Source organism: Malaya genurostris, chromosome 2 (assembly GCF_030247185.1).
Source record: "Malaya genurostris strain Urasoe2022 chromosome 2, Malgen_1.1, whole genome shotgun sequence".
Taxonomy (NCBI): domain Eukaryota; kingdom Metazoa; phylum Arthropoda; class Insecta; order Diptera; family Culicidae; genus Malaya; species Malaya genurostris.
This window is the reverse complement of record NC_080571.1, coordinates 3,089,347-3,160,826: the sequence shown is the minus strand read 5'-3', so window position 1 is coordinate 3,160,826 and position 71,480 is coordinate 3,089,347. Positions and strand designations below refer to the sequence as shown.

The following is a 71,480-nucleotide window of genomic DNA, read 5'->3' as shown; positions in this document are numbered from 1 at the left end:
ACTTCCAGAGCCGGTATTCAGGAACCATCATAACCCAAACCGATTCGTATGACTATATGACGAATAAATTGCAATAGTTTTGAGTCCAACTTTAAAGCTTTTCGGGATTGTCATCTTCTATACCGTTTTGAATTTTAAAAATTCATCATCCTGTAATTCCAGCATCGGAAGTCAGAATTGGATAAAATTAATTGATTACTTGATTGGATTGCGTGGCCGTCGTTCTGGTTAAAGATAGTTTCGGAGTTAAATGGTGGAAACCGTATAATTCGAGCTTGTTTCGGTCCGTGAGTGAAGTGTGTGAAAAGGTGGACCTCAGAAGCAGATTACCTCCTAGATCTGGATCCTGGCTGTAAATTATTTGTCACACACGTATTTGCAAATCTCGACGAACTGATTCGAATGGTAAACATCTGATCTCAAAACCATTCAATAGCGTTCTGGGTGACAGGGAGACCACCTTTCATTTACGACTAGTTTGATCAAAATCGGTCCAGCCATCTCTGAGATCTCGACCTCTTTGTTGAAAACACACTTACAGACCCACACACATACACATACGGCTATTTGCTCAGTTCGTCGAGCTGAATCGATTGACATTCGGCCCTCCGGGTCTCGGAAAAATTTTCTAAAGTTCGAATTCTATACCTACTTTTTTATATATATATATAAAAAAAAGTTAAAAAAATATACAAATTAATTTACAAAAAAATCGTCGTTTACCGGTCCGTAGTGAACGTTGCATCATGTCACTTTTAGGTGGATCAAATATTTTTTCATGTATTATCAAGCTGAAAATATATTCAGTTTACCGACGTATTTATGGTTTTTGCCATCTTTTGTATGGAGAGGCATCACTGTGCGTCGTTCCGATATAACAAATATATTCAAAAAATCAGAAAATAAAAAGAAAAAATGCTTCAGTATGAATGTACACGTTTTGACATCAACACGATTGACGCCAAAATAAATTGACTCAACGTCTACCCATCCATCTACCTGTCGTCTGTTTGTCTGTCACATGAAAACGCGTTTACAAAGTCAAGCCTGGTTTCAGTGATTCACTCGTTTTCAAATAATTTTTTTTGTTTCAGTATTAAAATGAAAACGTTTGACATGAATTTAAACTACTTGATACAGATGTACGTTAAAAAACCACAATTAAATTCATTACGATGACTGATTTTAGCACGCAAAATTACCACAAATCTAACATTAAAATAAAAAAGTTACAAACATTAAAAAAATTCGACCAGAAATCAAACGGTTAAATCATGCTATACATCGTTATAGTAGTAGACTTACTTGGTTTGGAAGAAGAACTGTCGGCACGGCCACTACACTCCGACCCCGGCGAATTTTCACTACGCCACGAAATCTGACTCTTGGTACGACGCACAGAGGGAAGTCTTATACCCTTGTCATAAAAATATTTGTTCACGGTTGGATTCATCTCAGGACAGACTTCGATCAGATCAGCAATCTGATGCAATACCATATTGTTTCTTTCTTCAAGTTCCTTCAGGTTCAAGTCTCTTTGGAATGTAACCAGAATATCCTCGTCATTTGTTTTTGCTTTGGCAGCTTTAATTGCCAATCGTAGCTCGCGCTCCGCCCTTTGAATTTTTGTCTTCTGGTCTAGAAGTTCCTTCTGAATCTTCAGAAGAACATCATTATTATCGAGTCGAATTTTCTGTGTTTCTTCTAATCCTTTATCACTTTCCTCGCGTTCCTCATTTAGGCTATGTAGATTCTCAGTATTAATTACCAAGTCAGTTCGGACACTTTTTAAAGCTGTCAGAGCTTTACAGTAATCATTTTGTATTAACTGCATCTGCTGAATGTCTGGGTTATCGTCGTCCACCTTTTGGAAGCATCGTTTGTAATTTTCATTTGAAAAATTCATTAACTTCAATGTATTTTCCAGTGCCTTTAGATCATCTTCTGTCTTGAGGATTTTAACGTTAAGCTCACTACCTTCACGCAGCTGCATGTATTTCTCTTGAGCATTTTGGATCTTGATCTGCGTCGCTGTGACGATTGTGCCATCGTCGTTCTTTCCTAACAGATCAAGAGACAGTTCGTAGCGGTTTTTAAGCTGTTCAATCTTCAAAGTTCTCTCGCTTATATCCGCTTTCAGCTGTGCCCGTTCATCCTGCAGATATTTCTTTTTCAGCAGAAGCATGTCCTTCTGAGATCGAATATCAATCAATCTCTCATTAATCGCAGTTTCGAGCTCCATTCGATGACGTTCCAAGGTGTACATTTTATCATTCTGTTTATTAACTCGTGATTCCATCTGGTTTATCCTCATCTTAAGTAAACTTTTTTCAACCAACCGTTCCTGGTTTTCTGTCATAAACTGTCGCAGTTTCTTTTCGCCTCCTTCCACAATCAATATCATTTCCTTCAATTTTCCAGTCATTCGCTGAATATCGTCGTTATCCTGTTGATAAATGGCATTCAGGTGACGAAAATCTATCTGAACCTTCGAGATTTGCGCCTGTAGTAATGAGTAGTTTTGCTTTCTGGACAAATAGATAGCCTCCGCATGCATTAATTTAGCATGAGCTCGATTTGCTCCCTCTTGCTTGTTCTCACCACGCATGCTAGCTATTCGCTCTGCTATCTTCTCGATCTTATAATCCACGTTGTACGAGATTTCCATTTGTCGGATAATTTCCTTCTCCTGAATCTTCATCGCTGCTTTTATTTTCACAATTCCAGATTCCAAAGATACGATATCGATTTTCAAGAGTTTATCCTCGTCTTCCATAACCAATAGCTGAGTTTGTGCTCGATAGAGTGCTGATGACAATCGTGCAGTTTCATCGCTAAGTATTTTCATTTGCTTCTCCTCCTGTTCTACAATTTCATTCAGTTGCCTCAACCGTTCTTGCGCACAAAGCGTTTTACTTTTAAAATTTTCATACTTGTCTCTCAGTTCTTCCAACTGGCTCAGGTTTGCATGTATTTGCTTCTCCTTTTCAGCTTCTTCTATCAAAGCCCGACGGTTTTTGTTGCGCATGCTCGTCAACTTATTGGACACGTTTTGAACAGACTTTCTCGTCACTTGATACTCATTCGTTTTGAGCTGTACGCTGTCTGTCAATCCGTTTAAACGATTCCGAAGTTTGGATACCTCAACATTCAATTCTGCTATTCCTATCTCGATTTCCTTGTTGTTTCGTTGTTGCTCCTCCAGGAAATCAACCTGTGCCTGTAAATCCTCATTCAACAGATCGCTCATCTCACGCGCTCGTTCGACCTCTTCCTCGACCGTTTTAATATCATCCTCGCGTTGGTTCATATGGTTAACAGCCTCCTTCCACGTCAACACTAGCTGTCTTCGTTCGTTGTGCGCCTGTCGAAACAACTGCGAGGTACGCTCGAGAACTTGCTCCAGCGAGCGGTATTCTTCGGTCAGCTCAACTAGAGTAGCACGCCGTTTGGACACCTTTCCCTCGAGAATCTTTCGTTTCGCCTCTAAACTCTCGGCCTGACCAGCATCCTGTCGACAGTACTTTGCAATCAATTGATTAGTCTCGTCCCCGCTTCCCATCAACTGCTGCCACTCGATCAATGCAGCTTTGGCCCATTTGATACGCTCGGTCAGGTGTTCCATGCTGGCAGCGAGTCGTTTTATCTCCTCTGATTGTTTTTTTTGTGGGACGAAATGAGAGACAGAGAGAGATAGTAAATAATGTGATTTTACATGATCAACTTGTTTCATTCACACAGTAGAATAATTTAGTTTGAATTATTAATTTATTGAACTGGGTATTAATAAATGACATAAATAAAACAAAAAAATATTGAACAAAAAAAAAACGAAATATGGAATATTAATTGTGATTTTCAACAAATTGCATATGATATTTTTGTTAGAGAATTGTAAAAAAACACACAAATTTGCAACAGTTACTTGAGCCTGTTAACATTTCCCGATTGATGGAACTATCCTGCCAATAAAACTACACAGAAAAAAAATTAAATTTATGCGACATGTAATTCAATGATACTTTGAAATAGACATCAATTGAATCAAAAATTTGACTGAAAACTATCGTCGATGTAAAAGTAAATAAGAATGCCTTAATTTTTCAATGAATTATACAACATATTTAAATTTACGCTTAGTTTTGCTTTTAAAGTATAGGGAAAAGTAAAGACCTGAGAAGTAACTTTATATTCAATTTACTGTTCCAAATATGTGCATGAAAATAGATGTAAATATTTTTATCTGCGTAGTCTTGAGATGCAATTAACCACATCTCAAAAGTAAACCTATAGTTGAACAAAGCTTAGTACCCAATTTGTTATTTTCGTATGAAATTAACAGGGAAACAAACAAAGGAGACCTCAAAAAGATCCCTCGTTGATGGAAGAAGTTATACGAAAACCATTTTTTATAATACTAAAATTACGTGCAGACACCTCACCGATAAAAACCGATGTTTTGAAAGATACGCAGCGTATATATCAAAATAACAAAAACTCACTCTGTGTTCGGTTATCATGCTTCTCCAACTCTTCCGTCCCGCATTGTGCCTCCTTGGTCATTTTTTTCAAGCGACCGCTTTCATTTTCCGACAGCTTCAGCATATTATGTTCCGTATCGATTTGGCTCTTGTCGACGCTCATCAGGTTCTGATTCTGTTCGAACTCAACTTGGGCGTTCTTGAGATGAACCTGTAAATTGGCTAACCGTCGATCGCTGTCTTCCATTCGCCCCGTACTGTTCGTCTTGCGATCACCCAACCGGTTGACATATTCCAGCAACTTTCGGTTCTCTTCGTTTGCAATAGGGATAAAACTGCGATCGGTACCCCAGCCCATCTCTTCCATTACCCGGATCACATACGGTTGAGACATTTTCGCAAATTCGCGTTACAACCTGACGGACACGAAGATACCGAAGAACAAGATTTCAGTTTTTTTTTTCTACCAGTAAAAGGAATTATTTTTCCACAACAATGTGTTTTTCAACGTGACAACGAAGTCGATACGGTTGCTACGTTGCTAGCGGAGGTGACTGCGGTAACATCGCGACGCAAGCGTGATAGCGTGAAAAGCGATTGGAACCACATGTTGCATATTTTTGCATTCCTCTAGAATATGCCAATTTTTGGTTGATCTTAACGTTTGGTAAACACGCGGTATTATAGGAAACTGGAGCAAAAGCTTTGATTATTTGCGAGATTTACTATAAAGGGAAAAGCGAGGACTCATAATAACGGATCTATTTTTACTTTCCGCGTCTCTCATGTTTTGGTGCCTGACATGACAGAGATCTGCGCGAACGGTTCACTTGGCCTACAAATTCTCACTGCTTTTGGCGCATCCTTGCTCGGTCAAGAGGAAAAATGAGAGGGAAAATTTACCAATCGCCATATGTAAGTCGAGAAAGAAAAGATGTGAAAATTTTCGGTCGATTAAAATGTGGAGGACAAATCAGTAGTGATTTTTTTCTTCATTCTGGGAAGCATTCCACTATAAAAGTGTTCTGAAAATCGAATCAAAATGTGCACCAAAAGCTTATCCTGTCCATTGTGTTGTCAGACCAACTTTCCTAACATCGATGCCTTACGTATCAGTCTACTGAAGGCTACATCGCGGCCATTGAAATGTCCGATCTGTGCTGATCAATTGCTAGGACTAGATAAATTGACAATTCATCTTTTTGGCCACTCGATTCTCGGTCAAGAGGATGACTGCACCACGAGTCTGGATAGGAATAAAACTACGATTACGAATTCACTAAAGAATGTTAGAAAACCAAAGAAGGAAGTAGCAGCAGGTGTCAGCATGAATCAATACTCTCCAGATACGCAATTAATATTGAATACCGCAAAGTGCGATATTTGCGGAGATCAATTCCAAGATCAGAATTTTCTAAGAATGCACACATCTGTATTTCACGAGTATCACAGTACGCCTGGCGGTAGTCCTATGATTTCTCAAGGATCTATGATCCAGGTGGATAAATCGAATGGTCTCTTTCCGTGCAGCATGTGTCCCAAAGCATTTCGGATGAAGGGGTCACTTAAGATTCATATGCGAGTAGTACATCTAGGACGCCATAAACTGAATTCAACGGAAAATAGATGTAATGAGAGCACTACTGCAATGGTCACAAGCACCACTACGGTGCCTGCATATCAATGTCATGATGCAATGCAATGCAATACGCAAAGTAATGTACAAACAGTCCCAACGCAACCTCAACATCAACATCAATCACATCAGCAGCAATCAACACTCACGATTGCTAACTCCAACGGACAATCACAGATTATCAAGATATTGGATCCACGGCAACTGACTGAATTTATCTACGTCGCGAATCAACACCAGCAAGTCGTGGAACGTGCTACTATAAATGATAGTCCTTCTAGCGTACCATCACCAGATGGCAGTTCCGATGTTCCCTCTCCTTCTCAAGCTTCACCACAATCTCTAATCACAGGAATGGACACCAACAAACAGTGGGAGTGTGATGTCTGTCTGAAAAGTTTTACGACGAAGTACTTCCTTAAAAAACACAAACGACTACATACAGGTAAGTAGAAAATACTTCCACAACTTTACCGTAAAATCTGCTCCATTTTTAAGGGGAAATGCCGTACTCTTGTCAAATTTGTGGAAAGTCTTTCACCTTCCAGCAGTCGTATCACAAACATTTGTTGTATCATAGCGACGAAAAACCACATGTTTGTTCCGTTTGTGGTCGGGCATTCAAGGAACTTTCCACACTGCATAATCACGAACGAATTCACAGCGGAGAGAAACCGTTCTCTTGCGAAACCTGTGGTAATCGTGCAGTATGAATTCCGAATAACCACACTCTAAAGAATGTTGCATTCTTTTCTAGGCAAGTGCTTTCGGCAGCGAGTTTCGTATCTGGTTCATAGACGTATTCATACCAACACGCAACCATACAAATGCACCGCATGCGATAAAAGCTTCCGCTACAAAGTCTCCCAGCGAACTCATAAGTGCCCGGCGCAACCGCCCGGAACTGTGGTCCGACAGACGGGTGATTTACTGCAAAAACTTTTGCAATCATCGGCCATTCTTCCGAATCTCCACGATACATCATACGCGATGAGCGATTCAGACCAACCTCCGCCGTCGAACGAGAGTAATGACCAGGCGGAAGTAGCCAAATCGGATGAGTACATCAACCGTACCTTAGACGAACTGTTGAACGAATCGTACGACAAGATGGGAATCGGGAATCAATCTACCAGCTATGAACAAACCGAAGCGCTTTTCGATTCTATAGAACATCCGGAGCCACATCAACAACAGGTACAAGCCCAGTCGTGTGGTACCGGCGAAAATAACATTGTCCCACGGATTGAAAGTTTGTGCTTACTGTCTCCCAATCCGCAGGATGTGATCGATTTCGATGGAGAAACCTTGGAAGCAATCGATTCAATCAAGCTGGACTTGCTATATAACTGATGAGTAAGAGTACATGATCGTTGGAATGGTCTTTTTCTTTCTTTCGTATAGAGCAGTCAGTCGAATCATTCAATAACACACAAATCATTTATAAACAACAGCATTTGTTAACAATGGCACCAGCCATTGAATCAACGAAGTGACATTTTTTTTAACATTTTATTACTCCAAAACCAATCTGCTACTGGAGGATGTAGTCTCAACTATGGCAAGGCAACTAAATAAACAACCTAATTTATTAAATGTTTTTGCGTCTGTTCGAATTATATTTGCCTTTCTCTATACAAAAGAAACAAAATTGCTGGACCTTTTTATTCTCTCACTATATATGCTCACCTTTTCTCGGAAATGGCTGAACTGTAGATGTGACAAAACCAACCAACTGCATCTAGTGGAGTAATGATCAACAGGATCTACAAATGTTTTTAGTTTTGAGATAAGTTTTAAAGGTTACGTACCACTTATATGATAACTTGAGTTAACTTTGCATGATTAGTAATCAGACCCTTTTAACATTATAAACTTATCACTTATTTAAATAAACTCTCGAAATGTTTGTTCCAACGTTTTTCACCTTGTACGCGTAATTCGAATAAAAATGAAACATCTTTTACTCGAATTTAATTTTTTGAAAATCGGTTGAGCCATTTTGTAGAAAGTTTAGAGCACAGTTTTTGTTTAAAACACTTTGTACTTCTGGATCCGAATCCGGATGCAGAAAAAGTTCTATCTCAGATATGGGTTCATGTGATTTTTAACAAGAATCTAATTCTGTTAGGAATCAGCGCAGCCATCAGAGAAAATTGAGTGCATACACACATAGTAAAATTTTTTGATCTCGTTGAACTGAATGGTACTATTGAAAAGTATGTTCTCATCGGTTGCTATTGGCAATCTAAATCTAAAGATGATATGTTTACCAATATCGCGATCCGGAGTTTGTTTGGTTATTCAGAACGCTGGAGGAATGAAAAGGCGGTAAAGAGCTATTTATTTTCAAAATACCGCATATTTGGTTAGGTTTACGCACCCCTATGGTCCTTCAAGTGATATTTCATAATGTAGGCGAAGGATAAAATCATTTGAAAATGATCGGCACAACATTTCCTCACATGTTGACATCTGAACAGGAAATTTTCATTGTTTGAAGAGGAATCTGGATACTGCAAAAATAACAGAGGAGGAGAATTGTTTGTTATTGTTTTTTCTCTTTAAAAATAGTATGTTACCTTTACATAGAAAGAAAATTTGTTGTTATTCTACGTGAAGTAGAAGTATTGTGCAGGTATGTAGTGCTAGTTTAAAAAAATAAGTGGAAAAAACTTCAGAAATTCTGCAGTAAAACTAGTCCAACGGGACTCCAACTTCTCATATTAAAAATGGATCAACAATGGATCTCTGTCTTCCGGGTTTGTTGAACGCATTCGGTACAACGGTCTGTTTCAAAATCGGCAAACGAAGGCGTAACGTAACATTACCGTGTTGGCCTCCCGTTGAACGGTTGATTGGACTTTCATTGGACCAATGATCCAACATATTGGACCAATGAAGGACCACCGTTGAACGTTTTTTTCTAAGAGGGTTTCATATGATTTTACAAGCGGAAACTTGTTTTACAAATGAAAATTGGCTTTCCGTTGCATTTTGACAGCTCAATTTGCAATCATCATCCTCGCACACGTTCGCGTCTAGTTGTGAAACACACCGTTAGGTCACCTGTTCTATTTTTCTATATTTGAAACACAGATAAAACGCTGCTTGGACTGCCAGTTTATTTTGTTATAATTTATAGATTTAAATTTTAAAACTGACATAAATTATGCATCTAGAACTAGAACACTACTGGATATGCCCTAATGCCATCATTTTTAAAAACTTTGTAACTTTCGTTAGTTGATAAAAAGAAAACTCATTTTGGTGATGTCGGTCCCGGAAGTACCAGAAATGTGGGTCGAAAAATTACTTTTTCGAAGCGGTCAATGGAATGAACAAGATCTTTGAAAGAAAATAAATTCAATTAAATTCCACTGCATTAGAAAATGTTTTATTATTTCTGCTCAAAAGACATCTGTCGGACGGTTGCGTTTTGACCATTTCGTTTCTCACTGGGAATGCGGTTAGATCTTGTTGGGCGTTGGGCGTAGGGCGTTGGGCGTTTGTTGAACGAAATATCAAACGAAATACTCGTAAAGTTTGTTAGAACAGTTTGTTGTTGTTTTTCCTACAAAAATAGTGTGAAAGTTGGGTGTTTTGTTCATATGAAAAGAAAATGTGTTGCAATTCTACGCGAAGTAGAAGTATTCTACAGGTATGTAGTGTTTATTTGAAATGATAGACACTTTCAAAATTCTCCTGTAAAACTAGTCCAACGAGGCTCCAACTTCTCACATTAAAAATGGCTCAACAATCAAGTTCGTTGAACGAAAAAAAAATGGCACTTGGTTCAATGGTCTGTTTCAAAATCGGCAAACGAAAGTCCCAGGAGACCTTTCGACAATTTATTGAACATTCAACGGGCCAACGGTTCAACGTATTGGACCAACCAAGGACTTCCGTTGGACGTTTATTTCTTAAAGGGTTCCTTGGCAGTCACAGTCACATGTACACACCAGAAGACTGTCAGGACGTGCAAACGTTTAAGTGAAGATTGTCAAATCTGAAATGACATAAAATATTTGCCCTTTTCTAATGACCAGCGCATTTATACTGACTTTTTGCGCTGCGCATGTTGGTGATACCAGCACATCGCACCATTTGGAGGAAACAAGTGAGTTTGGTTTTACGTTAAATATTGAAATATTGAAATTTTTATATTCAGCTGAAGGTAAATACCAAATTAATACGTGTGTTGAAGTGAAAACCAACTTTTTTTTCACATTCAAAATAGATCTAATCAAAAACAAAATATGAAAGATAAGTAGAAGAACGCACATTGCATCGACTTAATAGGGTTTCGACGGTACAATCGGCAGACGGGTCCATCGATTAATTGACCATTCGTTGCACAGACGCTTATGGGAGTTTAACATTAGCGTTGTCAGCCGGTTTAGTAAAAAGACTTAATCTTGTACAAATTGGTCAAGTTGGTACGACTTAGAGGTGTATTAGTCGGGAGTTTAATATTGGGAGTTTTGTATTAAAACTGCCGATTAATATGCCTACATAACACATTCGAGAATGTGTTAGTCACCTTATTCGCAAAACTAATCGGTCGATTTTCAAGACCCCGATTTCGTCGGACAACTGGTCCTTTTAGGAACTGTCAAGTTTTCTACGGAGCGCTATGGGGGACACAAAGACACCATATTATCAACATATTCATCTCTTGAAAAAACATAAGCGACATACATTTATACAAGCGTAGCACCATGAGTCCAGTTCCCATATTAAAACTCGTACGAACAAAAATGTGAGAAAAAGGGAGAATTTATGCGCGCGAAAATAGCAGCACTAAATACTCATACATTCGACATGTTATGCTGAATGTGTGATTTCGCTCTGACTGGATCTGATTGGGGTGAGGTTCTAATGCTGACGCAGTTGCGATGAAAATGGTGAACAATTGACTGAAAAAGGCCCGATCAAAGCGCTAGGCTCGGGCCAATGTTGGACTCAATGATCGGACCGATGCGGCTCAACAAAATCTACTGGAGTTGCACTGAGAACGATGTTTTTTTTTTATTCAGTTGATTATTCGAACGTGAACGCACTCCTTACAGATTCTCCGTAAAATCCGTCACTGATGAACGTCAATGGATTAACATACAAATTACATTATTTCGCATTCATTCCTGATTTTTTGTTAAGTCCATGTTATATTTTATCTATTTATGTTTTTGAAGAGTAATTCATAACCATACCCTACCTCGGGTACAGCTGTGAAGTAGAACACAAACGGCTTCGTTCGGTGAAGTGTATTGCTGCCGTCGTCACACGGTGAACATACTTCAGTGGTGATAGGTGTGCATATACGAGCTGTTTTTTCAAGTGGCTCAGCCCGTTGAGGAAAACCCTACTACTCTCTCTCGGTGTGTGGTGAACAGACATTTTGAAAAGCTTCATGCGTAGAAAATTTTTGCTGACAACGGATGCAACTAATTTCGATCTATTTGATGTAAAAAACATTGTGAAGTGATGAAAAACTGTGCTGTTTCTATAAAACGATTGTTTTGAGTTTTGTTGGGAGCCGATAAGTGAAAAACGTTAAGTTCACTTGTTCCAAGCCCAGTATTGATTTTCCGTTTTATTTCGATGGTATAATTATGTACAAGAGTAGAAAACTCGCATATGGTGTTAAAAGATTAAACAATCTTTCGATGATTCTGATTCAAATAGCTAATTTTAAACAGTTAGGATAAGAATCAAATGCGAAACACAAAATGAAACAAGTATGACAGCTAACCAAAATTTTTAGCGATAAGAAAATATGTTTCTTCATTATCTCGACTCGGCAGGAGTCTGTGTGGTCTTCGTGCATCGTAAATGAGCTTTCATAGAGTTCCGACTTTGCTCAATCTACCCCCATAAAACGCTCTGTTGCTTTGCGATAGCGAAAAACGGAGATAAACATTGAGGGTGAATCGCATGTGTTAGTGAGTGATGTTCGGCTCTCCAAAAAGAGAACAGAAGTTGATTCCAAAACAGCTGTGTGTATACAAAATATAAACAGTGCAGGTTTTGTATCGTAGTGTGTGAAATATGTGATAACAGAAAATAAATTCGACAGGTAAGCAATTTGACTAAAGACGGAGCGTCTTAATCACTTCTTGACGGAAGCAGACTAGAATTATTTCTTGTCTGACATTTCGGTTAAATCAATTAGTTAAACCATACATGAATTCGTTTGTGTCTGAATATGTCTGTTTTTGGTAGTGTATATCGTAATCTTAATTTATTCATGCTGACTCCGTTTCTCTTTTAAATGACAAAAAGGACTTGATAATATTTTGTCAGTAGCACTAACTACTGCTGATACTGAAACTTTTGGCTGAACCGAAAGCAATGTTTATTGACGACTACCTTTACCAAATCTCTCTACCACATCTGATAACAATTCTAAATTTTTGTAACACCAAATTTTGTCCGTTGAACGACCTTCAACGTTAAAACCGAGCTGAATAAACCAATGTCAAATCTAATTTTGGAAATTCTTTACAAATATGTAATATATGTCATTCTCCTATTGCCTCAACAGTATTATAAATTTATTCAATTACTCGACAAGCTGACTGTTAGTCGTAGTATTATAACATGATGTATTGAATCTGAAATGAATAAACAAAAGTTTGTATGAAGAATAATTTCCATAGAGCACGAATAATATCTCCAGGAATTTTATTTTCTTGGGGTAAATTTCAGCATTACTATATTTGTGTGAACAACGATTAATTAAAAAAACTTTGATTAATCGGAATTGCATTTTTGTTTTTTGTTTTGTTTCTGACCTATGTTCTGTTTTGCGTTCTGATCCTATGTGCGTGGTTGGGGATCGAACCCAGATGGGCTGCGTGAAAGCATAAATCAAATAAACATAGATTTCCCATTGTACGATGACACTAACAGCACCTCTACGGGTGTACTTTTTTCCATTAGCTACTGTGGTTGTGTTAAATGCGCAGGCAACTTTATGCATGCATTTCAGGAGCATTTACGCACCCATTCTCCACCAGACGGCGCTTTTGGTGTCACGGGTTGCTCACCTACATTACTATTACACTGGGAAATCTATGTTTATTTGATTTATGGTGAAAGGCATCGACTAACCCATAACCCACTAACCCGTCCTCGCTGTTTTGTAAATCATGTATTACATCAAACACATTGAACTCCCATTTTGGAATTTTTCTAAATAGTTTTCAATATTTATCAGCTATTTTTATGTGAATGGTGCATTGGATATAACATATGTACTAACGCTTGTTTGTATTACTGCGTTTTCTGTGTATTTTCGTAAAATGTTTTTTGAACTCAGTTTTGAATGTTCCGGATAAGTATGATCAGTATGGAAATCACTATATAAATCACGACGTGAAAAGATGAAAAATAAAAAAATTTGAAATTCAATTTCAAATTAATATACCAGTTTAACAACCTAATAACAGTCACGTACCCAGAGGGGGGGCCCGAGGGGCCCGGGCCCCTCCCGAAATCAAAAACAGGTATATAATTATCTAGAAGGTCTAAGACATGTGTTGCAGAAATAACAAAACAGTGAACGTAAAGAAATGTAACACAATAACAGTTTCAGTGGAAAAGTTTAAAGTGTCTGTTAAAAACACCCGTAAAAGGCACACCGAGAATTAGGTACATAAGCAATCTTCAGTAACATTATTTTTTATCTTTGGGCCCCTCCCGAAACGAAATCCTGGGTACGGGCCTGCCTAATAATAAAACGAAAAAGTTAATTTTAAGTGATTAATAACTTCATGACCATCTTATTGGTTGAACGCACCTCCAGTCAAAGTGATTTTTGAGTAAACTAAACTATGTAACAATATGAATGTTGACATAAACTCGAACTAGACATTCAATAAAAATCCTCCCGATTTTCTCTGACTAAATCGGGTTTGGTCGAGTAAATCTGTCGACTTTAAAACAGAGGAATTTGTAAATTGCTGCACCTACTCTTGTGTGAATTTAACACAGAAAACTTCCGACGCGACAACCGACGACTTTTTCTGCATTCAATTTTCTGCATTCATCGAACTATGATAATCGAAAAAAAATTTATGAAATTAAATTTTTATAACAATTAATTTTATTAAAATGCGTCAACCCTTTTGTTCATTTCCAATAGAATACGGAGTAAACATCAACGGTTTCGAAATACTTGATTGCACACGTTGAAACATATTTTCGGTCAAATTATGCTTTTGTCATTTGGCGAAGACATACTGCAAACGATTTTAAATTAAGCTGCAAATCATTTTTATTTCATGTGTGGAATTAGTTTAACACTTGCTATTAGCTCGACAATTATTGCCAGAAATAAATTATGAGTACCCGAGTTATCAGTAATTCAACAGCATATTTTTCTAGTTCTAGTTTCTAGTAATGCATGAAAAATTGATACTTAAATTTTTAATTTCACTTTCCAATAGGTTTCCTTACAAATAATTGTATATTTTCCAGTCCCTCGACAGACAACAAAATCTACAAATAAGAGTATGTTCAGAATATATGTTTTTACCGTCATATCTTTGAATAACAGATCGAAATTTAAAACATTCATCAAACTACCAATTTACAAAATTTATTACCAAGATCAAGAGTAAATTTAATAGGATAGTATGAGACTATAAAAAGCCTTTTGTGGAATTTTACCTTTGTGTTTCAACCAACTTCGCAGCCGATTCATAGCGTAAAGAATCATTGCATGGCTAGTACTACGATCCTACGGACACTAAGAATCCTTCTAGGCCGGAATTTGAACATACAGCAACTGGCTTGTAAGACCAGCGCCCTATACATTGAACCGCCGACCGGGCACGTATGAGGCTAGAGGACGTTCAATTTGAATCTAGTTTTGTGAAAATCAATCCTGTAATTTTTTTTTTAAATCTTACAAACTTATTCTGGAACCGGACCGGAGTCGAAATGAGTTTGCATGACTATCAACTTACTACACCTACAAATATTAGAGTAGTTTTGAATCCAGTTACAAAGATTTAAAATGTTTTTTGTGTCATCATCTCACAACACTTAACTCCCAAAATTTTCGAAACCGGAAGTCATACATGGATTAAATTCACTAGGAATCCATGTGTAAGCGTGGGCTGTTCCATAAATTTCCATAAGTATACCTAATGATAATACGGTATTAATTATTATTAATATATGTATTAAAGTACTCAATATTGAAGCCTGAAGTTTTTGTTGAATATCAGCATCTCATATCGATAATCAGTGAACGTACCCTCCTATGACTTCTCTTTATGTTACATAGCGCCATCTCAGTATTACCAACGGACATTGAGCGAAGTAGGAGAGAAAACAAGAGCTCACCTATACTATAGCGCAAGCCAGCCGCATGAAAACATAACACATTCATGCACGCGCACGCCTAGGTGGTTGTGCAGGCAATCAAGTCTCCCGAAGAGTTCAAGTGATGCCAGATAGAATAAATAAATAAATGTACAATGGATTTCCGCCGAAACGGCTTCAAAACGCTCCAGATACAGATGACACATGAAATAGGTTTTAGGACAGATCAAATGGTACCTGTTACCATGTGCTCGCGAAAGCTAGTTTTTCGTATGGTAAAATATTAGATTAGATATTCCGTTTTTTTCTTAGGTGGTCGTCCACAGGAGCCTGTATGAGAAATTAGGTTCATTCAACTGCCTAATTTCATCGAAAACCTAAAATTTGACACAGATTTCCAACAGTAACCATATCGTTTGGCACTGCTATCAGTTCATTTATTTTGTTATTTTCTCTCAAAAAACTATAAACAGAGTGTAAAATGAGGACAGAAGTTCATGTTGAATATTCAAAATAATCTACCCTAAAATTTAATGATATAGACCTTTAAAAAAACCTAATATTATTATATAGACCTTGAAGAAAACTTATTATTATATTATTACTTATTATTCTGTATATAATTACTTCAAAGTAATTTTGTCAGCTTTGGAAATATAAATGAAGATGGCTCGTATCCAAACGCAACGAAATAAACCAGCAGCCCTGCTGAGCAACTGGATCCGAATGAAACCGAACTACAGTTTCGTAAACGTCAGTCTACCAATTCAGTCAAAAAGTATTAGCGTACAGGCAGGAGCGAACGAGCAGGTTATTCTTCCCGTTGTCGTCGTTCGCCACAGTGCTCTGTGTTGCGACATTTTTTACTCTTTTCTTTGTTCCGCGAGTGAGAAAAGTGGTGAATCAAAATCGATAATTTCCCAGATTTTTGTGCTCAAACGGTCCTGTTCTTTAATTGGAACTAAACCGTAAGTAGAAATTTATTTTTTTGTAGTTAGTTCAGGCTGTAATCATGTGAAAATTACATAATTTTCAACGATAGCAAACGATTCTCTACAGCAGTACAATAATGGCCGAAGTCTGGGCAGAGGTGAAAAAAAATCAACTTCCAACGTAGCAGTAAAATGCGACGGAATTATTAATTTCTTGTCGATTTTGAGTAACTGACATTTGAAATTTGTAGCAAACATCTCAATTCGATGAAAAACTATGAAAGCAAGGTAAAATTTCAATGATCACGAGAAAAATGAACCGTGAAAATTTACTCGAGCTCAGAAAAGTATGGCCATTTTGTGCTGCTGAACTGACTATCGTCATCACACATAGCAGCGAATGGGGGAGCGCTAGTGCTACGTATATACGTTTTTCTCCTTTGATCCGAGTTACTTCTACTGCTGCTGATGCTGATACCTACGTAGGTATATAGCAAGAGAATTTGACGATTGGTCATAATCTCGATTCTTGAATTGGTAGAAGTTCGAAGAACAAATTCGGATCCATGGTGAAATAATCAGCTCACTTTTTATTAGTCATATTTGCGTTAGTGTAATATTAGATATGAGTTTGCATAAGTGCAAAGTGGATTTAGAATTTATCCTTAGTGAAACTACAATATCTGCTACTTTAGATACTCATGTGTTATTACCATATTTTTCAGGAAAATTCCAAAATGATATATGTATTATAAATGGAAGTCAGTACTTAAATTTTGATAAGATGTTTTCCCTTACCTATCCGGTGTCACGATTACCAGGATCATTGATCACGGTATCTTTGGAAAATATATTCCACGCTGTTCAATCAATATTTCCTCTTGTGTGCCTGTTGGGGTTAGTCATTACGCTATTTCGTATCCATGCAAGCCCTGCTGATTGTGTTCTCGACAGTTGGCTGCCGAATGCATGATCTGTTTACAATTCATTGAGTATTTTTTATACGTTAACCGACATTCTTACTGAGCAACCGATTCACAGTATACTAGACGATAATAGAACATACAATTGAAAATGCAATGTAAAGTATACAAATTAAAGAGCAGTTAGGGTTGGAACTTTGTTTTAGTTTTGGCGATAACGGCATAAGTCTTTAACCAACTACTAAAGTCAATATTCGTTTCGGTTCTATGATACAATATCACGGAACATTAAAAATATTCTGTTAGAGTGATGCGAAAATTCGAATTCTAATATATGTATCAAATTTCATCCTTTCCTTTGAGTCAACTCAATTTTGCTTGAATTGAATTGGGTTGAGTTGAAAATGGGTATAATTGAGTAAAATCATGTGTATGTGCACTAGGTCGTCTATCCTTGGATATGAGAGGTAGGTCCGGGAACCGAGTTAATAACGCGTCGTAAATACTAATAATTTTTTTTATTGGAATGAGGTTTACAGGGGAATATAGAATATTCAAAGGAAAATTAAATGTCCGTTTTTCCAGTATAGATCTAAATTTTAAAATCCAGCATTCTGATAATTTTCAATATTACAAAGTACAAAGCTTTTTTCGTACGATTCGATAAGAAACTTCAAATCTTCTACCTTCTTGGATGCAACGTATTACTTTTTCTGTATCTCTCCTCTACTGCCATACTCGCATATTGATTTTCATAGTGGATAATATTCATTTCATTTCCAGAAGTTACAATATTAATTGTTGGTTTATTCAGCGAAAAATTGAAAAGTTAGGTTTGCCACATGTAAAGTGTCCGCATATCAGTCGCATGAAACAAATATATATCAAATATTGATCACTCCAAATCAAAAAGACATCACATTTACTGCATCTCGTAACGGAAAAGGTTAAAAATTCAATATTGTTTAATAGTTTGCACTATAGTTTGAAAAGTTTCCACCTCTACTTTTCTATATTTTAAATCTGTATAAAATGTTCAAAACGACGTATGTAACAATGAGAGATTCTCTTTGTTTACTTTCTCTTTTGATTATTACGGCACTCTTAACAATCCTTCTCTCCAATTATTTACCGATAATAATAACTAAAGCCATCATCTTTTAATCTGCTCTGGAGAAATTACCGAAAAACGCAGGAATATTTCGCAATCTCTCATTGTTACATACGTCGTTTTGAACATTTTATACAGAAATGATGTTTTTTTCTGATGAAATAGAATATCGACTACAAACTAATCAAAATAGTCAACCGTTAGAAGTTCTGTGCAGAATTAGAATTAAATTTGGATGAGACATTATGATGAATTCGTTTCGTTTTGAGTTTACATTTAGAGTTTATATATAACAACGTATTCTGTCATGAAAATTTTTGTATTTTAAGCCATATTCACGGCTTAGTGTTTTATATGTTTGGGTTGTTTGATTCAGTGTACAGATTGGAAAAGCTGTCATATGTGTGTAAAAAAAAATTTGGTGTATCGGGTAATATTTTTTATCACCACAGTGTTACTGTTATGTCACTCATAAATCGCAAGAGTTATCCATATTGATATGATAATGATAATCAAGCCCTCAAGATAGGCCTTATCAATTCATCTATTCTAAAAAAATAGAAATGAAGTTTTAACGCTATAGTAGTAGTATTATCCGTGGTGTTTTATATATTTCATGCTAGGAAAGGTACTCGACATATTAGACAGCAACAACATATTTCAAGAATTCTGCGTTTTCTTCAGTTTCTCGTTGAAAAGCTTCCACTCGTATCCACTATCTATAGAAACTTGCGTTCGAGCAATGTTTTTTTTTATCCAAATTTTGAATTTCTCCTTAAATATTGCTCATTAGGTGTTAATTTCGTAAAAGGCGCTGGTCTAACAAACCAGTTGTCGTATGTATGGGCCCTGGCCTAGAAGGATTCTTAGTGTCAGTACACTGAGGAAAAAAATTCTTCGAGAATCATATTTGCTTATGAAATTTAACCAAAGGAATTTAATATGGATATCATACGACTGTGCTATGAGAACATAAACGTCGAATAAAATATGAATAGTGTAACGTACTATTATGAATTTCATCAAGACAACGTATGAATAATGTATTGGAGTTATCATTCGAGTACTCGAATGAATAAGAAAATGATTTGAAATGACTTTTAAATGGTTCTGCTATGAACTCCAATATATATAGTTTTGATTTTTGTAACATACTATCATATATTTCATAAAGGTGACGTATGAAAGATATACGGATTATATCATGAACCTCATATCGTGATTGTATGAATAAGAAAGTTTTATAGGATGATTTCTAATCGGTTTTGTTGTAAATTTTTACATGTATGATTATGGTGTTATATATAAGGTATGATTTCCTCCTCCTCCTCCTCGTTCAGGGCAATGTCCTCTTGATCAACAATGATTACGTTTGAAAGATTCTGTAAAATGTTTCTCTCAATAATGACTGTGCAAGAAAACTAACTTAACTCACATTTTTTCCGCCATTGAATCTCGTACGCTCAGTTTGCTCAGTGTAGGATCGTAGTATTAGCCATGCAATGATTCGTAATGCTAAGAATCGGTTGCAAAGTCTGTTGAAACAGAAAGGTCAAACTCCACGTCAAGACCTTGCTTTATTTTCCGTTAGCAAACGAAATAAACGAACAAAGTTCATTTAATGTAGAATAACAACAATCTGCGTCAAGGAATTCTACGATTCTAGGAAATTCATACTAGGATCTAAGAGTATCATACTTTTTCGGATGCAAAGTATTATCAACTCCCTACTGAACGTCAGAGTTTATAATCGATTTTGGAACTATAACAACTATTTGGTTGATCCAAAGCGTATTTCTTTCAAGTTTAAAAAGTTAATGCAGATATTACACTGATGATAGGGTGATATATTGAATTGTGAAATCCATTATCTAATTTGGTTCATAATAATCATCTCTAGGTATAGACTTTGTCGTTTGTGTTCCTAGTTGCTTCATAGCATTATGTCCCACGTCATTGAATTTTTGTTTAATATTGACCGTTGCCTCCACTCATCTTAATAAAATAAAACTGCTAGCAAATTATCGCAAATTTTCTGACATTTTGTGTGTGTATTTTTCAATACCCATTTTCGATGATAGACCCTGGCTTAAGAGGAGAACAAGCGAGAGTGAAATCGGTTGTAGTCTCGCACTCAATGTTGGTACGTTCTATTTCTCCCCTTGTACACTCAACATCGCCCATCATCAACAGCGTCGTCATCGTCGTCGTCGTCGCCGCCGTTTGTGTTAGCATTGAACAACACCAGCATAAAAAGCTAATATAGCACTTCACGGAGCGATCGTTTCGATGTCGAGTCGGCACCCGAAGTCGAATGTTCGCTATTGTCTGCTTCTACCTTCGATATGTGTTGGGGCCTCGGTATGGCTTACTGCTAAGTGGGTTGGGAAGTAGCATAATTATCAAAGGCCATGTATAATGTGTTTATTACATATATACATACAGACGGCCGTACAAACTAACGTTTTTCTGTCTGATGACGAAACATTCAAGGAGTGAAACATTCATATATCCTTTCAAGAGATTCCTACAAACCTATATGGAATGGCTGATTGCCTCGATACTGATCCGTTTAGTGTTCACATTCGTGCCATTAACGCTCGGATAATGCTTCAAATACGGAACAATGCATGAAAGGAGAATTACCTGTTACGCATAAACAACATGTAGTTGAATATCCATTCGTCATCCGCTAATATTTTGGGTCCGCTATTGACTAAGTTTGGCAAACATGGAACGAACCACTATAGGCTCATTTGTTATGCTTTGATTCACAACGACTATGCTGGTGGTGTACATTCAGTGCGACTGACAGTCCCGATAGGGGACTATCATCAAGACACAGACTTCGTCATATGCTGCGTTTTTTTTTCTCAGTGCCTCACAGTCCAACGTCATACACATTTAGGGTGAGTGAACCTCCATGGGGTTGCTTGTTCAGGTTCATATATGCGTAAATATTTCGTCCTTTGTGTATGAGTTCAAGACTGCTGATTTTTCATCGATCTCCTCGGACAATCGATATTTGTAGCAGCAGTAAGTCGTAGATCGTGTGTTGGTGGTGCAGAATACTGTTCGATAACACTATAATAATAGTCTACTTTTCTAATCCAGTAATATAGATTCCTTAATTCAACTACAGATGTGGTTGTTTTACGGTTGTTATTTGCGAGGGTGCTACTAGGGTAGTCAAATATTGAAAGCATTTAGTAGTTAGTATTATACAATACCTTTTCATTCAATGTTCTCTAAATTGATTGATGTGAGGTAAAAGTTATGTCACATGACAATAACTTTCTCTTGTAATACAAATGTAATGTATTTTCTATCAAAATTCAATAATTTGGTGATTGTTTCGAATAATTCACAAAAGGTTGGTAAAACAATTGACAAGAAACGTCTTTCAGTGACATTTGCGAAATACAAAGTATCATCAATAATAGAATTGAACTTAATCGTTAACCCAGCATTCCATCGAGCCCAAGTATATCAAAATCGGTTTAGTCACCTTTGGTAAAATTGAGCGTATAGAGAAGAGTGCAGTTTGTCGATTGCGTCCATTATTCGGTTACACCGGAAGTGTTAACCATGATACAATTATTTTTTTGGAACGAACCCTTTTAAATGTGACCATATCATAACCACGAAACAAGTCGAGTTATCTCTAGGAAAATAGTGCGGTTTGTCGATTATATCCCTCATCAGTATATTTCTCTAAAACCGGAAGTGTTCTTCATGATCCATATTGTAGCTTCAAAATCGGCTAAAGTCCAATCATCTTAATAAAATGTGTTCAACCATGTAAGAGAAAGTTGTGTGCATAAAAAACAGTGTGGTTTGTCGGTTGCGTCATTTCTACGAATATTAATAGTGAAAATTCGTCTACATTAAACAGCGACATCGATATTTTGTTGGTGTATGCGACTATGATATTGTTTTATGGTCATCACTGCAAACAAACTGATATGGACGGTCATCGATTTTTTTCGGTGAAAATAATAACTAATCGGTGCATTTAACCGGACGTTTCGACCTACTAAGGTGTTCGGTCATCCTCAGCGGCTATCTAAAAACATATATTTGTCAAGTAAGCTAATTCTAAACATTGAATTTTAACACTTAACTTACATGCTAATGACGTCTGCACTACAACACTTCACATTTTCAACTGTCTTGTTTTTTTTGCGCTCTCTCTGTCTCTTATCTGTTTTGACTGTATAGAGGTTTTTAATTTTGTCAACTAGTCCGTTGTATACTGATCTAAACTTTATCGAATCTCGTTGAAGGTTAAACGCGTTCGAATCTCCTCTAATTTTTATATAGAACATCTCAGCTGTTAAACGTGTGTCAGTTCTTTGTACTTCATCTAAAACTTTAACGTTCTCAAAATCAAAAACATGACCCACATTTATGCAGTGTTGAACTAAGCCAGTATTGCCTATGCTTTTTGACTTGACATCCCTTTTATGCTGCTCTATACGTTTTTTTTTTAATTGGCTAGTTTGGCCAATATATGACTTTCTTTACATATCGGCCAATATATGACTTTCCTTTACATGATCGTCCATATCAGCGAATATGATATCGTGATAGAAGTTTCGAATGCTTTACGGATCATTTTTTTGGATCAATCTATTTTGGAAGTAAAATTTGGCTTGGATTCAAAATTGTGAACCTCGCCAATTGAAAATTCAACGCGTTCGAATCCACTTAAGGATAATTTTCAATCAAATTTTGTCGTGAATACGACTTACTTTACTATGGGGTGCCTTTTCAAAATTTACCCTCTGAGAAAGTGATAAGTTTTTGATCGTGAATATCTCTTGTTGTATCTAACGAATCAACATAATTTTTTCTACATGCCATCAGAAATATGATCACAATTTTATGATAAAATTTTCAGTTGTGTGACATAATCTCAAATAGTTCAAAATTAAACTTTTCTGAAATGTTTGGTATAAACGAGTATCAAAGAGGATAATTCATAAGGCGCGTTTGCCTTTCTCATATTTTGAAAGCTCATAGCTCAGTGATCTGTGGAAGGATTTATATAATCTAACTACCAATAGAATCGAAATTTTTCAACTTAAACGTGTATAGCAAAAGCATTGAAGTATTTCAATAGTACACTATTGAAAAACCTGTCTCATTTGACCCATGTCAACACCAGCCAATCAGAACGCGTTCTGAGGAAGAGAACAAAATATCTGCTGTTGTACAACAAATCGTTCGAGAAAAATGTTCCGAAAAGTGATGAATATCGTAGTGAGTTCCTCAATTTGGTCCTTCTGAATGCTAGAAACGAATCCCTACAGCATATTGATAGTTTCTTTCAATAAATTATGCAAATCCGAAATGAAATAATCGACATTAAAATTCTGTATGCGGCTATTTTTATAGCCGTTAGGACCGTCCATTAGTGAAAAAACTACAAACGAAATCACGTAAAAGAAAGCTCCTAACAAAAATTGAATCAGTTTGGATTCTATCGCCAATGCGAGCAGATGTATTTTGTGCCGTTCGCAAAGCTAGTTTCGCTTCCGACAAAAGCGATTACGTCACAGCTGCCAGTCATTTGCATGGATGAAAAAGCAACGGTGGAGAGCATCACAAAAAAATCAGCCGTTCTAATGGCTCTAAAAGTTTTCTGAAGAACTATTAGGATGTGTTGTTCGCAAATCGAAAGGAAATATCCTCAGTTTAGTGCAAATCTAGAACAGTTTGGTTAGATTTTTGCACTTCTCGCTGTGTGAAATTCACAGTAATCTAGATCAAGTGAAGCATTCTTTGTTTTTGCGAAAAATGTGGAAAAGGGGAATGCTTGCATAATTCATATACAATTGATCAACTAATTGATATTCGGAAGTGTTGAGGAACATGTCAGTTGTTTTCGTATTCACGACATCCAGTTATGTCTCTGACATTACCCACCCGCCTTTTTTTTTATTCAAGTAATATGCTTACTTCACATTACTTTTAATTTACATGTCGTGTAAATTAAAAAAAAATGTTACACAATCGACAATGCTGTTGTATGCAAATGTTTTGATTACTTGAAAGATTCAGTACAGTTCCCTTCAGTGTTGCATTTTTCATAAGACGTTTTAATTAGGAACGGATTGTTTTTAATTTCCGTTTTTTGATGGGTTCAAATGATATTCAGTTAAAAATACATTTTGCCACAAAACCTTGTTTTAAAAAAATCCACTTATTGTTTAAATTTTCTTTTAAATTATGCTTGTTGCAGATAAAAGTAAATGTATTAAAATTATTTTTTTTTTCAATTTAAGCAAAAAGCAAAACAGTTTCATATTCTGTATCGAATTGGCTATGCTTGAAACAAGAATGAAAAATTTTCACCGATATAATCAAAATGGTGGCCATTTTTTTTCGAACTTTTTTATGCACTTTTAATTGTTAATAACTGTTTTAAATAACGATGAATACTTTTGGTTGTAGTTCCGACCATAAAGAGACCGTTGGTTCGTGTTGATACGTGCATTAGTGTTGGAATACGAGCAACACCCAGTTGAAAAAACATAGTTTGGAGAAATACCGATCAAAGATTTTATTCGTGCCTGGGTGCGCACGAATTATTCTACCAACTTCTCGGTTGCGCGTATCTTTGGGACTAATTTTATATAATTTTTTAGCTATTTTGTAGCAATTTACAGAATTCTTTTCTACGATTTTTCGAAAATTTTTTGAAGGAATCTGATCTTAAAATGCTATCCGGGTTTTTTTCTTGTAGTACATTCCGAAGGGGTTTCTGGAAGAATAGATTCCATGTTTTTCAAATAAACGATAAATGTTGACGACCCTTCACAGTTTTGTTTGTGACACGCACTTTGAATTAAGTTTCAGTTGGTATATTCGATGCTTCTCGCCTTCATCCTGACAATGCAATGGCCTAATTGAGAAGAAGAACGTAAAGCGGTTGTGTGGGTGTTTGAATTGATAAACGTACTAAAAATTGCTGATGCAATATAAAAATTCATGTTTTCAGAGTCTAATATCTGTGAAATTTCGGATTTAATAAAGATATTTCTTAGAAAAACCTTTCTCGAAGTCGGGTGAAGAAAATTACGCCAAACATTAGGGTTTTCATTATTACGGTAAGGGGATCGAATATGTATTCATTTTATGCTGCTCCTCACGGTATTAAATCGGTCTTTGGAACGCGCTGCGCTGTGTATATGTTATTGAACTGGACAATAACCTTTTTCACATTTGTGTATATTTTTATTCCTGGTTCGAACCTCGAGAATGGAGCTGACCGCTCGTACGGAATGGATATAGCCGAGAGTAGCTTGTAGAGGACAAACAAAAAACTTGAATGGCGAAGAGCAGAGCGCATCAAAACCTACCGCGTGAATGTGGACTCAATTTTTCATATGTATATGTGTGTAATAATTATAAAACTGGTATCAGTAGGAAGTATATAGCAAGAAAATCCTGCAGATCGAGTTGGAGGTGTGGCGCAGACAGAATCGGCCGAAGGGAACTTTCGAGGGTTACGAATAAGCGTGAGTGTATGACCTGCAAGGTTTTCTCTTTGCACCCGTTCGTCTGGGTAATTCAGTTTATTTTCGTTGTTTTCCTCTATTCCTTTACCAGTTGTATCTGTCGGCTTTGATTCAATCAAATACACACTGAAAGTGTTTCGGCGATTTAGGTTAGACAGGTAAAAATTTATAACTCTAGACAAAAGATGTTTTCCATCACAAGTCTTACTGCAATCATCGAATTTGTAGTGAAATTACCTGGGCTAGAATGTGAAAATAATTGAAGTGTGTAATTCTTCTAAAATGTAAATGATATGGAACTGTTCCTATCTTTATACGATCAGAAATCAACGTTTAACAAGAATCGATAGATGCCGTAGAATCCGAAGTGGGTTCTACTAGAGTAAACGTACCTTCATTAACCCCAGTGTCTAGAGGTATCCGAGCAATGTCAAATGTTAAATTAAGTCATTTCGAAGTGAACATTTCAAAAAAGTCTAATAGCAATTGACTGATTTTTTTTGTTTACTTTCTCTGTCCACTATACCTGCGTTATTATACAAATGTTCGATACATATCTGGTAATGTTAGAAAAATGGAAATATTATCTTTCATTGGTTTATGTGACCTTATGAAATGCTCACGTCGATTTGATGTAATCTCTATCGCTGAATTTGCACTTTTTTTTTGGTAATGATTGATTAAAAATTCGGTTTTGGAACCAGAAATCCATTTAAATTTGGACGACTTGTAAAGTTAAACTACCACATCACTCAATAAAAACTAACTAACTAAGAAAAACAATTCTTTTTGCCAAAAATGCGATTTCACTAATCAAAATATTCTCCTTCAATACTAATAGAATCATTTCAATGCTTCTCTAATTTCTCGATGCCGTGCACGCTAAACTAGATGCACCTAAAAGTAAATACTTCTGCAATACTCAGTTTGTAAGAAAATTATTTACAATTTGGTGAAGTTTATTTGGAAAGTAAGAATAAATAACTTTCTTTTAATCTCTTGTACCCATATCTTTTTATTACAAGTATATAGGCTCAAATAAAAGTGCACATACTTATAACAAAGGTAATTTATTGAGATACTTTTTAACCAGTTACGGGTAAATACGATTAGAAAAAAGGTGATTTGCTCTTATTTTCCAGTAAATTTATTCAAATTCTATATTATTTCTGTACTAGTTTTCGCAGTACCACATTAGTATTTATTTCTATGTGCATCCAGTTTTCCGTGTTCATGTTGAAGGATTTGTCTATTGCCTCAAAATTGACTTCACATTCAGCAATTGCTTCTTCATTTGGGCTTGTGCCGGGTTGGTAGTTCAATGCATAGGACACTAGTTTCACAAGCCAGTTTTTGCATGCTCGAGCACCGACCTGAAAGGATTCTTAGTGTCAGCAGGATCGTAGCATACATTAGTTCTGTACGCTATGTATCAGGCTGCGAAGTCTGCTGAAACAGAAGATCAAATTCCGCATATCAGTCCCATATCGATATTCGTAAACTTTTGAGTTAGCTTGAGGAATGAAATCTATCCTCAATATACTCTCAGAAATTGCAATAAAAGATGAGGGTTTGTTCAATTAAATGTGAAAGAATATGAACTCATGGGACTGATATGCAAGTATGGGCATTATAGTCGATGAAGATTATATGAAGATGGCCTTCCCTGCTGACTATTGTGGCTTTGGACGATTCGGACGTGGTTCACCGGCTGCAGAGCACTCAGATGATGATTGTTTTGATTCCGGAGCAAAGTGGTTGATCCATGTTTCATCCATTGTGACATATCGAATGAAAAACCTGATTTATTACTTGGGGACTGACTTGTTTTCTAAAGTAATCTCTTCAAGTGGACGTCTTTACGACCATGTTTAAATAAGAAAAAAAACAAACGCTGAGCGCCGTAAAATAATAAACTCGGCTAAATAGCTTCCGTTGAAATAACTTTCGGAAAAATGACCCATTAGGTGGAATGGCTTTCGATTAAATGACCTATTGCCATTGAGGAATGCCAAATAAAAAATGTTTGTCTAGTCATCCAATTGTCAAAGTTACTTCTGGTGTTTTGTTTAGTAGTCTTAGACAATTCATCATTGATGGATTTACTGCAAAACAACGCTTCCAAGTTGTAAAAATTTATCTCGAGAGCAATAGTTTGATTCGTGAAACGCACAAAAAATTGCGTGAATTTTTTTTTGCGATCATGGACGACCCACTGAACGTACTATTTTCGGTTCAATGGTGTCTGTGAACAAACAAAATTGCCTTGAAACACCATAACATCCATAAAAGTTAACTGTTTGGTGCTGAATTCACGCTGGTGGCATCATCAGTTCTTAAAAAATGAGGATAAAGTCAAGGTGAATGGGTCCCGTTACCCTACCATGCTCAACGATCTTTTCTTCTCAAACGTCAAAGACATCATTCCCTGAAGTGTTTTTGTTTGATAAATACGGCGTATCATTCCATATCTCGGGGGAATCGATTGATTTATTGAAGACTGTGTTCGGTGATCATGTCAACTCACGTTTCGGCCCCGTCAATTGGTCACCTAGATCGTGTGATTTGAATCTTGACTCAAACAAGCCCAACATTTTGGACGCTTTGGAGGACAATATTGAGTGTGTTATCAGTGAAATACAGTTCGATTTGTGCGAGAAAGTGGTGGAAAATTGGACCGACCCTATGTCGTTCGTATAGAAGAACAGATGTGGTCATATGCCTCAAAATCATATACACTCTAAAAAATGATTGCGTTAAAAGAGAACATGACTCCGTGTTACTGGAATCAGTGTTGGTGATTGCCGAAAATTTGACAGAAGCTGCTCGATATTTATCAATATTGTATACAACATTTTCAATCCGGTAGAAGATGCTGCAAGAACTCGAGTCTCTCAAAGCATGAACCGCGAGAGAATTTTTCTACATTTCTTCGCTCCACTTCATACTCTGAGTATTTCACGGCCCTTAATAGAGAGAATCGCAAGTTGACAATTACCGCCGAAAATCAAATCGATGATTCGACTTGATGATTCTCATACTAGGTTGCAATATTTCAAAACCCTTGTGTGGAGAATTCACATACATTTTCATAGACACAACTTATACAAAGGTTATATGCACATAGTCTAACTATGTGCATATAACCTTTGTATAAGTATAAGCGGCAATAGTAAAATGATTCTATCGCAATTATCAACTGCCCATACAGAATCGGATCGCGAAACGAGAATAAGCGACCGTTTGTTGTTTCAGAGAGAATCCCCACAGCAGCGAGCTAACCTTTGATTCTCAGGCAGGTCATCGAGAGTAATTCGCTCTCGCACTGGTGTCTATTCTATGTTAAATGAACCATGCCGGTTTTTTGTTGCTGCGATGATATCCGTCTCTCTTTGATGGCACTGATTGAATCGTGTGAAGAGTTGCTAGTGAGCGTTCTTGGATACGATAAAAGCCATCCTTGACTGGAATTATTTTATTCTTTATAAACATTTTGACGTGAGGCGGCTTTTTAAAATTTACCCTGTGGGAAAATGATAAGTTTTTGATCGTGAATATCTCTTGTTGTACATATATCATATCAACATAATTTTTGCTACATGTTATCGGAAATATGATTAGCAATTTATAATAAAGTTTTCATTTTTATGACGTAACCACAAATAACTCTAAAATAAAGTGTTCTGAATGAATGCTTTTAACGAGTTTCAAAGTATGAAAAATCATGACGGATTTTTAACTTTCTCATACCCGCGATGACGGTTTTGAGCAAAAAAAAACTTCTGTATTCTCTTTCTTTTGTATTACAAAATTGGCATTTTGTATATTGGCTTTGTACGCCTTTCGAACTTCGCTTCAAACAAGGGCAAGTACATCAGCATTCAGCTGCCGGTCGATTGCAATGCATCGAAAAGAGAATATTCTACAAATTAGCCCATCATAAATGTTTGTTGTGTGTGTGTGTGTATGTGTGTATGTAACGTTTTTTTTTGGCACTACCTTTTCTCGGAGATGGCTGAACCGATTTTCACAAACTTAGATTCAAATGAAAGGTCTTGTGGTCCCATTCAAAATTCCTGTATATTATTTCGACCTGACTTCCGGTTCCGGAGGCATAGGGTAAAATGTGCAAAAAAATGGAAATATCTATTCTAACTTTTCTCATAGATGGCGCATCGATTTTCACAAACTTAGATTCAAATGAGAATCTAAGTTGGTAAAAATCGGACCGTAATTCCTGAATTTCATCCGAATCCGACTTCAGGATCCGGAAATATAGGGTAAAGTGTGTTAAAAATTTTATACCATCACTGAAAAGGGCGGAAAACCGTAAAAAAATTCTAAATCGCCCTAAAATCTTCTCCAATTGATAGTTTTTATCAGTAGACGGTCAAACAAACTGATTTCGGTTATTCTTTTAAGAATCGAAGAAAATTATTTTGAAGAATACCACAGTATTATGATAGTATGATTTTGATTTGATCAAGATTTACAGTTCATCATGTTTCTGAATATCTACTAATCGATTCGTCTCAAAACATGATCACTATTTCGCACAATTAAACTAAATAAAATATGAACTGAATAAAAAACCTTTGAGATGAAATTAGGAGCACCGCAGTGAACATATCAGAAGTGTTTTAGCTGATTTTTGAATATTATTTTTATTTCCAAGGAATGTGAATCAATTCCCAATGGGGAGCAAAGCGAATTAAGCAGAAACATGAATAAAATAGTGATTTTAATTGCTGCTAAATCAGGTTTTTAAGGTAACGTCCTTACCAATGAGATGAAATGGGGAGCCCTTACCCTATCAGAGATTTAAATAACCAATTTGGTGAACCGTTCACAGTACGAACTTTGCACCAAACGAGTGCACATAAAACAATCATTCAGCTGCTTTGCGTTCGAGAAAAATGCATTGTGTTTATAGGCTTGAATGCGTTTCGGTGGCTTCAGAATATAAAATTGGTGTCAGATATTGTATTATTCATTAAATCTGCATTAACTTGGTTGAAATTATTCGTATTCAAACCCAGTTTTTATGAGAATATTATCGAACCATTTTCAGATAAGTTTGGTAAATTAAAAACGTTTTAACATATAAACTCTACTACGATTATACACTGCAAATAACGGAACTGGTCCATACTTCCATACCAAGGATCCTTGTCTCTGAAGGTCATGATTATGTCCTATGTATTGAATGAATTCTATGTAAACCCCCCCTTATTTTACGGACCTTACGATAGTATTTCGGTGATTATGTTGCTGTTATTCGATGGGGGAAAATAATACGCTCCAAGCCCTTGTCTCGCATTTGGGATCACAAAATTCGATGTGGCAGACACCGACCCGGCTATCATGTGAAACCTGTTTTATCTCTACTTTGTTCGCTTCTACGATGTCTCTCATAATCTTGTCGTTGCTTCTTTCTGCTGGTTATTCCCATTCTCTTCGCTCAACCGTTGCCTGTGCCAGTATGGTAAATGGCCAATAGTCGAAACCAAACAGATCGTTCCATATACTGGTTGCATCTTACCTCACCACACTACCTACAAAACTCCATTCGCAGGCGACCTCGAAGACGTGCCTACTCATAGGTTTACCGTCGTAACATCTGCTTTGGCCCCTTCCGCAGCTCACCAACTTCCTTCTTTAAAATTATGCTTTCCGATTATAATGAAACTCATTCACTCATTGAATGTAATGGCACTGGCAAAAACAACAACAGTCTGCTTACCTCGTCAGTCGTCAATCGACGGGGTTCGGTTGCGCTGTGTTGGTTTTAGATTCTTTTGCTGTGTGCGATTTCGATGACGACTTGAAATTGAACCTCTTCGCGATCAGCTGTTTCCTAGCTGTTTGTATTGGCTGTGGGAGTGAGTGTATGTGTATGTGTGTGCGCTCGCTTGATAACTCGTTCATTCGTTCCAGTATAGCTGGCTGACTCTCGCATATGTATAATACACGCGCAAATCAAAATGTCTGTTTTGATATAGTCTATATACGGTATCTGCAACTTTTTGGCCTTTCGGGTATGAGGGCAAAAGATTCTAATCCATTCTGTGAGTATTGGTACGGACAGAAATTAATGCAGAGCTCGTTCGGGAACTGTTGCCGTTTCCTGTTTGATTGAAACCCTTGAAATGTGTTTGACGGTGGGAAAATAGAATTATGGGAAATCAAGTATGCCGTTCGTGGTGTTGGGTTTTTCTTTGCACAGGGCGGTGAATAGGTGCGCTCTGGGGTTTTGTATCGACACAACACTGTGTAAGCATTGTGATCATAAATTGGGTCAGGTCAATCTTGTTGGCAGTACATTACATCCATGGCTTTCAGTGATGTACGATTGATGAATGTCGACTACAAATATATGGGTTCACATGTTGCCTGTTCGAATGACGATTTGCTGGTACGGTAGAAGTTAGTACTAAGCAAATCACAGCTTGATGATCTACTGTAAAAGATTGTATACTGAACGGGACTCCACACTATTTCATTGATTCCTCAGCCTACAATCGATGCACTGCGCATCAAACAGTATAAATATCGTTGCTGCGTTCCTAAGACGCAGTATCACAATAAAACGAGCGTGAAAAAACCATACTTGTGTTTGCTGAACGAAGCGAAAATTCGAATCATGCGCCCCAATTTTCACCCTACGATTTGAGCCAATCTCTTGAACAGATATAGGAAATCTCGCTATAACCGGTACATGTGATTTATCAGGGTGAAAAGAGGTTGGAGTGTTGAAAACCTCATTGTAGTTTTGTCCATTGACAATTTTTTATCGCGCTGAAAATCGATTTGTGTTCACGAAGATCACGCTCCTCAAATATTCAAATAAAATCCGAAGAGGGATCAATCTCTGAACATGTTCGTCTCCATTGGGGAGATATATCTGATGGTTATAGTTTTATTGAAGATGTTCAGAATTGAGATTAGTAGACGTTTTTCGCAAAGTAAAAATTTATTAAGTGCACCACCGTATAAGCGGTCTTCGCCGAACATTGACTTCATATATTTCATATATGAATTTCTGTGTTACTTTGTCACACCGCAAAGCGTAGTGTGATCAGTGCGGTAAAATTTCATTTTCAATCGAATAATATAAGATGAAAATGAAATTTATGACCACTGACCGTCAGCTTATTCCTACTAATCCATTTGACTTTTGCTGCCATTTTCAAGTTAAGCTCCAAGAATTCATCGTCAGTTGAATAATCGTACCTAGTCATTTGAAGTTTTGCTTGCTCAGTTTCAAGTTCCAAGTAGTCTAGCTGCTTTATTGTCTTCGCTCTTGGTAGTGAGCAAGTTCAAATGAATAGAATTATAAATGGAGTAAAGTATTAAATATGAAAACTTAAGAAGGAAACTATTAATTTATGTATATTCTGTGGATGATATTTCAGCTATCTAATTTGTCTTTCATCTATTATCTTGAATCAATTCGAATGTTTACATGAACCTCATTTGAAGGCCGCTCTCACACTATTGAAAGAGATATTTTGTTACTTCAAGAGATCAACTGACGGTGGTAAAACTGAGCTTCGATTGGAAGACAAACGAGTGAAGAACTGAATGCTGCCCGTTGGTACGTCAGCGAACGTTGTGTCAGCAGCAGTGCGGTAAAATTTCATTTTCAATCGAATAATATAAGATGAAAATGAAATTTATGGCCACTGACTGTCAGCATATCCCTACTAATTCATTTGACTTATGCTGCCAATTCCAAGTGAAGCTCCCAGCATTCATCGTCAGTTGAATAATCGTACCTAGTCATTCGAAGTTTTGCTTACTCAGTTTCAAGTGCCAAGTAGTCTAGCTGCTTCATGGTCTTCGCTCTTGGTAGTAAGCAATTTCGATCGAATAGAATTATAAATGGAGTAAAGTGTTAAAAATGAAAACTTAAGGAGGAAACAATTAATTTATGTGTATTCTGTGATTGATATTTCAGCTTTCTGATTAGTCTTTCATCTATTATCTTGAACCAATTCGAATGTTTACATGAACCTCATTTGAAGGCCGCTCTCACACTATTGAAAGAGATATTTTGTTACTTCAAGAGATCAACTGACGGTGGTTAAACTAAGCCTCGATTGAAGAGAAACGAGTGATGACTGAATGCTGCCCGTTCGGGCCGTCAGCAAACATTGTGTGTGTGTCAGAGAGTGAAGTTTACTGCATTAGAGAGATCGTCAATGTGTTCCACATTCAGTTTCAATTGAATTGAATGAAGTTTTACAGCACTGGTCAGCAGTGATGTCAACCCTACGGATTTATCCGTTGATCTACGGATAAATCATATGGAAGCTACGGATTTAGCATTATTTTTCCAGAAAACTCGTTATCTAGCATAATATCTCTTGATATAAAAGGAAAATAATTAAATATTGTTGCATCGTCTGCATATTTTGTTTGCTTGTCCAATTGAAATCGTAATCATGCATCTATTAGCCATCGATCTGTCATTATGGGAAGCCTGCCTTGGTGGATTAGAGCTTAAAGCTGTTAAGTTTATGTAAATGTACTAGTATAAGTACACTTGAAACCAAATCTACGGATTTGACTTCAAAGAAAAGTGACATCACTGGTTTTGTGTGTCAGAGTATGAAGTTTACTGCAGTAGGGTGATCGACAAGGTGTTCCACATTCAGTTTCAATTGAATCGAATGAAGTTTTACTGCACTGAGTGTGATATCCGAAATATTTTTTCTTCTCTTTCTGGAACACTGACGATTACGGTTCGTTTGTTGGTTCTGCAAAGCAAATCGCTTTTAAGGAGCAAGACTCTTTGCAAGCGTTTTTACGCATGTATGCCAACAATGCGTGCGTAAAAACAAATTCCGGCACTTCTTTTCCTGATTTTACTCAATAAATCTTCCATATGGTTGAAAAATAAACCAGTCGGTTCATACTGTTTAAAATTGCAATTCAGGAAAAGCGAAAATCTTAGTCTAAAACTCTTCCGTTTTCCTTAAAACTGCTCGAGAAAAATTATTTCAGTTTCAGCTTACTTCCACTGACACTTTTGATTAGCAACAAACACATTCCTATATGGATTTCCTCTTGCAGAAATTAATGCGATATAAAGATTTACGTACCTTCTATAAGTAAACCCGCAAAATAGGAACCTTTAATTTAACACGCGGAAGCAATGGATATGGTATGTTGTCGTAAAACTATTTATTTTTCCGGCAAACTGCTTTTGTAACAGAAAATATTTAGTTTTGTTTATTTTGTGTAGCGCAATCTAATACAAATGCATTGAAGCAGTGTTGCTAACTTTTTTATTAGGGAATTAATTCATAAAATATGAGCAATTTTCCATCAAACGTTTTTGAAAAATTGATCAAAACTGACAAGTTAACTTGGTTTACTCTTGATCCTTAATAAAACTTGTTGAGATGGCTGTGTAATTCATTCAAGTATCCGAGATTCTTCCATTTCATCCTACGAGACTGGGCCTCGTAAGATGTATGATGCAGTTGGGAGTTCACCGGTCGTTGAAAATTCGGATGCAAGAAATTTTCAGAAAAGTAAAAAGTATCCGGTCATTCTAGTATTATTAGAAATGAATGGGCTGATGAATTAATTAGAGCTGGTGCCACGAATTTAAGAACCAGCTTTATCTCTGTCAACTAGTTGAATGAAACACAAGATTTGTTCTAGGACTGCATCTAAACATGTCAGCCATTAGCGACGTTTGCAAACCTGTGCTCAGACAAAAGCATTATTACCAGATTTGAATGTGAAAATGTCAAAATGCCTACATTCCCATTACAGTACTCTAGTCGGAGCTCTGAATGGACATCGCAAACTCAACTATCACCATTCAGCGTGCTGAGTGTTACCATAAATAAAATAAACCTAGATTTTCCAGTGTAATAGTACTGTAGTTGAGCAACCCGTGACACCAAAAGCTCCGTCTGGTGTAAAATGGGTGCGTAAATGCTCCTAAAATGCATGTACAAAGTTGTCTGCACATTTAACACAACCATAGTAGCAGACCCTGTCAGCTTGGAGCGATCTCAATCTTCATTTCAGCAACGCCATCGCACGGCATCACATTCAACATATCATGTCAATTGTATGAGATTCAATGCGGACTCGCCTGAAAGCACCATGTTCGCAAAAAAGGATGTTGCCAATGATTTGTTCGGGAAATGTGAGAGCTGGATATCTTGTTAATATGATGTCTTTAATAGTAGCTAATGGAAAAAGTACAACCGTTTCTCACTAGAAGCGCTGTTAGTGTCTCCGTACAATGGGAAATCTATGTTTATTTGTTTTATGGTATTACCTTATATCATCTGGTATACTCTGCCACGCATCAGACCCTGTCAGCTTGGAGCGATCTCAATCTTCAGTTCAGCAACGCCATCGCACGGCGTCTCATTCAACATGTCATGTCAATTGTATGGGTGCACAGCCCTGCTATTTTGGCGCGCACGAATTTGACATTTCTCTCCTCTACTTCTATGTATGAGGTTCGATGCGGGCTCACCTGAGGGCGACATGCTCGCAAAAAAGGATGTTGCCAATGATTTGTTCGGGAAATGTGAGAGCTGGATATCTTGTTAATATGATGTCTTTGCACGCATTGACACAACTACGTGTCCGGGTGTTTGGTTCTTCATACATGGTTGGATCTGGTATATGGAGAGCTAAAATTGAAGGATATTATGTCGTTTCTCCTCCAAAGTGGCTTCAGTCAGAGGGATTCATCGTTCTTTCTGGAGTGAATGAATCTTTGCTGTATTGACCTGGTTTTAACAGATCGTTTGGCATTTTTGATGGAGTGCCGAATTTACTTACGCTAATCGCTTTTATAAAATCACTAAATCCTTTTTGGGGCTTCATTTCGTATCGGTGATGCAAATATATTTGTTCTATTTTTTGTGCTGTTTTCCCACTTCCCAGTTCGTTTTTATCCTTCCCTTCTCATCAGGATAATAATAAGAAGACACGGCAAGACAGAAATCTCCAAGTAACAAGAGAAATGTGCAGTTTGAGTCAATTTGTTCTGATTCCTGACTTTGATGATTGATGACAACATTTTTTTGTCATGCATCCCAGATACTAGAGTTCTTATTTGAATTGTACCAAACATTGCGAATTGATTAAAAAAATTATTTTTATCAAATGTTAAATTTTGCCTAGTATATTAACAATTCAATCGGATGAACCTGAGTTCGAGAGCTTCAGTCAAAAAACCGGACGTTTGGCCGAATGAACTCCTCAATCACTTGAGTTGATCGGTCAGTCATGACGTCACACACGAGAAACTGTCCATTTGCAAATCAAAGACTAACTTTCTCTTTCGATTATTACTGAGCCATTATCAACGTATATTACATTTTTCAAAATTCCAATGATAATCGAAAGTTTGTGGGCTTAGCTTGAGAGTTATGCAAAGGAGTAATCGTCAAATATAAAATCAATCAATTAATTCTTCTGGATATCGAAAGTATAATTCCACAGAGCTTAGAACAATGGGCTAATTAATTGTCAGATTTCAAATAATTCATTTATGAACCAAATGGATTAAAAAAAAATCGATCGCTGACTTCCGTTCCGACTTTCTGATACGAGTAAATGTTTGCTCGAGGTTCAAACGTAGTTCCAAATTTGTACAACAATCTCTAATCTGTGAAATCTTTACGACACGGCACAATATTTGTAACATCACTAATCGCTTGTAGAGAAACTTGAATATTTTCCAGAAAAAAAGGGAAAATTAAATTTTTCATTGTCCCCCTATTGGTTTGTCCGGCGATCATCTAAATCAAATATCTATCCCATAAAATTGCTCTAATTAAGTGGGTTTTCTTTTCGTTAAAATTTCAAATATTACCAAAGCAATCGCACCCTGCCGAAAAATCAACTTTTCAAAATGGGTTTTGATTTATTTCGGTAATTGATAATTATAACTGCTTTGTATTGCATTGTTTAGATGAAAAATTAATTTCCTTCCAATGTTTTCTCATTTCATTTTCAGATCAGTGTAAGTCACAGAAGCAAGTTCTAATAATAGTGAGTGAAGGAAATCCCAATCGCGTACACGGACAGTACGCATCTGCTTTATAGCACATCGTTCCGGTGCAGTGTGTGCTCATACACGCACACACTCGACCTAGCCTGCCAACCAACCAAACAACCCAGCACAAATCTAGATAGATTTAATTCTGCCTACAACCGACCGCGCCAGCGAAACGCCAAAATTCGACGGGTATGCTATTTAATGGACACAAGGGGACGCCAAAGTGTCGTCTATGGCCGAATCCGTTGGTAAGCAAGTGCTCTCTGCAGTGACGGAGGGGCATCATCATCACCAACAACCGCAGCAGCATCAGCAGCCACATCGTCGCAGTCATCAGCAGTCAGTAGGAACAACAAGCACCAGCAGTAGTAGCAATAGTGGTAGCCGAAGGTCTACTGTTAGGTCCTCGCAGAAGCAAGCGAACAAGGAGAGGAAAAATCAACAAACCCGCGGTAGTTTCAGCAACCGTTCCGACACGGATACCCGACAGACTAGCGGTAGTAGAAAACGAAAGTACGTAGAAGAGCATTCCAAACAGCACCTGAGCCACGTGTTTGTGAGGGAACATAATTCGACGCCATCTCCGGTTGCTTTCAGAACACGTTCAAGGACTGTTTCGAGAGAGATTTCATTTACTGGCAGCAGTAGTAGTAGTAAAACTCAACAGTCACCGGTTGACTTCCGGAATAGGCTACATAAGGTAACCCGCCTGATTCCCGATATATCCGTTCATGATAGTACAAAGCATTCAGCACGGTTAACTGTATCACCGAGTGCATCGACGTTGTCCTATACGTCATCACTATTATCAACGCTTTCGGTCAGTTCGTCTCTATCTTCGTTGACAGGAGTAATTGGCTCTTGTTCAACTCCATCAAAGCAATCCAAGCAACACGATCAATTGGACTGTGATCGAAGCAGTATCAGTAGCAGCCGTGGAGCTAGCATCAGTTCAATCGCGTCTTCATCACGTTCGATTGAAAAAACCAAACATAAGAAGGGTAGCGGCTCGAAACTGTCGAAAAAAGTAGTAGATCATCTTTTCAAACAAGAGCCAGCATTAGACGAGTACAGGACAGGTAAAAGTTACTCACGAAAAAGTAAGTCTACCAGTCAGCAGCAATCAGTAAATACGGTGGAAGAGGGACGAAATTTACGCTCCCATCACCACCAATATCCGGAAGCAGGACCAAGTGTAGCAGCGGCTGTAGTACCGAAAAAGCGACAGAAAGTGGGGGACCAACATCTGGATAGTTCGGGCAGTAGCCATAAAGCCCCGAACCTGGGGGCACGTCTAGCTCGTAGCAGCGGAGGTAGGGAGCCCCACAATCACCATCAGCTACAGCAGCAGCAGCATCATCATTCCGTTAGTCACCTTGGTAGCGCCAGTAGTGGTAGTAGCGGTAGTCACAACAGCACTCAGGGGCACCTACCTAGCGGTCTGCTAAGGCGCAGTTCTCGTGGCAAAGGTTCTCATCAATCCGCAACAACGGGTTCTTGTGTCAGTTCGAACACCACCAATCCCAACCAGAGCCAACATCAGCCACAATCGTCGCAATCTTCGCGCTCGGGCAGCCATCGTGGTGGTGGTTCCGGTAACGCTTCGGCCAACAATCACGGGGCTGGAACTTCCGGTGCTACTGCCAAAGGCTCTTCTTCGAAAAGCGGCTCTTTCTCTTCAGTGGCTGCCAACAATAACAATTCCAGTCTATTTGGATCCGTAGCCGGAGTTGGTGCATCCGGGTACGATCCAACCACAGTAGTTCCAGGTAAGAATCACGCTTCTTTCTCTTTCGATTATTGCTATGCTTTATCGGTAATAGTTCATTTACACTCAATCAATTTGTCATCTCGTCTAATTCTAGGACCATCGAATACAGCAATGGCCAATGATGGCTCTCGTAGTAGCAACAGCAGTAACAACAACAACAGCAATGACCATCAGCACCACCTGCAGCAGAGTTCGTCCGGTTCGTCGCATCCATTTATCAAGCTGCACAAAACCACCAGTCTGGGCACATCGGCAGCCAGTTCCTCTGCTCCGATTGATGTGAATATGATAAATGTAACCAATTCTGGCGCCTCGAATGTCGGTAATGCATCAAATTCCACTAGCCTGACGACGACCACTGTCGTGCCACACCCGGATTCGGAAAGCGATGACAGCGAGGTCGGTCGGCTGCAGGCACTACTAGAAGCTCGAGGGCTTCCACCACACCTGTTTGGTGCTCTCGGTCCGAGAATGCATCATCTGTTACATCGTACGATGGGTGCCAACAGTAGTTCTAAAGCCCAACAGCTACTCCAGGGGCTTCAGTGTCAGGACGAAAGTCAACAGTTGCAAGCCGCTATAGAAATGTGCCAAATGTTGGTGATGGGCAATGAAGACACACTGGCCGGGTTTCCAATTAAGCAGGTTGTTCCGGCATTGATAACACTGCTTCGCATGGAACATAACTTCGATATAATGAACAATGCGTGTCGAGCTCTTGCATACATGCTGGAAGCTTTACCGCGATCATCCGGAACAGTGGTTGATGCTATACCAGCCTTTCTGGAGAAACTTCAAGTTATTCAGTGTATGGATGTAGCAGAACAGAGTCTGACTGCTTTGGAAATCCTGTCCCGTCGACATAACAAAAGTATACTACAGGCCAACGGTGTCTCGGCTTGTCTGACCTATTTGGATTTCTTCTCGATCAATGCTCAACGGGCAGCACTTGCCATCACTGCAAATTGTTGTCTCAATCTGCACTCAGAAGAATTTCACTTTGTGAAGGAATCACTGCCACTTTTGGCTAGGCTTTTGTCGCAGCACGACAAAAAAAGCGTTGAAAGTATATGTACAGCATTTTATCGTCTAGTAGACAGTTTCCAACACGATCCGACGATCCTGCAGGAAATTGCTAGTATGGAACTGTTGAAAAATTGTCAACAACTGTTGGTGGTTACACCATCGGTCCTTAATTCCGGTACATTCACTAACGTAGTTCGAATGTTAAGTGTGATGTGTGCGAACTGTCCGGATTTGGCAATAACGCTACTGAAAAATGACATCGCATCAACACTGCTCTATTTGTTAACCGGTTCCGCTGAACCCGTTACCGCCGATGTCGAATTGGTACCACGTAGTCCGTCGGAGCTATATGAAATCACCTGCCTGATTGGGGAACTGATGCCGAGACTGCCAACAGATGGAATCTTTGCAGTTGATTCGCTACTGGAGCGCACTCAGGCGAACGTACAGGATGCGGTACAATGGCAGTGGAAAGACGATCGCGGTGTGTGGCGTCCATATTCTTCGATCGACTCGAGAATGATTGAAGCGGCTCATTTGAATTCCGATGATGAAATTAGTTTGAGCACACTGGGTCGCACCTACACAATCGATTTTCATTCTATGCAGCAAATCAATGAGGATACCGGAACGACCAGGGCTGTTCAACGAAAGATAAATCATACATTATTGGCTCAACAACAAGGAACGATGATTATAACTGCTGGTCCTATGGTTCCTGTGGCATCAGCAATTGCTTCGAATGAAAGTGGTGAAAGTGGGTCATCTGCTGTAGCTTTGGTAAATGCCAGCGGGACTGGTTGTGTAAACCTGGCAACACGTCCCCCTAATGCCACTCGGGATGCTCGGATAGCTTGTCTGAAGGAAGAACGTGGACTAGCAGCAGAATTCATCAAAAATCTATTTTCCGTTCTATATGAAGTGTACAGTTCTTCCGCTGGACCTTCAGTCAGGTACAAATGTTTGCGCGCTCTGCTACGGATGGTTTACTTCGCAAACGGCGATCTGCTTCGAGAAGTATTGAAAAATCAGCTCGTGTCTTCGCATATTGCGGGCATGATGGCTTCTAACGATCTCAGAATAGTAGTTGGAGCACTTCAGATGGCGGAAATTTTAATGCAGAAACTTCCCGAAGTGTTCGGGATGCATTTTCGTCGGGAAGGTGTCATGCATCAGATAAATCAGTTAACAGATCCATCGATTCCGATTTGTGCCGCTCCGTCTCCGAAAGCAGGAGCCCAGAGCGCACCGTCTTCAGCAACGATTCACCCTCACGCCACGTTCGATTTTGATAGTGCCATTGCCTCAAGTTCAAAGACCAATTCCCAAGCGATAGCAATTGTCGGTGGGGCCGGTTCCCACGTGAAGAACCTCAATTCCGCAATGATGATGGCCAGTAAGATGAGCATGTCAATGCCATCGACAAGTTCTACACTGCTACACTCACCGACCGCCTCGAACCTTCCCGGCACATCCGGTAGTTTCACGGCAATTAATCTGAATGCCTCTTCCAAAGCACTTCACCACAACCACCATCATCATCCACAACAGCAGCAAATGAATGCCGGTGCACTTCATCTAGAATCGTTGGCAACCAACATGCAACCAAATATCCCGGGAGCGATTGCGGCGGCTCCCAACAATGGAAATATTCTACTGAACGCTATTTACAGTTCCGCTATTCCAATCAATCCACCACCAACGCATCACCACCAACCAGAGCCTGGATCTAGCAAACAGACGCATCTATATCAAACTCACCATTTCCCTGATACTTTCGCGTATAATGCTGAGCAAGGCATTCTCACATCTCCACTTTCGGTGGCATCTGGTACCGGAGCTACGCTGGTAGCCTCGACAGTAGCAGCTTCCCACCACGACACTCGATCTCATAGTCCCGGTCAGCTGAAGGTTTCCGACATGCTGAAACGGAAGGTTCCTCCGAAACGAAAATCCCAGAGCAGTTCCAAAACCAAGTCTCGTCATGATGATGCTGGCAATTCAACGGCTAGTTCTACTCATGCACTAACAAGTGGATCCAACTTGGCGGGAACATCGACATCATCGACAACTTCATCTGTGATGCAAGAACTGATCAACAAAGCTACTACACTGGGGTCTTCCTCCGGCAGGAATACACCATCGTCTAGTTCCCGTTCAAGGTTTTCTGGTGCTTCGTCCAAGACAACATCCTTCCTGGCATCGCTCAATCCAGCCCGTTGGGGTCGACAGTCATCATCCTCGTCGTCACACCATGCCGGAACTACATTCGGTAAAGATGGATCCAATGCGTTGGCAAAAAGTCAATCGAATTCCAATCTGATAGCCGCTGGGAATCGCGAAAAGGCTCGACAATGGATACGAGAGCAATCGATTAATTTTGTCAACAGGTACTCCACGGATGGGGTTAGTGCTGCGAGTGGTTCCCAGCATCCGGCGTGCTCGATTCTTTCGCGTTTGACCGGTAATTATCTACATGGTAGCACGATGTCAGACTGCAAAATGATTAATGTTCTTGTGTTTACTCTTCGTTCAAAACAGGTGCCATCCAAAAATTAGAAGGTAATCAAACCGACTGTCTGGCAGCACTCAAGGAACTGCGTGACATTCTGATTCAAAGCGACATATCGCCGTTCGAAGTGAATCACTCTGGATTGATTCGTGCGATGCTGAACTACATGGCCAACGACGCGAATCAACTGGTCGTACGGGCGGATCGACTGCGTATGTTTTTGCACGTATTCGCAAACCTTCCGTTGGATGCTGATTACTACAGCAGTGTTGTTCCATCGATCAATAGTTTACCGTTCAGTGCGTTTGTAGCCAAACTGAATGGGTGTGTCACACAATTGGAGCAATTCCCGGTGAAAGTGCACGATTTTCCCGCCGGTGTGGGTGGCAGATCGAACACAAGTGCTCTTAAATTTTTCAATACACATCAGCTGAAGGTATAGTATAGTACAGGAGGATCGTTTTTCGAGAAATTAAATCTGACCGCTGAAATTCTTTTCCTGCAGTGCAATCTCCAGCGTCACCCAGAGTGCACGAACCTACGTCAGTGGAAAGGTGGAACCGTCAAAATAGATCCCCTTGCGTTGGTTCAGGCGATCGAACGCTACCTGGTTGTTCGTGGTTACGGTGGCATACGCGTGGATAGTGAGGAAGACTCCGAGGAAGATATCGACAATATCGATGCCGCAGCGATGATATCGATGGGTGGGTTGAAGCACAAGCTACAGTTCTTAATAGGAGAACATGTTCTACCGTACAATATGACCGTATACCAAGCCATTCGTCAGTATTCACCATTGGTGAACGATCAGTCGGAAACGGACACTGATACCGAAACACCGATTGGTTAGTTATCCTTCTTTTTCTCCAACCTGCTTTACTAAAAGTCTTCAACTTTCATAGGAAGTGCCAGTATTTGGGTACAGCAACACACAATCTTCTATCGCCCAGTGGAAGAAGATGCAACTGGTACGTCCAAAAGCGGTGCCTCCAGTTCATCCAGGAAAAATAGCAAAAATTCGCAATCGAAAATAATGCGTCGAAAGCCCGAATTTTGGAATGATGGTGCCGCCCCGTTGATTGTTTCATCATTGACACCGTTCTTGACGTCTAAACTACCTGAAGTGGTGACCGTACAGGATGCTTCCCTCGATGCACTGTGCATGTTACGCATTATCAATGCCCTCAATCGTCACTGGGCAACGTTATACTTCTCAGTACCCCAGATTCAAATCATACCCCAGACCGAGTTTATCCATTCGAAGGTGAGCTTTGATTGAAGGATTCAAGCACGGTTATCTTCTAATGAAATTTTCGTTCAACAGATTGCTGCCAAAGCTAGTCGCCAGTTGCAAGATCCTCTGGTGATCATGACTGGTAATTTACCCCAGTGGTTGCAGCAAATTGCAGCTGCCTGTCCATTCCTGTTTCCATTCGAAACACGGCATCTGTTGTTCTATGCTGTATCGTTCGATCGTGACCGCGCGTTGCAACGTCTATTGGATACCACGCCGGATCTAAATTCGGCCGACACTAGCGAACGGGTTACGCCACGATTGGATCGGCGCAAGCGTGCCATATCGCGCGAGGACATTCTCAAACAAGCTGAATCGATCTTCCAGGTCTGTTTATTTTCTTTTTTTGTTTTTTGATTGGTTAGTATTTTTGGATAGTGCTAATGGATTATTTTTTCTTCCAGGACTTTGGTCATTCAAAGGCCCTACTGGAGATTCAGTACGAGAACGAAGTCGGTACCGGACTTGGCCCGACTCTGGAGTTTTACGCTCTGGTCTCAACGGAGCTACAACGCTGTGATCTAGGATTATGGAATGACAGTGACAGCTATAAGAACAATAACCAGCAGTCAAGCTCGATCGCCGATAATATTGTCAAATCGTCACTGAACCAGATCGACGATGATACGACCACGACTAATACTACGACCGGAACGTTCAATAGTAGCGCTACTACGGCCACAAATAGAGCGTCATTATCGCCGATGGGAACGCACAACCATCCGGACAGTGATCACAATGTCAGTGATAGCAGTTTTGTAATCAGCAACGATAACTCGCTTAACATGTTGATCGAACAATCGGACAATCTATTGATCAACAATCCTCAGCAGGCAGAGTTGGAGAACAATCAGACGCCACCTCCACCGAATCATCAAAATCAACAGCAGCAATTATCGTTGCTATCACCAACATCCGCCGGAAGCAGTACAAGTCTGTCCTATGTCAATGCACCGCACGGGTTGTTTCCAATTCCGCTTAGCAAAACGGCGAAAACTTCGCAGATCTCACGCTTAAAGTACAAGTTCAAATTTTTAGGCAAATTTATGGCTAAGGCTGTGATGGATAGCAGAATGGTAAGCCGATGATTGATTTAATTCAGTCAATTCATTATTAATTTGTATTATTAAACTTTTCTCTATTGGTCAGCTCGATTTACCCTACTCGATACCATTTTACCGGTGGTTGCTAGCCGAGGAGAACTCTCTCGGACTACCCGATCTCGGTCAAGTTGCACCAGAAGTACAGGGCACTCTGTTACGATTGAATGAAATCGTTAAAATGCGCGACCTGGTGCAAACGGATCTTACGCTGGATGCCATGGAAAAGACTGAAAAGGTAAGCACTATTTTGCTGGGCAACGGCGATCACAATGAAATAATTATTCTCTTCTTTGTTTGCTGCGAACATCTAGATTGAAGCTCTCGATCTGGACGGCTGCCCGATTGCCGATCTCGGTCTGGATTTTGTTTTGCCCGGTCATCCTAACATTGAGCTACGCCGCGGTGGACGAGACATGCCGGTCACCATTCACAATCTCCATCAATACATCTCACTGGTGACGCACTGGTTCCTTCTGGAAGGAGTTTCACGACAATTCGAAGCGTTGAGAGAAGGTATGGCATAATGTTTCTGTTTCTTCTAGACAGAAATCTTGCATTTTTTTTCCTAATCGACAGGATTTGATTCGGTCTTCCCGGTTAATCGGCTACGGATGTTCTATCCGGAAGAGCTTGAGAGCGTATTTTGTGGCTCAGGACTGAATGCTGCTACTCACAACCGTTGGGACGTGCGTATGTTGGCTGAATGCTGCCGAACGGATCATGGCTTTACGCAGGATTCCCAAGCTATTCAGTACTTCTACGACATTCTAAGTACATACAATCGAGAAGAACAACGGTTGTTCTTGCAGTTCGTCACCGGTAGTCCACGGTTACCGACCGGTGGTTTCAAGGCTCTTACTCCTGCACTGACGATCGTGCGCAAAAAGATGGACGGCAATCAGAATCCGGATGACTATCTGCCATCTGTTATGACCTGTGTGAATTATCTCAAACTTCCGGAGTACTCTAGTCGGGAAGCAATGCGACAAAAATTGAAGGTGGCAGCCAGCGAGGGTAGCATGAGTTTCCATCTATCCTAAATGCTTGTTTTTTTCTGGTGTACGGAGTGGACAATCACGGGAACAAAGAAAGAGCAAACGATGAGAGGAGAAATTTGATTTAAAGCTAGTCGCAGTGCGTGTTTTTCGCTTTCATCAGCTTTGTTTTTCAAATGAATTCAATACGATTTGTTGGGAGGTCCGTGAAATTTAGCACATACACAAACAGAAAATGCGCAATACCGTTCGTTTTAACCAAATAAAACTAGTGAAGTGAATCCATACTGAACGAGAATGTGTAAATATAGGAAAGGAGAAGTTATGTTATTTTCGAAGCCTGACTGTTCTTTATTTTTGAAATGGATTTTTTCTAATGGGGAACCTTCCGATTGTTTTCGGCTCGTGCATTACTATTGAAACTGTGAAATTTAGAGCAAACGAATCTAGCGGGTGATGTTAACGGAGAGAAAAGCGGTAATAAAATGCCATGTCCCACCGGTAGAGCAGAAATTCTTTATTAGAACATTTTTCCTTCAATCGAATCAGGCTGTTTTTTTTCGTTGTTTTTAAATGTAATGAATACTGTTTTAGTTCTAATTTCATTTTTTTTTATTAAGGGATAGTGTGGCACAGTATAAGCCCGAAGAAGAAGTGGAAGCTAGCAAAAACGCCACAGTGCAATGTATAAAACTAATAAAGAAATACTTATGATACGCTCCATCTATCCCCTCCTCAGTAGCTACAACAAACCAACTATTCTAACTGGAACGAGCGTGGGCAAATCTAAAACGCAAACGACAAGTTCACCAATACAACTCTTGATCTGTGTATATTTACCTTCTAGCTACAATAGCAATCTCCGGAAAAAATACAACTATAACAAATTAGCGTACATGACGTGGATTTTCTGTTTGGCATAACTGTTTGATATTCACATAAACCCCGAGAAAACTTGAAAACTGCGATTTGAATTGGAAAACTCTTCAAAATTATAAAACATCAAACTTGTTTCCGGGCTCGTTGGGAAAAGTGAGTCTACGGTGGTACATTATTTGTTTCTGGCGTACCGCAAACCAATACAAAGAAGCAAAGCATAAAAACACAACAAATAAAAACAATATTTAATAGACAAATGGGAAATGACGAACGTTCATAACCATTTATTTATTGTAACAACACAACAGTGGGTGGTTTGTTTGGTTGGCGAAATGCCCAGCGTGCATGAGAAATGTTGTCCGCGAAATAAGATGGAATATACGGTAAGATGAGATGAGGCACATAAATCTTATAGTTTCAAATTTGCGTGAGTAACGGGATTGCGTGATAAGTATGTAGGTAGTGATTGCGGTGACCGTAATGAGAACAATATTAATAACGATAATGATAACAACAATAATAATCAGTATGAATTAATTGAATCTCTGAGATGTGTTGCTTATCATGATGAAAGAAATGTCCGTAACATCATCAGATACGATCGATTAGTGTTATAATTCAACAAAAATGCATGTTAGCATGTTTGTGTATGGATTTGAAACATAGGATGGTGATTACATTACACTCCAACATCCGTGGTTGTAGAGTCTAGTAAGGCTTAACTGAGAACATTTTAAAGCTACCCCCTATTTTGAATATAGACATTGATTTTTTATCTAATCCTAGTTAGCTACCTTTGATTTTCCCAGCGTTATTAGGAATACACATTAAATACGATCAGTATGTCGTCATTCAGAATAAGAGTGTCTGCCGTTTTATCCCAAAACCAACGATCGACCAATAGCAGAAACTTGTATGCACGAGATTCGATCCGGCTCGCCTGAAAGAGCGCCATGCTTGCGAAAAAGTATGTCGCTTACAATTTGTTCGTAGAATGTGAGAGCTGGATGATATCTTGATAATCACCTCGATTCTGTATTTCGTTCGAACCGGATTGTTTCGATCGGATTCGAAATTTGGCATTCTGTAACTCAATCTAGTTCTAGTTTTCCATACAAAAGCATCACTCGATCATTTTACAGAATGCAAATTTTTACATTCGTTCGACAAAATCCGATTCGATCGAAATACAGAATAGGGATGAATTAGCTATATTTGCTGATAGATAAGGTAAGTAAGGCTAATCATAAACCATAAAAGCTTTATAATCAGAACGAATTGGCTTAATTAGCACGTTCCCCTAGTTATTTGGAGATTTGTGACTTTGCAATAGAAGTTCGATTGATTGATATACTCACCCCGATTCTGTATTTCGTTCGAACCGGATTGTTTCGATCGGATTCGAAATTTGGCATTCTGTAGCTCAATCGATTCGAGTTTTCCATATAAAAGCATCACTCAATCGAATTAAAGAATGCAAATTTTTACATTCGTTCGACAAAATCCGATTCGATCGAAACACAGAATTGGGGTGATACTATCCGAATTACACATTTCAGCATTCTCAGATTCAAATAAAAAAGCCTATTGATTTGATTATAGATTCAAATAAAAAAGCCTATTGATTTTCGTGGAGTAAAATATATTCTAAATCTAAACAAGGTTAAAAGTTTCAAAATTTTTGAAGCATTTCTTGAGATTGATGAATGTGGAAATTTCCTTTAAAAAAAATTTCTGAATTTTAAACGAATTTCTTTAATTATTTTAGATTATTAAATTTAAATTATTTGAAAAAGTAATTGACAAATTTTTTGTTCTTGAAGTTACTTTCAACTGCAATGTTCGTGAATAAAATTTAAAATCAAATATTAACACCCCTATTCTGTTTAATACTCCTAAACTAAAAAAACGGATTGCGCTGGAGCGAATAATAAAAGACATGTTTTAGGTTCAGTTTGCGAAACACAACTGCAATTTCCAACTACCTTTATTTTTCTTTTTGTAAGGCTAAAAGAGAAATGGAACTTGTTTAAAATAACAAATCGGTTAGTAGATTTTTTGAATCTGGTTCATTGTAATTTCAAGCTAGAGTATGATTATTTTAAACCATTTTCTACCTTCTACATCAACAAACATCTCTGTTCAGTGTTAATAAATATTTTGGTCTTGCCAAACGAAAAAAATAATTGTTCCAGCTGATTTTATTGTTGAAATAATTCAATTACCCTCATTCTTGTTTACGGCCGTATGCGATACGTTCGAAAGTATATCAAATTCGTATTCCCGTTTACGTTCGAATCAATCACACTTAAACATCGTACATGCATAAAAACAACGCCCATCCAACTTTAAATTATCCGTTCTGGTACAGATTTGAGTTGTAAATAAAAATCTTTGCTATCATTTGTTATTTGACTTGTTTTTTTCGCTGATTTTGTATCATCATGCTCGCTTACGGCCGTATTGACTATTCGACGAACACATGCTTTCGAACGAATGCGAACAAGCCATTCTTGTTTTCACTCGAACGTGTACGTACGCGATTCCTATGCAAAAGAAGGATCGGTAGCGCAGGTAGTTTTTTAAGGAAGATTCCAAGCATCAAGGAAGTGACGAATGCTACATAAGAAATAAATATCGCACTCAGGACCAATTTCATTCATGTCGGTAAATGAAATTTTCAAATTAAACTTCATGCAAAGTTAAAAAAAAACATTTAAAACAGCAGTCCGATCAGTAGTATCTGCGAAAAATATGTTGCATTTTTCTTGCAATTTTGTCAAGTTTTCGATAGCCTACTTATTTATTACATTGGTAAAATCATGCATTTAATATAAAATAACCCATGGCGTATTTTCCATAAAGTACTTCATAGATTTAAAATTGATGCGTAAAAACTTTGAACCTCGCATATATTCAAAGGCACGCCAAAAAACAGCATTTTACTATACTGCTATGCTTTCTAAATGTTTTATGCAAAACACAAATTTATGATTTGATTACAAATCACCTTTAGATTCGAAAATAATTTTGTTAGAAATCGGTTAAACATTTTTCAATGTGTTCGAACGATTGATTCGCAACATTAAACTGACGAATCGAAACCACGGCATTTAGTCTATTCGTCCGTAAACGAGAATGCGACTTTTCGTTCGTACGAATGATGTTCGAATACACGTATCGTTTGAAGCTTCATTCTAGCGTTTCGCATATGGTTAATCACAAGAATTGGACTGATTTCATCAATGCTTAGCATTTTTTTTGAAGAAGTTTACTGATATTTGAATATTTTGTGGCAAACGAGTCGCGTTCGAGTGAAAACAAGAATGGCTTATTCGTATTCGTTCGAAAGTACCCGTTCGTCGTATAGCGGATACGGACGTAAACAAGAATGAGGGTGAATATATTGCGTATCAACATGAGAAAAGTTTTCTACGCGTTTCATGAGTGAAATTTTATCTGCTTATATATTTTTCATCGGGCTTTTCATCAATCCAAGCGTAAGTATTGGTAGTTAATAATATTACTTACCTTACCTTACCTAACAGCTATAGGCCTGGGGTGTCCATTGCTGTATCCAGAATACGTCTCCACATAACTCGCTCCATGGCTGCTCGTCGCCAGCCACTCAAGGCACGGATGCTGCTGAGATCACCCTCCACTTGATCGATCCACCTTGCTCGCTGCGCTCCTTTTCTTCTAGTACCAGTCGGATTAGATTCAAGAACCATTTTCACTGGGCTGTCGTCCGACATCCTTAAGACATGCCCAGCCTATCGTAGACGTCCGATTTTAGCTGTCCGTGCGATGGGTGGTTCTCCTAGCAGCTGTTGCAATTCGTGATTCATACGCCGTCTCCACGTTCCGTCTTCCATCTGCACTCCGCCATAGATGGTCCTCAGTACCTTTCTTTCGAAAACACTGAGGGCGCGTTGGTCCTCTGCCAACATAGTCCAGGTTTCGCGGTTATAGACAACAACCGGTCTAATGAGCGATTTGTAGATGGTCAATTTCGTGCGGTGGCGTACTATTCTCGATCGAAGGGTTTTTCTGAGTCCAAAGTACGCACGATTCCCTGCCAAAATACGTCTCTGTATTTCTCTGCTGGTGTCATTATCGGCGGTCACCAGTGAGCCCAAATACACGAACTCGTCAACCACCTCGATATCGTCACAATCTACCAATATTCGTGGTGGGAGGCGTAGTGTTTCTTCTCTTCCTCTCATGTATTTTGTTTTCGACGCATTTATGGCCAGTCCGATACGCCTAGCTTCAGCGTTCAGTCCGATGTAGGTTTCCGTCATCTTCTCAAGGTTACGTGTCACAATATCAATATCGTCAGCGAAGCCAAAAAGTTGTACGGACTTTCGGAAGATCGTGCCACTCGTGTCGATCCTCGCTCTTCGAATCACACCTTCCAAGGCTATATTGAACGAGATACAAGAGAGTCCATCACCTTGCCGTAGCCCTCTCCGAGATTCGAAGGGACTCGAGAGCGTCCCAGATACTCGGACGTAGCACATCACTCTATCCATCGTTGCTTTGACCAATCGCGTCAGTTTATCCGGGAAACCGTATTCGTGCATTATGTGCCATAGCTGCTCTCGATCGATTTTGTCGTATGCCGCTTTCAAGCGTGGGTACGTTGTATTCACGACACTTATGGAGTACTTGTCTTATCGCGAATATGTGATCCGTAGTGGCGCGGGCTCCAGTAAATCCCGCTTGGTACGGCCCTACGAATTCCTTAGCTATTGGTGATAGACGACGGCAAAGGATTTGGGAGAGTACCTTGTAGGCGACGTTGAGCAATGTGATTGTGCGGTAATTGCAACAATCTAGCTTATCGCCCTTTTTGTAGACGAGACATACCACTCCATCCATCCATTCCTGCGGTAGAATCGCCTCCTCCCAAATCATAGAAATCATCCAGTGCAGCGCTCTAGCCAGTGCCTCTCCTCCATGTTTGAGCAGCTCGCCTGGTATCTGGTCATTACCCGCGGCTTTGTTGTTCCTCAGTTAGCCGATTTCCTCCTAATATTAATAATATTAGAAACTGCAATAATTTGAACTGCTCTGCACTGATGAGTCAAAGACGAAACGTAAAAATAATAAAAGCGGTTATGTGCCCTAGCACAAAATTTGGCTAACCCCTAAAAAAATTGAAGAAAAATGTACCAAACACAAGCCTTCACATTATTCGAAAGAAATTATTTTACTCGTAAAAACAAAACAAAATGAATATTTTTTACAAACAAAAGCTTAAGCTGAGGGCTGAACCGATTTTCACAAACTCAGATTCAAATGAAAGGTCTTACGGTCCCATAGATCGCTATTGAATTTTATCCCGATCCGACTTCCGGTTGCAGAGTTACAGGGTGATATGCACCAAACAAATGAAAAAAAAAGTCACTCACTTTTCTCAGAGATGGCGTGATCGATTTTCACAAAATTAGATTCAAACGAAAGGTCTTATGGTTCCATAGATCACTATTGAATTTTATCTTTATCCAGCTTCCGGCTCCGGAATTACAAGGCAAAATGTGCAAATATATGAGAAAATGCGTGCTCAATTTTCTCGGAAATTTCTTAACCGATTTTTACAAACTAAGATGCATATGAAAGGTCTTCAAATTATTTGAATTTCCCCGAAAAATTAATCCTGACCCAACTACCGGTTCCAGTGCGATTAGAAAAAAAAATTAAATTTCATGAGTATTTTCTCACAAGCGATGGCGAAACGAGGTGCACATTTTTATAAAATCTACTGGTAAATGCATCTAGTTGACAGATCTTGTTAGTTGGTGGATATTTAAATTCACTTTGAGACCACTAGTGCCCGGTTTCCGCTTTCGAACGCACCGGTAATAGTGAAGAAAAGCTCCAAAAACGGAACTCACTTCGATTTTTCAGCAACGGTTTAACCGATTTTTACAAATCATGATTCAAATTAAAGTTCTCAGTGTCTTTAAAGATACTGGGCAATTTCATCCAGATCCGAAAGATTCCGGTTCCGAAATTATAGGCAATGAGTATCAAAACTTTCAAACTGTCATCCAAAATGATGCAAAATCAGCACGCATCGATACGTGCTGGTACGGAAGAAGAAGAAAGCGCACCCGCCTAGCACACAGCGTGCTTTGTTCATTATTGTATAGTGTGCAGGGTTGCCACATTTCAATCTATATCAACTTGACATAACTTTTTTCAAATTGAAAAGATGATGGTAGTATATACCAAAGAAAGTTTTGGATTTTATTCAACTTTGAAAAAAAATCTTGACAGAATCTTCTAGTGATGTTTTTGAATATATAAGTAATATGAGCAGTGGCGTACCGAGGAAATTTGGCGCCCGGGGCAAAATGAGATTTACCGCCCCTATCGTCGATTTAATGAGCAAAAAACAAGCTGAACTCCATTTCCGAAAAGATGCCTTGGGCGAGCTAAAAAAAGGTTTCAGGCCGCTCCCCTAAATACGCCACTGAATATGAGAAAATGGTTTTCATTTGTATCTTACATCCCGATTCTATAATTGTTCGAATCGAAATATTTCGATCGAATACGAAATATTGCTTTCTGTATCTCGATTGAGTTCGAGTTTTCAATACAAAAGCATCACTCGATCGAATTACAGAATGCAAATTGTTGCATTCGATTGAAATACAGAATAGAGGTGTAGGTTTTTTTAAAAATCGGTTCAGCCATCTCCGAGAAAGTTCTGTATTTCGATCGAATCGGAATATTTCGTTCGAATGTAAAGATTTGCATCCTGTACTTCGATCTAGTGATGTTTTTGTATGGAAAACTCGAACTCGATCGAGATGGAAAATTTCGTATTCGATCGAAATATTTCGAGTCGAACAAAATACAGAATCGGGACGAATATTTGGCACACACCCATACATATGCTGATCTAAAACTGATGCGAATGATAAACGTCCACTACAGCGATTAAGTGAAATGATATGTGAGTGAAGTGAAAGTGTAAGTTGAAGTGAGAACGATAATAAGGGCCACCGGGCTGGGAGAAAGTCTTACAACCCTTCAGAAATTGTTTTTCTTTCTAAGCGACAGTAAAAAATTGTTTTTTTCTCTGTTTTATTTGTCTATCATATTTCTTAAAATGATAATTACGATCGAAGGAAAATTTTACATCAACCAAATAACCACACATCAATGTCGTCGAGAAAAGTAAAGAATGTATGTCACAGCAATGAGATTTCCACACGTAATACAATATGAACGGTAGTTATTCTTTAATCTCATCGCATTCTCGACTGCACTTAGTATATGAATTACACTAGCTTGAACTGAGCCTAAGTTTATAATAGTGCATGAACTCTACCATTTCAGTTCCAACTAACCGGCTAACTGGTTATATTACGCCTTAGAACTTAATATTACACTGTTTTAGTGTAATTCTTATTAGTATCGACCATTATCAAATCGTCCAGATACGGGAGCACCGTATCTGTCCTGCGGGCGCCCACCACCGCCACCACCTATGAACTGACTCTGTCGGATGGGATCCATAAATGGACCTGCGTTCATTTGTGGTGCTTTCCTTTCATTGTAAGTTCGATCGTACCTATCCTGACCATTATCCATACGCCAGCCATCATTGTTAATACTTGGTCCCATGCTCATCTGTAGTGGTGCGGCATTGTTATGCCACGGTCCACTACTTCCACTACCACCAGAACGATCAGAATATCGGTTCTCAACAGGATCCATGTAGCGTGACTTCTGTACAGGTCCGTTACGATCACGATCGTCTCGAGGGCCACCACTACCACGGTAGTCACCAATGTTACCGGGATTGCCAGATCGCTGGTCGGAATAGCGAGAATCAATCGACGTTATTGGCCTATCCATATCTCGCTTATAGTCGTCGATTACTCCACCGTTACGCTTGAAATTGTCCGGTCGGCGATAATCGTCAACTGATCGTTGTTTGTAATCATCCCGCGATTTATACTCGTCCCGTTTGGATACGTAATCGTCACGTTTCGATGACGGATAATCGTCCAGGCGCTTTTTGTCTCCGGTCGAAGGATACGTTCCGCGACTGAAACAAAAACAAAATTCATTTCGAACCTCGATAAATTTGATCGGATAAGAAACTAAATTACCCAGAAACTGAAATCGAAGGCGGAGGAGGTGCTTCAAACCGCCTGTCTGATGTTGTTGTACGTTTCCGATCGTCATCAAAGTGTGCATGGTCCGTGGATGGTCGCTTTAGGTTCCGTTTCGCCTCCTCAATCCTATCGCAAGATTTGATTTACATTGGAGGAAATGTTAAAAATAAACAAACGTAAAAAAGATCAGTGCCTTCATAAGGAAATGTTGTAAGGGTGGTCTTCGAGATGGAATTTTCCAAAGCTCGAGCGCATTGTGTATGAGAACGACTGGTTGGAACCAATGGACTTTTTGCTTGACAGCTCTTAAAAAAATCATTAGGACCGTGGCAACGCCCGATTTGTTACGGTTTAAAATCACCTAACAGCATTTTTATTTCTACCTAACTCTGAACAGGCATTCCGAGAGCGATGAATTTATTAAAATGACAAAATATCTCCTGCTACGACTCAATAAAGTTGTATGACATCAATCCAAAAGTGTACGATGTTCAGCAGGACGTCTAGTTAGCGTGGTCGTGATGCCTTGAAGAAGGGAACAGCTAATCAGTTGTATTTGCAGGAAACACCTCATGTCCGTTCTGATGTATAACGAACTTACCAAACAAGGCAAGTGAGAAAACGCATTTCTACAACAGTCTTGATTCTAGTTGTCATTTCTGCGTTGTATTGCATTGGCCACTGATACAAAAACTGGATGATTTACTAAACAACGACTAGCAAAATCCAAACTTGAAATTCCTCTTTCGTACAGCCAATGCCTTTGGTGAATCCGTTGAATATTCTTTCTTCGATGTTGCGTTGTGCTTTTTGTTGATGACAGCTTCTACTGGAAATTGAAAGGTGCAGCCAGCAGGAGATATTTTGTCACACCAGATGTTTGGTCGTTTTTTTTACGAAAATCGGAATAATTTGAATAAAACGAAACACAAAAATCTACAAGCTTGCCGAAGTGCATACTGCAAACTCAATTGAAAGTTTTGCATGCCATACACACATAATTCGATACCGGATTGGAATGCCGTATAAAATATATAGAGAAAGAAAATGGATTAATCTTAAAGAGATAAATTTCAACCGTACTTCCTTTGCTGGCGCTTCAGTTCCAACCGCTCGAGCTCAATCTTCTCACGTTCCAACTTCTGGCGCTCGCGTTCGATGCGCAGCAGATCGGCCTTCTCCTTTTCAATGCGAGCCCGCTCAATGGCTAGCTTCTCTCGTTCACGTCGCAACATCGCTTCCTCTTCCCGCTGGCGAGCACGCATCTCCCGGCGACGACGTTCTTCCTCACGCAGTTGACGTTCTTTTTCCCGCAGCCGTTGGCGATCACGTTCTTCGCGTATTTTCTGCAACGACAAAACCTCACGCTCCCGATCGCGACTGCGTTGGCCATCCCGACGATCTCCATCTCGGTCATGGCGATCACGTGAAGATTGTTCAGCGTCTTTCTTCGCAATATCATCTTTATTTTTCTCGGTCTTGTCGTCATCTTTAATTCTATCCTCCCTAGGTTTCTCGTCTCTAAATTGACTTCTTCCGCGAACCTGGGATTTGCCGCGATATGGTGACCGCGAACGAACAGGCGATCTGCCACGATACTGGGACCGGCTTCTGTGGTATGACCGATGACGATCACTGCTCGATCTGCTGCCGTTGTCTTCTTTCTTTTCTTCTCTTTCCTTAACTTTGCCAGCATCGGCATTCTCATCCGATTTGGTGGTTGTTGCCGTCTTGGATTCACCACTACTTCCGGCGGGCTTCGCTGGTCCCAAATCAGACTTGGCTCGTTCAACTGAAATCATACGTCCGTGTAATTCGGTCCGGTGTAGATTGGTGATGCATTCTGTTGCGTCCTTGGCCGATGCCATCGTCACGTAACCATAGCAGCGAGTCCCTGGCGTACGGGTGTTCGTGACTACCTTTGCTCCGATTACTTTGCCGTATTTGGAGAAAATCAACTTCAGATCAGTAGCACGGGTCAGTGATGACAGTCCCGATACCCAGAGATTACGGGACACAGTTGAAGACTTTTCACTTGAAGTCGGCGACGATTTCGACTTGGAATCGGTAGATTTTGCAATTGATGACTTGCTGCCACTCTCTGCAAACACAAATTCCGGATTCGAACGAACGAAAAATATAGACAAACATTATACATTATTTTTTTAGATAGTGGCAAAATTGGTATGTTTGGGATTTTGTTCTTGTCACTGTCGCGCTACAATTCTGGTAACTAACGATGGAATATTTCTGCTCCGCTTCAACCGTTTCCAAAAATAATTGGAAATATATTACACTAACGTACTACCTTCACTAAAGCACTTGAAATAATACACTATGTCAGTTGACAATTAAACATCCACTGTCTGACACATTGTGGAAAAAATATCAAAATTGGCTAATATTAAAATAAAGCTAGAACTACTTAGAGAAGTAGTTTCAGCTTGTATACTAATCTAGACTGTTACGGTCAGAAATTACCTTGATCATCTTTCGGCGTCCCAGTTTTCTCACTAAAAAGTAGAAAAAATAATTAATAAGCTGTCAAATTATACGTGAAAGTATTAGTGCAGTACCTTGTGTTATCTCCCTTTTTATTACCGTCAGTAGAATTGGTTTCAGCTGTTTTAACAGATCCTTTTCCGGCATTGACACCTAGAATATAAATAAAGCAGGCATTTTCATATTGGGTAGCTTTTCGGCCGGACAGTGAATAAAATATTTTAAAAATTCAGTATGAACCAAACTTTTTTGGCATCAGAAAAGATAGTGTTCTAACTTTTCAAACAGTTGTGTAGTAGTCATCACATTTGTTCTACGTTACAATATCAAAAAATTGTTTATCCTTGCATATACTTAGCATGCTTTTGAACTGAAATAAAATGAAATTATCACCTTTCTTGTCGTTTTCAACATTGCTATCGTCATGAAGCAGCTTCTCATCTTCTTCGCCAATAGTCAAATTGAGTGAATCTTCGTTGTCCGCTTCTTTAGTGTCGTCTTTGCCATTCTTGTCCGCGTTTCCGTTGGTCGTTACAGACTGGGCTGTTCCATCCTTCTGAAACACATGCGCGATTACGTTTCTTTTCCTCGGAGAAACAAATTTTCGTTGTTACCTTTTTTTCTTCCGTGGCTGATTTTCCATCCGAAGCATTATCTGTATTGCAATCGTCCAACACTATTATAACGTCCGAATTTCCATCAGCATCTTCATTACCATTTGCATCACCAGCCGTGGCAGAACCATCCTCTTTGCCTCCAGCTCCGGGTTTACCTTTTTTGGCCGGAGTTTTTCCCGTAATTACAATCTCGAATTCATAAGTATCAGGATTCTGTTTCTCATCTTTAAGAACCTATTAAAATAAATATGTCAAGAATTACTAATAATTTTCCGGGGAAAGCGAGAAAAAATTTCCTAAACCGAAAAATTCAACATGGCGACAGATCAAGAAAAGCAAAATGTCTGCGCTCACCTGAGTCAAACGTTCAATTAGCACATTTTTTACTCCATTGCCATCTTTTCCACGTTTTTCTAGTTCCTGTTTAAGATCGACTACTCGCAGTTCATTAATCTTTCGTTTTTCCACCGTATCTGACATGATTTATTCACTGTCTGCAAAATCACAAAAGCAACGTTTTCCTTTATACTATTAAAAAGCCGAATTCACTAAGCTTCGCACTGGACTTCTCACATCCGTAAGGATCGACTGTTGGATGAAAAATGACAGTGACCAAATATCAGTGACAGAGTTACCAATTTCACAAATTTTTCTGCAAAATCACAGATTTTTTTACCTATTTTACCACACAGATTCTGTGTCACAGAACACAGATTTTATAAAAATTCAAAGTTTTTTATGAATATTTCATAAAAATGGCAGATTTTCAAAATGTTTTCCATATATTATTATAGAAAATATGCAACACAGCTTTTTCAAGTTAAAACACAGAATTTAAAATGGCAACTCTGATCAGTGATGCCACTTTTCCGCGTAGCAGAGTTGCCATTTTAAAATCTGTCTATCAACATGAAAAATGTGTGTACCATCTGTGTTGCATATTTTCGATCTTAATCTGTGAAAATCTGTGAAAAACATTTTGAAAATCTGCCATTTTTATGAAATATTCATAAAATTGTGTAGAAATCTGTGGATTTTGATAAAATCTGAGATCTGTGACCCAAAATCTGTGCACTCAGGCAAAAAATATATGGAATTTCATAATGATTTCGTATGGTTTTTAGCCACAAGAATATCGTATGAGAATCATAAGAACGCCTTATGAAGTCACGAAAAATGGAATTGCAATAAAAAGCCTTATGAAATTAATACGAAATTTTTAGGAACATTGTGTGAATTTTTTTATGACAAACATAACTTCTCTCATGTACTGTGGAATTTATAAGTTGTTCGTATGAAAATCATGTATATGTATATGTATATGTATATTAAAGAGGTGTATATTTCATATTAATCTTATGAAATGGTGATTTTGATGATTATTGATGCATCATAATATTTGCCTTATGATTTTTACTACTCAATTTGCCTGAGTGTGTGGCAAAATAGGCAAAAAATCTGTGGTTTACAGAAAATTCTGTGAATATGGCAGCTCTGCCCTGAAGTCCAATCAACCCAGTGGCAAGGATAAGGCGCTGCAGCAAGTGCTATCGTACACGCAGAGAAATTGAGCATGTTTAAAATAACAAAACAGTTAGAAGATTTTTAAATTTGATTTATATTAATGTCAAGCTGGAACCTGATTGTTACAAGCCAATTTCTCCCTTCAACAAAAATAATCATCTCTGTTTGATTTGAATAAAAATTTTAGTCTAACCAAACCAAAAATATATTTGTTCCGGCTGAGTTTATTGTTGAAATAAACAGACTATTTTTTACATGTCAACCAAAGTTGAGTTAATGTTATCGGCAATGTCCTCATTGACTCAATCCTGCTATACCTCTATATCAAGAAAAAACTTGGTTCAATTTATCTACGATATTATTTGTATAATGATACAACTAATTTTACTGTTTATATGAACCATGTTAGTTTTATTTCATATAAACCAGAACAATTTTTTCTCGCGCGTATAAACCACAGCATTTTTGCCTCCCGCGGAAAAAGTTTGTACGCGTTTTATGAGTAAAATTTTATCTGCTTCTTTCCTTTCCTAGGGTGGTTTCAACAATTCAAGTGTATGTATTGATAATTAAGTATATTTTAGAAATTTGCATAACATTATATAACACATTTTCTTTACAGAAAATATTTGATACAGGTTCTTTATTTTGACCGGACTGATGGAGCACCGAATCGTTTGGATGCTATAAAAATAAAAAAAAACAGGGCTTGACTGCAGTATGTAAATAACTCGATCGTGTAGCAACCAGTGGTAACCTTCTCACGAATGAACGTGAGGTGATCGACAGGTGGAAGCAGTACTATGACGAGAATCTGAATGGCGAAGCACAAGATACAGAGAACGGTACAGGAATCAATCTGGGTGCACGCTCAGCCGACGACAGATTTCCAGCCCCTGATCTGTCGGAGATAATTGAGGAGATCGGCAAGCTGAGGAACAACAAAGCCGCGGGCAATGACCAGTTGCCAGGCGAGCTGCTCAAACATGGAGGAGAGGCACTGGCTTGGGCGCTGCACTGGATGATTTCTAGGATTTGGGAGGAGGAGATTCTACCGCAGGAATAGATGGATGGAGTGGTATGTCTCGTCTACAAAAAGGGCGATAAGCTTAGATTGTTGCAATTACCGCGCAATCACATTGCTGAACGCTGCCTACAAGGTACTCTTCCAAATCCTTTGCCGTATCACCAATAGCTAAGGAATTCGTAGGGCCGTACCAAGCGGGATTTACTGGAGCTCACGCCACTACGGATCACATATTCGCGATAAGACAAGTACTCCAGAAGTGTCGTGAATACAACGTACCCAAGCATCACCTATTCATTGATTTCAAAGCGGCATACGACACAATGGATCGAGAACAGCTATGGCAGATATTGCACGAAAACGGTTTCCCGGATAAACTGACGCGATTGGTCAAAGCAACGATGGATAGAGTGATGTGCTACGTCCGAGTATCTGGGACGCTCTCGAGTCCCTTCGAATCTCGGAGAGTGCTACGTCAAGGTGATGGACTTTCTTGTATCTTGTTCAATATTGCCCTGGAAGGTGTGATTCGAAGAGCGAGGATGGTGCCACGAGTGGTACGATCTTTCGAAAGTCCGTACAACTTTTTGGCTTCGCTGACGATATTGATATTGTGACACGTAACCTTGAGAAGATGACGGAAACCTACATCGAACTGAAAGCTGAAGCTAGGCGTATCGGACTGGCCATAAATGCGTCGAAAACAAAATACATGAGAGGAAGAGGCTCTAGAGAAGAAACACTACGCCTTCCACCACGAATATTGATAGACGGTGACGATATCGAGGTGGTTGACGAGTTCGTGTATTTGGGCTCACTGGTGACCTTCGAGAATGACACCAGCAGAGAAATTCATAGACGTATTTTGGCAGGGAATCGTGCGTACTTTGGACTCAGAAAAACCCTCCGATCGAGAAAAGTACGCCACCGCACGAAATTGACCACAAAACGCTCATTAGACCGGTTGTTCTCTATGGCCACGAGACTATGTTGGCAGAGGACCAACGCGCCCTCAGTGTTTTCGAAAGAAAGGTACTGAGGACCATCTATGGCGGAGTGCAGATGGAAGACGGAACGTTGAGACGGCGTATGAATCACGTTTACGTTTCCTTGCATTCTAGCTCTATATGACAGGTTGCAATTTTATACACACTTCCCTATATTGTATTTGGCCAAATTATCTCCGTTGGCCAATTTGTTAGCAGAGAGAAAGATCAGTTTTTGTTCCTATCGTGAAAGACCAAGATTTAATTACTCTAATAAAAATAAATTTAAAAACTGGTCCCATGGATTTTTCGGAACTTTGAGCGATAAATTTGTTTCGTATGACTGTTTTGTTTGATTAGATATGAATTAGATCGGTGTTTTTACTTGAAGATATCGCAAAGATGCAAGCTCAATTCTGTGTCTTTTTAAACACGCCCAGAAACTAATTCAGGGCAAGCATTGATAATAAGTCGATTAATATTTTTTTATAGAAAAGTATCTGATATTCGAATGCCTTTTTATCTTGCGAAATTCGGTATGATATCAGTAGATCTAATAAATTATGCACCTATGTCAGACTTCTTTGAAAAATATAAGTGTGGCTTCGGAGCCCGGTTCAAACAAACCGTACGATCCCCAAATGAATGGGTTTTCCGTAAAAATGTTAGGTCTGCTCCGTAGCGAAACAACCTTTGTTTTAAAAACATTTAGAATTAAATTCCTTTTTCAACTGCTATGAAAAGCTTAAGGTAAATAAATTTTACTACGGTAACACTGTATTAAACAACACAAACCACTGATAGCTGTCAAAAGATTAACTTGATTCATCGGCAGTTTATCGGTAGTTTATTAGGTTTTGCACGAACATGACATAACCTCACAAAAATAAACAGAATGAATTTGTTTTGACAGTCGACGTGTACTTGTTTACAGTTTAAAAGTTCATCAGAAGTTCATCGTTCGAATGCAAAAATTGCAAGTCGTCTCACACTCAACAGATTCATACATAAATCGCTCCTTGATGCTGGAAACACATACAGGGCAATCTTTTTAGTTATTTTCACTGTGGAATACGTTTTTAACAGGCACTTTTTCGTCATTTTTTCAATTTTTAACTTTCAGTCGCAAAACAAAACAAGTACACGGCAACTGTCAAAGATGAACTTGATTCATCGGCAGTTCATTTGTGTCGTCATCGTGCAAAACCTAATTCGAGTGGCCATCGTGCCAAATCTAATTAGGTTTTTTACCGTCACTGCTAACCTCAATCGGATGAACACATTTTGACAATTCAGCGGTACTGTTTGTAAACAGACTTTTTTGTTTGTCTGTCGACAAAGATGAGACCTCGATGTTATTTAAGCTTGTTTGTAAACAGTACCGCTGTCAAGGATGATTTTTTGTTCATTTGTGGCGTCACGATAAAAAGTCTAATTAGTTTTTTTTTACCGTGACATCACAAATGAATTCGCATTCATCCCTGACAGTTCAGCGGTACTTGTTAGCTTTTTCAAACAAAAATCGAAGAACACATTTCAAACAATCATCTTTACACTTTGCAACTAGTCACTTTTATTTAATAAATCTCAAAAACAAACCGTATCCAATCGTGAACAAATGGCTGCATTTCGGCTGTTTTCAAAATTGTCTAGGCGACATTGCGTCATTATCTCGCCATACGTGTCTTGTTTATTTCTCTCTTCTATCTTTTTTCTTTTATTTTTTTATTCGACTTCATTTGATATTCGTCAATCTCGCACATACATACAACAACGAATTTTGAGACGAGGTAAATAATATTGTCAGACCGTCAGAAGGCTGGCTGCATTCCGGCTGCTGTCAAAATTGTCCAGGCGAAATTGCGTCATAATCTCGCCGTACGTGTATTGTTTATTTCCCTCTTCTTTTTTTCTATTTTTTATTCGATATTCGTCAATCCCGCATATACGCACAAAAAACGAATCTTGAGACGAGGTAAATGAGATTGAAATATGGGTATGTTTGGTAGTAAGAAAGCAATGTTATTGGCAATAACATTTTCCATGATTAGTACATATGAAGGGCAATAACTTATTGCCTTTCATATGTATCTTTTAATGAAAAAATACAACCAAGACGCTGAAAATCGAAAGTCGATTCAAAACGGTTCTGCCAATCTTGTATGGCAAGAATCCGACAGAGAAGAACCGCTAAAAACCGTTAGGCTAAATTCTTTGCCGGAAACGGTTGTTGCATTGTTGCCAGACTTTTGCCGGAATTCTGGCAGAAATGGCTGGCAGACATAGCCAGCCGTTTGGGGGGAAATCTGCCCGCCGCGTACAAGTGGGTGTTATTGGCAAGAACATTTTCCATAATTAGTATATATCAGCTGTTTTTCAAAGAACGGCGAATCTAACATTGACAGCAAATGGAGAAAATCATCGATGAATGTTTCGACTTCGGTTTCAAATCGTGTTTAGAAATTATCGTATATTCTCTGATCAATTTATGATTAGTCGATGAATTGTTAGTTTATTTTCAAAAGGCACGCAAATGTTACCACTTTCCTTCTATATCCATTGAATAAATCAACATAAAAAGAGTTTCGCCCTTTTTCGATTTGTTTACTTTTATACTTCCTGTGTGAATTATAAAGATACGCCCTTGCGCATTTTTCACGAAATTGACTGGTTTTCGCTACTAAGACAAATCTGTGAGTAATTTTTTTGTCTCTTTTACTATTTCCAGTAATAAAAGGTTCGGTAACTATCTAAAATAAAGAAAATAAATAGTTTCGCCCTTCCTTACCAGCAATTGAAGTATCGCCCTGTTTGTTGGCATGGAACACGGAGGGCGAAACTTGCGTAAACAAATGGAATGACAGTTTCGCCTTTTATAGTTCTTGGTATTACCAAGATTGAGATTTTTGTAGAATACGAATTTTTAGACAAAATTGTAGGATTTTGAAGCATTTATTGGTAGGAGAGAGAACCTCGATTTGTTTACTTTTGTAAGATACGTCCTTCTTTGAAAAACAGCTGATATGAAGGGCAATAACTTATTGTCTTTAATATCTCGGTTGATTTTCCAGAAGGCCGTAACAGCAAGTGACAGTTTCTCTTTGTTCACTCTCTCTTTCGATTATTGTGATGTGATCAAAAAAGGTTTTCTTGGATTTCACAGTTCTGTTTGGAAGTCGAACGTTTCGAGCATCATTCTATGCAAAGAGTTAAGTGATAAACGTGTAAACCGCTTGGTAATTAATAGAAGAGAAAGTAAACAAAGAGAAACTGTCACTTGCTGTTACGGCCTTCTGGAAAATCAACCGAGATATGTACTTTTTATTGAAAAAACAAGACCAAGACGCTAAAAATGTAGAACCGATGCAAAACGGTTGTGCCAATCTTGTATGGCAAGAACCTGACAGAAACAGAACCGATAATAAATGCTAGGCGAAATTCTCTGCCAGAAACGGTTGTTGCATTGTTGACAGACACAGACATAGTCAGCCGTCTGGGGGGAAATCTGCCCACCGCGTACAAGTGGGAAACACCCGCATAGCGTTTTGGCTACCTGGGCAGCCATGGCCACCAGACGGCTACCAAAATTGATTCAGTGACGGTTGTCAAATGCAATTTGACAAAACAAAGTAGCCTATATCTAAGTTAGCCGAGCCTTTTCATCTTCTCACCTTCACTGAAAATGTCAAAGATTTCGATGTGGAAAAATCCTGGTGGATACGGTTGTATCGTTTGAGTTGTATATCTGGCAGCGGCGAGGCAGTCGGTCACCAGAATGTCTGCCAGCCATATTTTTCTCGCTGGCAGCGTTTAGTCAGCCATCTGGCAGCCATGCGTATGCGGGCAGTGCAGAACTGTCAAGATGTTCATCCAATTGAAGTTAGCAGTGACTAATGTGCAATAAGCGTGTAAATAATAGCGAGATAATGAATTTGTCATCCACGTTTGTTTTGACGGTCATTTCAATCAAAATACTCAGGGAAGACAACTGGATTCGTGTGAAAAATACAAGAATTTAGAAAATCGCTACTAGCAATATGGTGATTATTCGGAACTAACGAAATAAAACAGAACTGACTAATAATTTCGTACTTTTCTAGACATTTGTTTTCAATGATGTGTCGATCAGCAGCGATATCAAGGAATTACTTTTCAACAAACATGTAGAGTACATCGCCAATCATGGCAACGACAAGAATGACTACGTAAGTACACAATAATTATTTTACTTCAATATTGTTCGTTCATAAATACTGTTGTTTTACAGGAATATTGCATCACGGAATTTCTGCGAATGTCTGGAATCTACTGGGGTGTGACAGGATTGGACTTGATGTACAAACTAGACAGGCTTGACAAACACGAAATTATCGAGTTCATAAAGCGTTGTCAATGTCCTGTGAGTGGAGGAATATCAGCCTGTGAAGGACATGATCCCCATATTTTGTACACCTTAAGTGCCATTCAAATATTGTGCATTTACGATTGTTTGAATGAAATTGATACGGAAGCGGTGGCCCATTATGTTAGCTCATTGCAACAACTTGACGGTAGTTTCTTTGGGGATAAATGGGGTGAGGTCGATACAAGGTTCTCATTTTGTGCTGTTGCTATACTCAGTCTAATCGTGAGTTACTAGCTGCCAACATTAAAAAGTTATCTTTCTTCAATAACGTACTCTTTTTTTAGGATAAAATTAATGTGATTGACCTGGAGAAGGCTGTTAACTTTGTCATGTCGTGTTGTAATTCCGATGGTGGATTCGGATCGAAACCTAACGCAGAAAGTCATGCTGGGCTGATCTACTGCTGTGTTGGATTTCTGTCGTTAACCGACCAACTGCACCGACTGGACTGCGAGAAGCTTGCCTGGTGGTTATGTGAAAGACAGTTACCTAGTGGTGGTCTCAACGGCCGACCTGAAAAGTTACCAGATGTCTGCTATTCATGGTGGGTGTTAGCGTCGTTGACAATAATGGGCCGACTACATTGGATCAGTTCAGAAAAATTGCAAAAGTTTATTCTATCTTGTCAAGATTCTGAAACTGGTGGTTTCTCGGATCGTACCGGTAATATGCCAGACATTTTTCACACGTTGTTCGGTCTGGGAGCTCTTTCACTACTCGGTGATGAAAGGTTGCGAAAAGTTAATCCTACTCTATGTATGCCACAGTACGTAATTGATCGATGCAAGTTGAACCCTAAAGTAATAGTTCTCTGAGCTGCTAGAGATTTAAATACAGATTAAACATAGACACATTTATTTGACCGTTTTATAGTTTTCAAAACATACCATCCTTTCGGATCCAAATTTTAATAACATTTAATCTCAGCACAACTGATTGTAATATCTTTAGAGAATAAACGAGAGCCAGCCGAAAATCAGTAAAAATCCTCCTGCCGGTGTTAGCTTCGCTACGCGACGATCGTTGGTGAATGAAATATAATAGCAGGTGCCACAAAACAATGCCATTCCCGACGATAACAGTATGGTTGTCTGAAATCGATAAACGTTTTTTTAAATACACAATGTTTAGGTGTTGTTTCAATCTAACGCGTACCAAAACTGGTTTTCTTGCCAATGGAGCTGCGAGGAGTGCTAATGAATGAATAAAGTGATACCGGTTGGTCATTTCAAAAATAATTTTAGGATCACGTTCCTTTTCGTCAATATGAGCGAAACGATGGTGAGCACCATAAGCCCCGAGCATTACTGCAACGGCACCGCTGATTCCGGCTAGTTTCAGTATGTGTCGATTTGACCCAAGAATTTTCCATACCGGTGGTAGAGGTTCCGAAGTTGCTATCTTAGTGCTTTGGCTTATCGCTTGCTGAGCGATGGCCGTGGTTTTTGATTTCTGCAAATCAATTTAACAAAATAATGGTTAATATGTGTTGACTTGTTTAGTTGATGCTACCTAACGAATGTTTCAGTTAGTTTTCATTATGAAGTAGTAGATATCAGAAAAAATTTTTAGTCGAGTCGAATAGAGAAATAAGTACTTGAATACACTGTTTCAGATTGATAATGCATCGGTTTTTGTAGAAACAAGTTTCTATCTACTATCGAAATAGATTATATCTTATGAAGCTATTCTTAAAATAAATAAAAAAATAAACACCTTTTATCATATTCAAAGGCTATGCAGTCATTGCAAACCGACTTTTCAACCTGGGCCCTATACGGCTGATTATCGTATACCACTTGACTCAGTTTGCCGATATCAGAAAATATCTGTGTTTGTGGTGGTGAATTTTATAAGAATCCGATTTCCAGTTCCAGAAAAATACCAATTCAACTCATAACTTACATTTGAAGATAAAAATGACCAGACATTCGAAGCAATTGGATTGTTGAATAGAACGTAATTCATTGCGTCGTTCACTCCCATTCCGGGTTTTTCTTTTGATGATTGTCACTTGAATCGATAAAACTAATCAAATGATATAATCCGGCGATTCTTATTTGTTCAAAATTTTGTTTTTAATGCAAATCGTTCAGAAACTGAGAAACACCTTCGACCGAACACTAGAAGTAATAAAACCAATAAAATGCATGAAAGTGTCAGCTCATAAACAGTGATGCCGGATAATTTTATTGAAAATCTGTTTTTGTTGCAAAAGCAGACCGGTGATAAAGATAATGTACGATTCAAACGGACCACCTTCTTCCGTCACCGTAACAAGAACGTCAGCGTCCATCAAAATTAGTAGAATGCTTTCTTTACCGGAACGTTCACACGTTCCGTGACGATGACGTTATGTGCGAATGTCTACTAAGGCTTCACTTAGAAAAATATTATGGTAACAGTTACTATACAGAGGGCCAACATGACCATGCAAGTATAGTGGTTTTCAACCGACTATTGAATCAGATGATTACAACAATAGTCAAGTTCATGTTTTCTATAAATGGTATCGGCTCTAGAATAGTAATATTGAACAGTATAACAGTGTAGTCTAACCATGACCGAATCTTTTTTTACATTGTAGTTTTTGCTATAACCAGAGTCATGGTATTTTTGACATTTCACTTCTATAGTTATTTCGAAACTAAAAGCAGTGGTTGATTCAACAATGCTGAAGATCAGCAAAACATGAGCTAATGTTGAAAAGTTTTATGAATTTAAATTCTAGAACAAGAACAACAAAATAGTTTTATTAAATTCTATTTTATTTTCGCATCAAATCAAAAGATGATATTGATTAGCAACGTATACACGGAGAAGCATTGCTTGGTAGCAGCAGTTGATCCAAAGCTCTGTCTGTTGTTTCTAAAGCGACCGATAATGAATAATAAACCGTATTAGGTTTTTTACCGTCACTGCTAACCTCAATCGGATGAACACTTTTTGACAGTCCAGCAGTAGGGTAACAGAGGTATTTTGGCCACTTCATATATTTTGGCCCACCTAATAAACTTTATCGATTTCATCGGATTTTATCGATGTTAAGTAACTCATTTTGCATCAATTTGAAGCTAATCACATTAAATTGCCTATTGCGGAAGAGGTTTTTAAAGATATTACAATATTTGTTGGATATTTTTATAAAGTGGGCCAAAATAAAATCAATCCTAAAGTGGGCCAAAATACCTCTGTTATCCTACTGTTTGTAAACAGAAATTTATTTTGTTTGTTTATTGACAAATTGGATCAGACCATTTACGGTCCGTATCGCCTAAATAAAGTTTTAAAACATTTGTTCACGATTGAATACGGTTCGTTTTTGATATTTATTAAATAAAAGTGACTAGTTGCAAAGTGTAAAGATGATTGTTTTAGATGTGCTCTTCGATTTTTGTTTAAGCTTGTTTGTAAACAGTACCGCTGAACTGTCAAGGATGAATACTTGTTCATTTGTGTCGTCACGATAAAAAACCTAATACGAGACGTTGAGTTCACTGGAAAACATAACCGTTGCCAGCAAAATTGTTGAAAATTGAATTTCAACTACGGAAACTAGTAAGGCTACAAACTGTACTTACCTGCAAAACCTACCAAATTACACAAAGTCACAATATAGAATATTTTTTTCAAATCAATCACTAATGTGTTACCCACGTACGGAATTTTCTGCTAAATTGTAACTTTATGTGGCAATAACATAATACACCCGTTCATTGACAATGTGTATAGTCAGCACAAATGAAATACATAGTCGGTTGAAAAACACTATACGATAATGTGCTTACTACATAAATTCTGTTGATATGGACTACATGAATAGTGTTTTCAAACTTCATAATCGTCTTTTAAACCATGTACCCATTTATGGTAAAATTATTATATTGTGAACATATTTACATGGTTGCAACAACTATTTCGCTTCTCATATATATCAAGGCTCTAGAACAATTTCACCTTACTAGAAATTGTGATTTTAAGTTATATTTGAGATGACTACCCTTGTCAGGATGACCATGCCAGAAAAGTCATAAACACAAATAGTTTAGCCGACGACACGACCTGCCACTCGTCTATTAAAACTGTATCGCAAATCTGACTACCCCTCAGTAACTCGAAATGTCAAAACAAAATATCTTGAAATTTTTTTAAAACTGGCAACTCGATTTGATAAATTATTGATTTCAAATAACAGAAACCTTGGATACTGTTGTTCAAAGGTATGTTTGTGTAGATAAACAAAAACTAACTCCGAGTCGATATACCAGTCGCGCATTTTACCACTGTACCTAAGAACAAGAATCGGCCCTTAAAAGTTAATTGAAGCGCTATGTTTTTGCGATTCCGATAAGTTATATCATTTTATTTGCACCACCAGTAATTGTATTCACCGAAAATTTGATAGCATAGCAGTTACCAATCAACTACATCAGCATCTCACACCATCTCTATTAGAAAAATTCAATAATGAATTGAAACTATTGCAGTTTTCATAAAATATTCGAATTATGCGACTAAGAATTTCTTCTAAGTAGATCGTATCATCAGCATTACTATTTTTTAACGCCATTGAGACAGACATTTGTTTTATGACTTTTGCTAACCATAGAATAGTTTTAGTATGACATCTGGATAATTCTTGGAAAATTCTCTTGAGAAGACTTCAAACGCATCTCCAATAATGATCTTCATTCAATCAAGCTTTTTAGC

General features: G+C 38.5%; 6 protein-coding genes across 9 annotated transcripts in view; 3 read left to right on the top strand and 3 right to left on the bottom strand.

Annotated features, from left to right (window-relative positions):
* Window positions 1-5,030, bottom strand: part of LOC131428037 (coiled-coil domain-containing protein 39) — an 8,646-nt gene extending 3,616 nt beyond the window's left edge. The window contains exons 1-2 of the mRNA XM_058591676.1: window positions 4,503-5,030; window positions 1,306-3,651 (exon numbers count right to left, since the gene is read on the bottom strand). Coding sequence (XP_058447659.1) covers window positions 1,306-3,651; window positions 4,503-4,875 — 2,719 coding nt within the window. The 5' untranslated portion in view covers window positions 4,876-5,030. The remainder of the gene's footprint in view (window positions 1-1,305; window positions 3,652-4,502) is intronic.
* Window positions 5,031-5,387: 357 nt separating this feature from the next.
* On the top strand, window positions 5,388-7,713 carry LOC131432416 (zinc finger protein ZFP2). Of its 2 annotated transcripts, XM_058598663.1 has the most exons (4): window positions 5,388-6,562; window positions 6,616-6,813; window positions 6,875-7,314; window positions 7,399-7,713. In XM_058598663.1, exons 1-4 carry the CDS (start codon window positions 5,524-5,526, stop codon window positions 7,468-7,470), a joined length of 1,749 nt encoding a protein of 582 aa, XP_058454646.1. In that variant the 5' UTR covers window positions 5,388-5,523; the 3' UTR covers window positions 7,471-7,713. The 2 variants fall into 2 exon arrangements, with proteins under 2 accessions (XP_058454646.1, XP_058454645.1); XM_058598662.1 differs by having other exon boundaries at window positions 6,875-7,713.
* A 3,679-nt stretch (window positions 7,714-11,392) lies between these two features.
* LOC131432655 (E3 ubiquitin-protein ligase TRIP12) lies at window positions 11,393-48,113 on the top strand. Of its 2 annotated transcripts, none has more exons than XM_058599061.1 (11): window positions 11,393-12,196; window positions 37,950-39,760; window positions 39,857-43,252; window positions 43,330-43,736; window positions 43,806-44,145; window positions 44,203-44,564; window positions 44,625-44,921; window positions 44,999-45,670; window positions 45,744-45,932; window positions 46,009-46,210; window positions 46,274-48,113. In XM_058599061.1, exons 2-11 carry the CDS (start codon window positions 38,224-38,226, stop codon window positions 46,735-46,737), a joined length of 7,866 nt encoding a protein of 2,621 aa, XP_058455044.1. In that variant the 5' UTR covers window positions 11,393-12,196; window positions 37,950-38,223; the 3' UTR covers window positions 46,738-48,113. The 2 variants fall into 2 exon arrangements, with proteins under 2 accessions (XP_058455044.1, XP_058455043.1); XM_058599060.1 differs by lacking the exon at window positions 11,393-12,196 and adding an exon at window positions 16,225-16,421.
* Window positions 48,114-54,652: 6,539 nt separating this feature from the next.
* Window positions 54,653-59,425, bottom strand: LOC131427906 (SAFB-like transcription modulator). 2 transcript variants are annotated; one of them, XM_058591483.1, is made up of 8 exons: window positions 59,183-59,425; window positions 58,826-59,062; window positions 58,605-58,767; window positions 58,286-58,364; window positions 58,191-58,222; window positions 56,793-57,810; window positions 55,704-55,835; window positions 54,653-55,639 (listed from the first exon to the last, which is right to left on the bottom strand). In XM_058591483.1, the coding sequence occupies exons 1-8, from the start codon at window positions 59,306-59,308 to the stop codon at window positions 54,997-54,999; spliced, it is 2,430 nt and encodes an 809-aa protein (XP_058447466.1). In that variant the 5' UTR covers window positions 59,309-59,425; the 3' UTR covers window positions 54,653-54,996. The 2 variants fall into 2 exon arrangements, with proteins under 2 accessions (XP_058447466.1, XP_058447467.1); XM_058591484.1 differs by having other exon boundaries at window positions 58,605-58,764.
* A 6,832-nt stretch (window positions 59,426-66,257) lies between these two features.
* Window positions 66,258-67,862, top strand: LOC131430666 (geranylgeranyl transferase type-2 subunit beta). The gene is made up of 4 exons (XM_058595812.1): window positions 66,258-66,405; window positions 66,466-66,570; window positions 66,633-66,992; window positions 67,055-67,862. Exons 1-4 carry the CDS (start codon window positions 66,403-66,405, stop codon window positions 67,583-67,585), a joined length of 999 nt encoding a protein of 332 aa, XP_058451795.1. The 5' UTR covers window positions 66,258-66,402; the 3' UTR covers window positions 67,586-67,862.
* On the bottom strand, window positions 67,609-68,914 carry LOC131430667 (transmembrane protein 256-like). The gene is made up of 3 exons (XM_058595813.1): window positions 68,676-68,914; window positions 67,926-68,222; window positions 67,609-67,861 (listed from the first exon to the last, which is right to left on the bottom strand). The coding sequence occupies exons 1-3, from the start codon at window positions 68,754-68,756 to the stop codon at window positions 67,718-67,720; spliced, it is 522 nt and encodes a 173-aa protein (XP_058451796.1). The 5' UTR covers window positions 68,757-68,914; the 3' UTR covers window positions 67,609-67,717.
* Between the last annotated feature and the right edge of the window lie 2,566 nt (window positions 68,915-71,480).

Coding starts and splice junctions, on each gene's coding strand:
- LOC131432416 (XM_058598662.1), top strand. CDS start 5,524: ATGTGCACCAAAAGCTTATCCTGTCCATTGTGTTGTCAGACCAACTTT. Junction 6,563..6,615: donor ACACAAACGACTACATACAG/GTAAGTAGAAAA, acceptor TCCATTTTTAAG/GGGAAATGCCGTACTCTTGT. Junction 6,814..6,874: donor GTTCTCTTGCGAAACCTGTG/GTAATCGTGCAG, acceptor ATTCTTTTCTAG/GCAAGTGCTTTCGGCAGCGA.
- LOC131432655 (XM_058599061.1), top strand. CDS start 38,224: ATGGCCGAATCCGTTGGTAAGCAAGTGCTCTCTGCAGTGACGGAGGGG. Junction 45,671..45,743: donor CTGTGATGGATAGCAGAATG/GTAAGCCGATGA, acceptor TCTATTGGTCAG/CTCGATTTACCCTACTCGAT. Junction 45,933..46,008: donor CCATGGAAAAGACTGAAAAG/GTAAGCACTATT, acceptor GCGAACATCTAG/ATTGAAGCTCTCGATCTGGA.
- LOC131427906 (XM_058591483.1), bottom strand. CDS start 59,308: ATGTCAGATACGGTGGAAAAACGAAAGATTAATGAACTGCGAGTAGTC. Junction 58,768..58,825: donor CAGCCACGGAAGAAAAAAAG/GTAACAACGAAA, acceptor CATGTGTTTCAG/AAGGATGGAACAGCCCAGTC. Junction 55,836..56,792: donor CTGAAGCGCCAGCAAAGGAA/GTACGGTTGAAA, acceptor ATCTTGCGATAG/GATTGAGGAGGCGAAACGGA.
- LOC131430666 (XM_058595812.1), top strand. Junction 66,571..66,632: donor GCAACGACAAGAATGACTAC/GTAAGTACACAA, acceptor GTTGTTTTACAG/GAATATTGCATCACGGAATT. Junction 66,993..67,054: donor TTGCTATACTCAGTCTAATC/GTGAGTTACTAG, acceptor CTCTTTTTTTAG/GATAAAATTAATGTGATTGA.
- LOC131430667 (XM_058595813.1), bottom strand. CDS start 68,756: ATGGGAGTGAACGACGCAATGAATTACGTTCTATTCAACAATCCAATT. Junction 68,223..68,675: donor GGTCATTTTTATCTTCAAAT/GTAAGTTATGAG, acceptor ATTGATTTGCAG/AAATCAAAAACCACGGCCAT. Junction 67,862..67,925: donor TGGCAAGAAAACCAGTTTTG/GTACGCGTTAGA, acceptor TATCGATTTCAG/ACAACCATACTGTTATCGTC.